The sequence below is a fragment of the Eleutherodactylus coqui genome, chromosome 3 (genome assembly GCF_035609145.1).
Source record: "Eleutherodactylus coqui strain aEleCoq1 chromosome 3, aEleCoq1.hap1, whole genome shotgun sequence".
Classification (NCBI taxonomy): Eukaryota; Metazoa; Chordata; class Amphibia; order Anura; family Eleutherodactylidae; genus Eleutherodactylus; species Eleutherodactylus coqui.
In genome coordinates, this window is record NC_089839.1 from 310,943,072 (window position 1) to 311,015,160 (window position 72,089).

At 47.3% G+C, this 72,089-nt stretch overlaps 2 long non-coding RNA genes across 2 annotated transcripts; both read left to right on the top strand.

The window, feature by feature from the left end:
- The first annotated feature begins 12,897 nt into the window (after positions 1-12,897).
- On the top strand, positions 12,898-49,255 carry LOC136620060 (uncharacterized). Its single transcript, XR_010791124.1, has 3 exons — positions 12,898-12,960; positions 46,880-47,037; positions 49,120-49,255. It is a non-coding gene; the product is annotated as an uncharacterized lncRNA (long non-coding RNA).
- A 6,002-nt stretch (positions 49,256-55,257) lies between these two features.
- On the top strand, positions 55,258-66,702 carry LOC136620061 (uncharacterized). Its single transcript, XR_010791125.1, has 4 exons — positions 55,258-55,536; positions 58,367-58,449; positions 59,359-59,445; positions 66,498-66,702. It is a non-coding gene; the product is annotated as an uncharacterized lncRNA (long non-coding RNA).
- The last annotated feature ends 5,387 nt before the right edge of the window (positions 66,703-72,089 follow it).

Here is a 72,089-nt window from a genome sequence, read left to right on the forward strand (position 1 = left end):
CTCCAGTAACTACAGAAATACTGACAACTACTGCTGCTCCCATAACTACAGGAACACTGACAACTACTGCTGCTCCAGTAACTACAGGAACACTGACAACTACTGCTGCTCCAGTAACTACAGAAACACTGACAACTACTGCTCCAGTAACTACAGGAACACTGACAACTACTGCTGCTCCCAGAACGGCAGGTACACTGACAACTACTGTAGCTCAAATATCTACAGGAACACTGACAACTACTGCTGCTCCAGTAACTACAGGAACACTGACAACTACTGCTGCTCCTACAACTACAGGAACACTGACAACTACTGCTGCTCCAATAACTACAAGAACACAGACAACTACTGCTGCTCCTACAACTACAGGAACACTGACAACTCCTGCTGCTCCAACAACTACAGAAACACTGACAACTACTGTAGCTCAAATATCTACAGGAACACTGACAACTACTGCTGCTCCAGTAACTACAGGAACACTGACAACTACTGCTGCTCCAATAACTACAGGAACACTGACAACTACTGCTGCTCCAATAACTACAAGAACACAGACAACTACTGCTGCTCCCATAACTACAGGTACACTGACAACTACTGCTGCTCCCACAACTACAGCAACACTGACAACTACTGCCGCTCCAATAACTACAGGAACACTGACAACTACTGCTGCTCCCATAACTACAGGTACACTGACAACTACTGCTGCTCCAATAACTACAGAAACACTGACAACTACTGCTGCTCCAGTAACTACAGAAATACTGACAACTACTGCTGCTCCCAGAACTACAGGTACACTCACAACTCCTGCTGCTCCAACAACTACAGAAACACTGACAACTACTGTAGCTCAAATATCTACAGGAACACTGACAACTACTGCTGCTCCAGTAACTACAGGAACACTGACAACTACTGCTGCTCCTACAACTACAGGAACACTGACAACTACTGCTGCTCCAATAACTACAGGAACACTGACAACTACTGCTGCTCCAATAACTACAGGAACACAGACAACTACTGCTGCTCCAATAACTACAGGTACACTGACAACTACTGCTGCTCCAATAACTACAGAAACACTGACAACTACTGCTGCTCCAGTAACTACAAGAACACTGACAACTACTGCTGCTCCAGTAACTACAGGAACACTGACAACTACTGCTGCTCCTATAACTACAGGAACACTGACCACTACTGCTCCTCCAGTAACTACAGGAACACTGACAACTACTGCTGCTCCAGTAACTACAGAAACAGTGACAACTACTGCTGCTCCCATAACTACAGAAACGCTGACAACTACTGCTGCTCCTATAACTACAGGAACACTGACACCTACTGCTGCTCCAATAACTACAGGAACACTGACAACTACTACTGCTCCAATAACTACAGGAACACTGACAACTACTACTGCTCCCATAACTACAGGAGCGCTGACAACTACCGCTGCTCCCAGAACTACAGGAACAATGACAACTGCTGCTGCTCCAATAACTACAGAAACACTGACAACTACTACTGCTCCTATAACTACAGGAACACTGACAACTGCTGCTGCTCCAATAACTACAGAAACACTGACAACTACTACTGCTCCAATAACTACAGAAACACTGACAACTACTACTGCTCCAATAACTACAGGAACACTGACAACTACTGCTGCTCCAACAACTACAGAAACACTGACAACTACTGCTGCTCCTATAACTACCGGGACACTGACAACTACTGCTGCTCCCACAACTACAGAAACACTGACAACTACTGCTGCTCCCATAACTACCGGGACACTGACAACTACTGCTGCTCCCACAACTACAGAAACACTGACAACTACTGCTGCTCCCATAACTACAGAAACACTGACAACTACTGCTGCTCCTATAACTACCGGGACACTGACAACTACTGCTGCTCCCACAACTACAGAAACACTGACAACTACTGCTGCTCCAATAACTACGCGAACACTGACAACTACTGCTGTTCCAGTAACCACACGAACACTGACAACTACTGCTGTTCCCATAACTACAGGAACGCTAACTACTACTGCTTCTCCAGTAACAACACGAACACTGACAACTACTGCTGCTCCCAGAACTACAAGAACACTGACAACTACTGCAGCTCCCAAACCTACACGAATACTGACAACTACTGCTGCTCCAGTACCTACAGCAACACTGACAACTACTGCTGCCCCAATAACTACAGGAACACTGACAACTACTGCTGCTCCAATAACTACAGGAACACTGACAACTACTGCTACTCCCACAACTACAGGAACACTGACAACTACTGCTGCTCCCAGAACTACAAGAACACTGACCACTTCTTCTGCTCCCATAACTACAGAAACACTGACAACTACTGCTGCTCCTATAACTACCGGGACACTGACAACTACTGCTGCTCCCACAACTACAGAAACACTGACAACTACTGCTGCTCCAATAACTACGCGAACACTGACAACTACTGCTGCTCCTACAACTACAGGAACACTGACAACTACTGCTGCTCCCAGAACTACAAGAACACTGACAACTACTGCTGCTCCCATAACTACAGAAACACTGACAACTACTGCTGCTCCTATAACTACAGGGACACTGACAATTACTGCTGCTCCCATAACCACAGAAACACTGACAACTACTGCTGCTCCTATAACTACAGGAACACTGACAACTACTGCTGCTCCCATAACTACAGGAACACTGACAACTACTGCTGCTCCAATAACCACACGAACACTGACAACTACTGCTGCTCCCATAACTACAGGAACACTGACAACTACTGCTGCTCCTATAACTACAGTGACACTGACAACTACTGCTGCTCCCACAACTACAGAAACACTGACAACTACTGCTGCTCCAGTAACCACACGAACACTGACAACTGCTGCTGCTCCAGTAACTACAAGAACACTGACAACTACTGCTGCTCCAGTAACTACAGGAACACTGACAACTACTGCTGTTCCCATAACTACAGGAACGCTAACTACTACTGCTTCTCCAGTAACAACACGAACACTGACAACTGCTGCTGCTCCAGTAACTACAAGAACACTGACAACTACTGCTGCTCCAGCAACTACAGGAACACTGACAACTACTGCTGCTCCCACAACTACAGGAACACTGACAACTAGTGCTGCTCCAATAACTACGCGAACACTGACAACTACTACTGCTCCAGTAACTACAGGAACACTGACAACTACTGCTGTTCCCATAACTACAGGAACGCTAACTACTACTGCTTCTCCAGTAACAACACGAACACTGACAACTACTGCTGCTCCCAGAACTACAAGAACACTGACAACTACTGCAGCTCCCAAACCTACACGAACACTGACAACTACTGCTGCTCCAGTACCTACAGCAACACTGACAACTACTGCTGCTCCAATAACTACAGGAACACTGACAACTATTGCTGCTCTAATAACTACAGAAACACTGACAACTACTGCTGCTCCCACAACTTCAGGAACACTGACAACTACTGCTGCTCCTATAACTAAAAGAACACTGACAACAACTGCTGCTCCTATAACTACAGGAACACTGACAACTACTGCTGCTCCAGTAACTACAGAAACAGTGACAACTACTGCTGCTCCAGTAACTACAGAAACACTGACAACTACTGCTGCTCCAGTAACTACAGAGACACTGACAACTACTGCTGCTACAATAACTACAGAAACACTGACAACTACTGCTGCTACAATAACTGCAGAAACACTGACAACTACTGCTGCTTCTATAACTACAAGAACACTGACAACAACTGCTGCTCCTATAACTACAGGAACACTGACAACTACCGCTGCTCCAGTAACTACAGAAACACTGACAACTCCTGTTGCTGCAGTAACTACAGAAACACTGACAACTACTGTTGCTCCAGTAGCTACAGAGACACTGACAACTACTGCTGCTCCCATAACTACAGGAATACTGAGAACTACTGCTGCTCCAGTAACTACAGGAACACTGACAACTACTGCAGCTCCCATAACTACAGGAATACTGACAACTACTGCTGCTCCAGCAACTACAAGAATACAGACAACTACAGCTGCTCCAGTAACTACAGGAACACTGACAAATACTGCTGCTCCCATAACTACAGAAACACTGACAACTCCTGCTGCTCCAGTAGCTACAGGAACACTGACAACTACTGCTGGTCCTATAACTACAGAAACACTGACAACTCCTGCTGCTCCAGTAGCTACAGGAACACTGACAACTACTGCTGCTCCTATAACTACAAGAACACTGACAACAACTGCTGCTCCTATAACTACAGGAACACTGACAACTACCGCTGCTCCAGTAACTACAGAAACACTGACAACTACTGCTGCTCCAGTAACTACAGAAACACTGACAACTACTGCTGCTCCCGTAACTACAGGAACACTGACATCTACAGCTGCTCCAGTAACTACAAGAATACAGACAACTACTGCTGCTCTAGTAACTACAGGAACACTGACAACTACTGCTGCTCCCATAACTACAGAAACACTGACAACTACTGCTGCTCCAGTAACTACAGGAACACTGACGACTACTGCTGCTCCAATAACTACAGGGACACTGACAACTACTGCTGCTCCAGAAACTACAGGAACACTGACAACTACTGCTGCTCCAGTAACTACAGAAACACTGACAACTACTGCTGCTCCAGTAACTACAGAAACACTGACAACTACTGCTGCTCCCATAACTACAGAAACACTGACAACTACTGCTGCTCCAGTAACTACAGGAACACAGACAACTACTGCTGTTCCCATAACTACAGAGACACTGACAACTACTGCTGTTCCCATAACTACAGAAACACTGACAACTACTGCTGTTCCCATAACTACAGAAACACTGACAACTACTGCTGTTCCCATAACTACAGAAACACTGATAACTACCGCTGCTCCAGTAACTACGGGAACACTGACAACTACTGTTGCTCCCATAACTTCAGGAATACTGACAACTACTGCTGCTCCCGTAACTACAGGAACACTGACAGCTTCTGCTGGTCGGATAACTACAGGAACACTGACAACTACTGCTTCTCCAATAACTACAGAAACACTGACAACTACTGTTGCTCCAGTAACTACAGAGACACTGACAACTACTGCTGCTCCCATAACTACAGGAATACTGACAACTACTGCTGCTCCAGTAACTACAGGAACACTGACAACTACTGCAGCTCCCATAACTACAGGAATACTGACAACTACTGCTGCTCCAGTAACTACAGGAACACTGACATCTACAGCTGCTCCAGAACCTACAGAGACACTGACAACTACTGCTGCTCCCATAACTACAGGAACACTGACAACTACTGCTGGTCCAGTAACTACAGGAACACTGACATCTACAGCTGCTCCAGTAACTACAAGAATACAGACAACTACAGCTGCTCCAGTAACTACAGGAACACTGACAACTACTGCTGCTCCCATAACTACAGAAACACTGACAACTACTGCTGCTCCAGTAACTACAGGAACACTGACAACTACTGCTGCTCCAATAACTACAGGAATACTGACAACTACTGCTGCTCCTATAACTACAGGAGCACTGACAACTACTGCTGCTCCAATAACTACAGGAATACTGACAACTACAGCTGCTCCAGTAACTACAGAAACACTGACAACTACTGCTGCTCCCATAACTACAGAAACACTGACAACTACTGCTGCTCCAATAACTACAGGAACAAAGACAACTACTGCTGTTCCCATAACTACAGAGACACTGACAACTACTGCTGCTCCTATAACCACAGAAACACTGACAACTACCGCTGCTCCAGTAACTTCGGGAACACTGACAACTACTGTTGCTCCCATAACTTCTGGAATACTGACAACTACTGCTGCTCCCGTAACTACAGGAACACTGACAGCTTCTGCTTCTCCAATAACTACAGAAACACTGACAACTACTGCTGCTCCCGTAACTACAGGAACACTGACAAATACTGCTACTCCAGTGACTACAGGAACACTGACAACTACTGCTTCTCCAATAACTACAGTAACACTGACAACTACGGCTGGTCCTATAACTACAGAAACACTGACAACTCCTGCTGCTCCAGTAGCTACAGGAACACTGACAACTACTGCTGCTCCTATAACTACAAGAACACTGACAACAACCGCTGCTCCTATAACTACAGGAACACTGACAACTACTGCTGCTCCAGTAACTACAGAAACACTGACAACTACTGCTGCTCCAGTAACTACAGAAACACTGACAACTACTGCTGCTCCAGTAACTACAGGAACACAGACAACTACTGCTGTTCCCATAACTACAGAGACACTGACAACTACTGCTGTTCCCATAACTACAGAAACACTGACAACTACTGCTGTTCCCATAACTACAGAAACACTGACAACTACTGATGCTCCAATAACCACAGAAACACCGACAACTACTGTTGCTCCCATAACTTCAGGAATACTGACAACTACTGCTGCTCCCGTAACTACAGGAACACTGACAGCTTCTGCTGGTCGGATAACTACAGGAACACTGACAACTACTGCTTCTCCAATAACTACAGAAACACTGACAACTACTGCTGCTCCCGTAACTATAGTAACACTGACAACTACTGCTGGTCCTATAACTACAGAAACACTAACAACTCCTGCTGCTCCAGTAGCTACAGGAACACTGACAACTACTGCTGCTCCAGTAACTACAGAGACACGGACAACTACTGCTGCTCCTATAACTACAGGAACACTGACAACATCTGCTGCTCCAGTATCTACAGGAACACTGACAACTACTGCTGCTCCAGTAACTACAGAGACACTGACAACTACTGCTGCTCCCATAACTACAGGAACACTGACAACTACTGCCGCTCCCATAACTACAGGAACACCGACAACTACTGCTGCTCCAATAACTACAGGAACACTGACAACTACTGCTGCTCCTATAACTACAAGAATACAGACAACTACTGCTGCTCCCATAACTACAGGAACACTGACAACTACTGCTGCTACAGTAACTACAGAAACACTGACAACTACTGCTGCTCCAGTATCTACAGAAGCACTGACAACTACTGCTGCTCCAATAACTACAGGAACACTGACAACTACTGCTGCTCCAGTAACTACAGGAACACTGACAACTACTGCTGCTCCAGTAACTACAGGAACACTGACAACTACTGCTGCTCCAATAACTACAGGAACACTGACAACCACTGCTGCTCTAATAACTACAGGAACACTGACAACCACTGCTGCTCCAATAACTACAGGAACACTGAAAACTACTGCTGCTCCAGTAACTACAGGAACAATGAAAACTACTGCTGCTCCAGTAACTACAGGAACACGGACAACTACTGCTGCTCCAGTAACTACAGGAACACAGACAACTCCTGCTGCTCCAGTAACTACAGGGACACTGACAACTACTGCTAGTCCTATAACTACAGGAACACTGACAACTACTGCTGCTCCCATAACTACCCAAACACTGACAACTACTGCTGCTCCAGTAACTACAGAGAAACTGACAACTACTGCTGCTCCAGTAACTACAGAAACACTGACAACTACTGCTGCTCCAGTATCTACAGAAGCACTGACAACTACTGCTGCTCCAATAAATACAGGAACACTGACAACTACTACTGCTCCAGTAACTACAGGAACACTGACAACTACTGCTGCTCCAGTAACTACAGGAACACTGACAACTACTGCTGCTCCACTAACTACAGGAACACTGACAACTACTGCTGCTCCAGTAACTACAGGAACACTGACAACTACTGCTGCTCCAATAACTACAGGAACACTGACAACTACTGCTGCTCTAATAACTACAGGAACACTGACAACTACTGCTGCTCCAATAACTACAAGAACACTGAAAACTACTGCTGCTCCAGTAACTACAGGAACACTGACAACTACTGCTGCTCCAGTAACTACAGGAACACAGACAACTACAGCTGCTCCAGTAACTACAGGAACACTGACAACTACTGCTGCTCCCATAACTACAAAAACACTGACAACTCCTGCTGCTCCAGTAACTACAGGGACCCTGACAACTACTGCTAGTCCTATAACTACAGGAACACTGACAACTACTGCTGCTCCCATAACTACCCAAACACTGACAACTACTGCTGCTCCAGTAACTACAGAGAAACTGACAACTACTGCTGCTCCATTATCTACAGAAACACTGACAAATATGGCTGCTCCAATAACTACAGAGACACTGACAACTATTGCTGATTCTATAACTACAGGAACACTGACAACTACTGCTTCTCCAGTAACTACAGAAACACTGACAACTACTGCTGCTTCAGTAACTACAGAAACACTCTCAACTACTGCTGCTCCAGTAACTACAGAAACACTGACAACTACTGCTGCTCCAATAACTACAGAAACACTGACAACAACTGCTGCTCCTATAACTACAGAAACACTGACAACTACTGCTGCTCCTATAACTACAAGAACACTGACAACTACTGCTGCTCCAGTAACTACAGGAACACTGACAACTACTGCTGCTCCAGTAACTACAGAGACACTGACAACTGCTGCTGCTCCCATAACTACAGGAACACTGACAACTACTGCTGCTCCCGTAACGACAGAAACACTGACAACTACTGCTGCTCCCATAACTACAGGGACACTGACAACTACTGCTGCTCCAGTAACTACAGAGACACTGACAACTACTGCTGCTCCAGTAACTACAGAAACACTGATAACTACTGCTGCTCCAGTAACCACAGGAACACTGACAACTACTGCTGCTCACATAACTACAGAAACACTGACAACTACTGCTGCTCCAGTAACTACAGAAACACTGACAACTACTGCTGCTCCCACGACTACAGGAACACTGACAACTACTGCTGCTCCAGTAACTACAGGAACACTGACAACTACTGCTGCTCCAATAACTACAGAAATACTGATAACTACTGCTGCTCCAGTAACTACAGATACACTGACAACTACTGCTGCTCCAATAACTACAGAAACACTGATAACTACTGCTGCTCCTATAACTACAGGAACACTGACAACTACTGCTGCTCCTATAACTACAGAGACACTGACAACTACTGCTGCTACAATAACTACAGAAACACTGATAACTACTGCTGCTCCTATAACTACAAGAACACTGACAACAACTGCTGCTCCTATCACTACAGGAACACTGACAACTACTGCTGCTCCAGTAACTACAGAAACACTGAAAACTACTGCTGCTCCAGTAACTACAGGAACACTAACAACAACTGCTGCTCCAGTAACTACAGAAACACTGACAACTACTGCTGCTCCAATAACTACTGGAACACTGACAACTACTGCTCCTCCAGTAACTACAGAAACACTGGCAACTACTGCTGCTCCCATAACTACAGAGTCACTGGCAACTACTGTTGCTCCAGTAACTACAGAGACACTGACAACTACTGCTGCTCCAATAACTACAGAAACACTGACAACTACTGCTGCTCCCATAACTACACAAACACTGACAACTACTGCTGCTCCATTAACTACAGAAACACTGACAACTACTGCTGCTCCATTAACTACAGAGACACTGACAACTATTGCTGCTTCTATAACTACAGAAACACTGACAACTACTGCTGCTCCAGTAACTACAGAAACACTGACAACTACTGCTTCTCCAGTAACTACAGGAACACTGACAACTACTGTTGCTCCCATAACTACAGAGACAGTGACAACTACTGCTGTTCCCATAACTACAGGAACACTGACAACTACTGCTGCTCCAGTAACTACAGAAGCACTGACAACTACTGCTGCTCCAATAACTACAGGAACACTGACAACTACTGCTGCTCCAGTAACTACAGGAACACTGACAACTACTGCTGCTCCAGTAACTACAGGAACACTGACAACTACTGCTGCTCCAATAACTACAGGAACACTGACAACTCCAGTAACTACAGGAACACTGACAACTACTGCTGCTCCAATAACTACAGGAACACTGACAACCACTGCTGCTCTAATAACTACAGGAACACTGACAACTACTGCTGCTCCAATAACTACAGGAACACTGAAAACTACTGCTGCTCCAGTAACTACAGGAACAATGAAAACTACTGCTGCTCCAGTAACTACAGGAACACTGACAACTACTGCTGTTCCAGTAACTACAGGAACACGGACAACTACTGCTGCTCCAGTAACTACAGGAACACTGAAAACTACTGCTGCTCCAGTAACTACAGGAACACGGACAACTACTGCTGCTCCAGTAACTACAGGAACACAGACAACTCCTGCTGCTCCAGTAACTACAGGGACACTGACAACTACTGCTAGTCCTATAACTACAGGAACACTGACAACTACTGCTGCTCCCATAACTACCCAAACACTGACAACTACTGCTGCTCCAGTAACTACAGAGAAACTGACAACTACTGCTGCTCCAGTAACTACAGAAACACTGACAACTACTGCTGCTCCAGTATCTACAGAAGCACTGACAACTACTGCTGCTCCAATAAATACAGGAACACTGACAACTACTACTGCTCCAGTAACTACAGGAACACTGACAACTACTGCTGCTCCAGTAACTACAGGAACACTGACAACTACTGCTGCTCCAGTAACTACAGGAACACTGACAACTACTGCTGCTCCAGTAACTACAGGAACACTGACAACTACTGCTGCTACAATAACTACAGGAACACTGACAACCACTGCTGCTCTAATAACTACAGGAACACTGACAACTACTGCTGCTCCAATAACTACAGGAACACTGAAAACTACTGCTGCTCCAGTAACTACAGGAACACTGACAACTACTGCTGCTCCAGTAACTACAGGAACACTGACAACTACTGCTGCTCCAGTAACTACAGGAACACAGACAACTACAGCTGCTCCAGTAACTACAGGAACACTGACAACTACTGCTGCTCCCATAACTACAAAAACACTGACAACTCCTGCTGCTCCAGTAACTACAGGGACACTGACAACTACTGCTGCTCCCATAACTACCCAAACACTGACAACTACTGCTGCTCCAGTAACTACAGAGAAACTGACAACTACTGCTGCTCCATTATCTACAGAAACACTGACAAATATGGCTGCTCCAATAACTACAGAGACACTGACAACTATTGCTGATTCTATAACTACAGGAACACTGACAACTACTGCTTCTCCAGTAACTACAGAAACACTGACAACTACTGCTGCTTCAGTAACTACAGAAACACTCTCAACTACTGCTGCTCCAGTAACTACAGAAACACTGACAACTACTGCTGCTCCAATAACTACAGAAACACTGACAACAACTGCTGCTCCTATAACTACAGAAACACTGACAACTACTGCTGCTCCTATAACTACAAGAACACTGACAACTACTGCTGCTCCCATAACTACAGGAACACTGACAACTACTGCTGCTCCCGTAACGACAGAAACACTGACAACTACTGCTGCTCCCATAACTACAGGGACACTGACAACTACTGCTGCTCCAGTAACTACAGAGACACTGACAACTACTGCTGCTCCAGTAACTACAGAAACACTGAAAACTACTGCTGCTCCAGTAACTATAGAGACACTGACAACTACTGCTGCTCCAATAACTACAGAAACACTGATAACTACTGCTGCTCCAGTAACTACAGGAACACTGACAACTACTGCTGCTCACATAACTACAGAAACACTGACAACTACTGCTGCTCCAGTAACTACAGAAACACTGACAACTACTGCTGCTCCCACGACTACAGGATCACTGACAACTACTGCTGCTCCAGTAACTACAGGAACACTGACAACTACTGCTGCTCCAATAACTACAGAAACACTGATAACTACTGCTGCTCCAGTAACTACAGGAACACTGACAACTACTGCTGCTCCCATAACTACAGGAACACTGACAACTACTGCTGCTCCCACAACTACAGATACACTGACAACTACTGCTGCTCCAATAACTACAGAAACACTGATAACTACTGCTGCTCCTATAACTACAGGAACACTGACAACTACTGCTGCTCCTATAACTACAGAGACACTGACAACTACTGCTGCTACAATAACTACAGAAACACTGATAACTACTGCTGCTCCTATAACTACAAGAACACTGACAACAACTGCTGCTCCTATCACTACAGGAACACTGACAACTACTGCTGCTCCAGTAACTACAGAAACACTGAAAACTACTGCTGCTCCTATAACTACAGGAACACTGACAACTACTGCTGCTCCAGTAACTACAGGAACACTGACAACTACTGCTGTTCCCATAACTACAGGAAGACTGCCAACTACTGCTGCTCCAGTAACTACAGGAACACTGACAACTACTGCTGCTCCAACAACTATGGAGACGCTGACAACCACTGCTGCTCCAGTAACTACAGAGTCACCATCTGTTACTAACGTCCCCTTCAGGTTTACCATTTGGAATATGCCTTATGATGAGAGACTTTCACAACCAAATAATGAATATTACTTTACCTTCAAAAATCAGGTCCAGGCCATTGTGAGTATACAGTTGTAGTGATATCACCTGACTATTAGATATAAGTACATATCACCCCTTTTGGGGGTTTGGGTACTGTAAGCTATACATATTATACAGGTACATAACATTATATACGGGGGTTGGTCTGCGCTGTGTGATGTCACTGATATCCTGTTATGTTCCTCCTGCAGGCCCTCCCGGTGATCAGGAGGAGTTACCCCTTCTGTCTACTTGTGATAACAATCTCATTCAGGTAAGTGTTGTTTATAGTGACGATTATATATAATAGTATATGAAACAGGAGCGGAACCTGGAGGACGAGGAGCGGAATAGACACGCAGGAGCTGATTGTAGGATCCTCCATTCATAAAACAGGCAACAAGTTCTACTGATAGTGACTTTTGTTTCGCTCTCAGTAATTGTGTGATCTTCAACAATTATGGCGTCCTTCTAAGCCAAATCATCAGACAAAAATGCCGTTTTGAAGCCGCCTGTCTGAGATTTCCATGAAGTTGGGTCAGACAATAAAGGGTATAAAGTAACTTTCAGATGTAACATTTTGGCCGGCTGTGATACAAGAGATTCCTACAGCAAGGCTGCAAAGATGAGACACAAAGGTGACATTTCTGCTCACCAGGTCAACAAAAAAGGGTCTTAAGGTTTCTTCTAATTATAGTAGAACTTTCATCTTGGGCTCGTTTTGAAGCCTACGGAGCACACAATTAATAAGAAGTATATTTTATAATAAAATATTACATTCTTCCCTTCAAGGTCACATAATGTAAAGTTTGACACTGAATATCTTAAAAAATGCAATTCCATTTTTTTGGAATAAAGTATATAAAAAAGGTAAATCTCAGCTCTCCCTGGCCAAATTTAATTTTGGCATGCCTCTGGGAACAGGATTCAAAAAATATCAAAGGTATTGTTGTACCTTGACGCCACCGGAATTGTTGGGTGTAGCCAAGTGTTACAACACCACCATAACCTGATTGGCTGGAATCAGCCCTCCACCGCTGTGATTTTGTGCAGGGCTCCTGAGACTGCTGTCAGACAGCTGCGGTGAGTAATCCTGCTGCAGTGACGGCGCTTCTCGTCGCCTCTTCGTATTGTTTCAGTCATGTCTGGTATGTGCAGCAGCGGTGGCGGGGGTTCACACTCCAGGGAAGACTACACACTTTGCTGCAGCGTTCGTGCTTCTCGTTGCCTCCTCCTCGTATTGCCTTAGCCAGTAAGGTTGCGGCAGCAACTTGGGTGGCGGGGGTCCACACTCCAAGGGAGACTACACTGGGAGGCTACATCCTATCGGCAGCGCCAGCTGCTGTGGGGGAGGAGGTTCAGCACCGGTGGCTAAGGAGCGTGGAAGAAGTTTGTGGTGGGATGCAGGGTTAGGGTTAGTTTAATCCCTTAGTAACCAAGCCTGTTTGCACCTTAATGACCAGGCCAAATCTTGGAAATCTGACATGTGTCAGTTTAACATAGAATGACCCCGTAAAGGTTCTGCATATCCCATTGATTCGGACATTGTTTTTTCGCCACATGTTGTCCCTCATTTAGGTGGTGAAAACAGACCGTTAAAATTTGTGTATATTCATTAAAAGTGCCAAAATTGGGAACATTTTGAAAAAATTATCGTTTTTCACATTTTTAATTGTAATATATCAAATATGTACAAACATACGGTACAAACCTTTGCTAAGATATAGATTTCCATCTGTTTACTGTATTCTTTTATGTTTTTTTAACCATTTAGGAGACGTACAGATGTAACATTACTTTTCAGCATTTTGAGGGACATTTTGTATTCCTACAGCAAGCCAAGATTGCAAAGGCTCATGGGTGTCAGAATGATTGAGACCCCCACAAATGACCCCATTTTATAAACTACACCCCTTAATGTATTCACTGAGGGGGTCAGGAGTATTTTGGCCCTACCTTTTTTTTTTAGGAATTAATTCAATTTAGAGGAGAAAAAGTAAAATTTCATATTTTTGCAAATATGTCATTTTAAATACATATTATTTTCCTATAGTTTACATGAAAATGAGGATTTACACCCCAAAATGGATCCCCCTGTTTGTCCTGTGTTCAGAAACATACCCATTGTGGCCATAATCTTGTGTCTGGATGCACAACGGGGCCCATGGCAAAACCTATAATGGAGGGAACACCTGTTGGATTTCAGGGCACAACTGAATAAATTCCGGGCCCCATTGCCCATTTGTACGGAAAAAAAAATTGACTCCCTAAAAATATTCCTCCCCGATCCCTTTTTGGCATTCCCTAAATCTTAGATAAAAGTAATAATGTGATTTCTGTGGTATTTCTGAAGACAGGGGTAATTACGGAGGCTGCTTGGGATGGGTACATGGGCCCCCTCTTCCCATGCTTTTCGGGTGGTATTTCTTGACCTCAGTGGCGGGTATGGGGTGTAAAAAGTGGCGCTCTGTGGGTCTTTGTAAGCTCGCTGGGGTGCGGCGGTCTCACACAGAAGGCGCTCAACAAGCTGTTCCTGGAACTGCAGGGAGGCGACCGTTCCCGGGGCTTCTTGTAAATTGCGTATTACAGGTAGCGGTCTGAATAACGCCGGGCTCATGCAGCCGTAGGCGGAATCCGCTTGCGGAGGTCCACAGCGGATCCCAGCTGTGAGCCCAGCTGTGACCTGCGTACGGCCGTGTAATGTACTGTGCATCACTGCCTACTCACACAGGCGTTCACGCGCAGTACACCTTTTTTTTGTTTGTATTTCCCGCACCGTCACTTAGCGATGACACGGGTACCCGCAGCTCGTATATAATGTAGTTGCGTATGGGCTGCGGGTATATCCACGACCATGGAGCACAATGGGCTCTTTTCTGCGAGTGGATTACGCAATTCTGACCCACTAATGTGAGCGGAATTGTGTAATCCAATGTGATTGATCTGCGTATTACCGCGGATCAGACGCATGTGGAATCTGTAATTCCTATCCGGTCATGTGAGACCGACCTATGTTAGATCGCTACTTTTTTATTACGTGACCGGGGACCGCTCAACGAGGCCACCCGTCACTGCTCCAGGCTCTCGGCGACCGTTGGTCGCTGGGAGCAAGGAGGTTTTAAATTTCCTGGGCTTCCCGACTCCTGTGCATCAGTGCGGCATTTTGCCGGCGCTCGCATGTGCAGAATCCGGGAAGGTTCACGAAGGAGGATCGCGTCGGCGTTCAAATACGGAGGCCTGTGGTAAAAAGTTTCATCTCCTCTCACCAATCGCATCGGTGAGGGGAGATGAAACTTAAATTTTATTAAACTTTTACGTGATAGCCATTATCCATTGGATAACGGCGAACACGTCACCAGGAACCCCGTGAAATCTCCAGGCTCTTGGCTCAGTTTTGTAGCCAGGAGCAGGGAGAATTTAAATTATCCTGGCAATCTACAGCTATTGCGCATGCGTCCGCCATTTTGGCGAAGGGCGTGTGCGCAGAAGTTGGGGTAAGGTCCGCGGATAAATCCGTGGGCCTTATGTAAGTACTTTCATCCTCCCTCACAGATATGATCCGTGAGGGGAGATGAAACGTCAGCTTTTTAAACTTTAAAACTTTCTTTAACTTTTTTTTTTAAACCTTTTTACACTTTTTTTTTAACTTTAAATGATCATAATAATAATAATAATAATCTTTATTTGTATAGCGCCAACTTATTCCGCAGCGCTTTCAGGCATGGATAAATGCAAAACAATACAACAATTACAATATAAGGTACATTGGGTTAGACACAAATGGGTTGAGGGTGGTACAGGAGGTGCAGGGGGTGGGGAACACAGGCAATAGGAAATATTATGTACAGATCATTTATCAGAAGGCAAACAGGGTGGAGCACCATAGGGAGGGGCGAGGGACTAGGTCAGGAGATTTGGTATGCTTCCCTGAAGAGGTGCGTTTTTAAGGCACGTCTGAAATTTCGTGCATCGGGAATTGTCCGGATGCCTTGGGGTAGAGCATTCCAGAGGATGGGTGCTGCTCTAGTGAAGTCCTGTAGGCGAGCATGAGAGGTTCGTATTACAGGGGTGTTTAGTCTGAGGGTGTTAGCCGATCGGAGTGAGCGGGCTGGGTGGTGTACTGACAGTAGGGAGGCGATGTATGGTGGTGCAGCGCCATGCAGAGCTTTGTGAGTGAGGTAGAGGAGTTTAAATTTAGTTCTGCAGTGGATGGGCAGCCAATGCAGCGACTGGCATAATGCAGAGGCGTCTGGATAACGACTGGATAGAAAAATGAGTCTAGCTGCTGCATTTAGTATGGATTGGAGCGGAGCGAGTCTAGTGCGGGGGAGGCCAATGAGTAGCGAGTTGCAGTAGTCAAGCCGGGAGTGGATGAGCGCAACCACGAGCGTCTTTAGCGTGTCCGTGGTTAGGAACGGACGTATTTTAGCAATATTTCTGAGGTGCATGTGGCATGTTTGGGCCAGAGATTGGATATGGGGGGCAAAGGAGAGGTCAGAGTCCAGTGTGACGCCAAGGCATCGGGCATGCCGTCGGGGGGTTATGATGGTGCCAGACACTGGAATGGAGATGTTGAGGGGAGGTCGGTTAGAAGGTGGAAAGACAAGGAGGTCAGTTTTAGAGAGGTTTAGTTTGAGAAAAAGGGAGGACATAGTGTTAGAGACAGCAGACAGACAGTCGGTGATATTTTGGAGGAATGGTCCAGAGATCTCATGGGAGGAGGTGTATAGTTGGGTGTCGTCAGCATAGAGATGGTATTGGAGGCCGAATCTGTGGATGGTTTGTCCAATTGGGGCAGTGTAGATAGAGAAAAGAAGGGGACCAAGGACCGAGCCCTGGGGTACCCCGACAGCGAGAGGAAGTGGAGCAGAGATAGAACCAGCAAAGGAAACACTGAAAGAGCGGTCAGAGAGGTAGGAGGAGAACCAGGAGAGAGCAGTATCCTTTAGACCAATAGAGTGGAGCATAGTGAGAAGGAGATTATGGTCGACCGTGTCAAATGCAGCAGACAGGTCAAGGAGGATTAGTAGAGAGTAATATCCTCTCGACTTTGCAGTCATCAGGTCATTTGTTACTTTTGTAAGGGCAGTTTCGGTCGAGTGTAGAGAGCGGAAACCAGACTGGAGGGGGTCGAGGAGTGAGTTGTCAGAGAGAAAGCGAGTAAGCCGGGAGTAGACCAGGCGTTCCAGTAATTTGGAGATAAAGGGGAGGTTTGAGACGGGTCGGTAGTTAGCAGCATTAGTCGGGTCCAGGGTTGGTTTTTTAAGCAGAGGGGATATAATGGAGTGTTTGAATGAGGAGGGAAAAGTGCCAGAGGTTAGGGAGAGGTTGCAGATTGTGGTAAGGTGAGTAATGAGAGCTGGGGAAAGGGAGCGGAGGAGGTGAGAGGGGAGAGGGTCGCTGGCGCAGGTGGTAGGGCGGGCAGTGGAAAGGAGCCTGGAGACTTCTTCCTCTGTCGTTGGTTCTAACGTAGATAGTGAGTAGGTGCTGGGTGCAGTGCTGATGAAGCTGGGATCAGGGCTAACCACGCAGCTTTCAGAGATTTCTTTTCGAATGTGGTCAATTTTTTCTTTGAAATAGGCAGCTAGCTCTCCAGCAGTCAGGTCTGTCGCAGGGGCCTGTTCCTTGGGGCTGAGGAGGGAGTGAAAGGTCTCAAAGAGTTGTTTGGGGTTGTGGGATAGTGAGGAGACAAGGGAGGTGAAATAAACTTGTTTGGCATGGTGAAGGGCTAGGTTATACATTTTAAGCATGAATTTGAAGTGGAGGAAGTCTGCTGGCAGCTTTGACTTTCTCCACAGCCGCTCGGCGCACCTAGAGCACCGCCGGATGAAGCGTGTTTGGGACGTGAGCCAGGGTTGCCGTGGTCTGCGTTTGACAGCTCGCGTCACGGGCGGTGCCACTTCATCCAAGGCACGGCTGAGGGTGGTGTGGTAGTATTCGGCTGCCAGGTTAGGGCAGGGGAGGCGAGAGATGGGCGATAGGGAGGACTGAATAGCTTCGGCGAACTGTTTAGTGCGGACAGACTGGAGGTTCCTAGAGGTGCGATAGATAGGAGGGTCAGGAGAGATGCTAGGGTGCCTGATGGAGAAAGAGAGAAGGTTGTGATCCGAGAGTGGAAGTGGGGAGTTAGTAAAGTGAGAAGCAGAGCAGAGACGGAGGAAAACTAAATCGAGAGTGTTACCATCTCTATGAGTGGGGGAGTCAGAGATTAGCGATAGGCCAAGGGAGGAGGTAAGTGTTAAGAGCCGGGAGGCAGATGAGGAGCTAGAGTCGTTAGTAGGAATGTTGAAATCACCAAGGATGAGGGTTGGCATTTCACAGGATAGGAAGTGGGGGAGCCAGGCAGCAAAGTGGTCTAGAAACAGGCGGGTAGGACCTGGGGGGCGGTAAATAACTGCGACACGCAGAGGCAGTGGGCGGAAGAGTCGCAGGGTGTGGACTTCGAAGGAGTGAAAAGTAAGCGAGGGAGCTGAGGGAATGACCTGGAAGGTACAGTTTGGGGAGAGGATGATGCCTACTCCTCCACCGCGTCTGTCATCCGATCTGGGGGTGTGGGAGAACTGCAGGCCATCATAGGACAATGCAGCGGGGGAGGTAGAATCGGACTGCTGTATCCAGGTTTCCGTGAGGGCGAGCAAGTTCAAGTGTTTACTGGTGAAAAGGTCATGGATAGTTGGGAGTTTGTTACACGCAGATTGGGAGTTCCATAGGGCGCATTTGAATGGGGCAGGGGGGGCATTTTGGTAGAGAACAGTACGGGGTGGGCCTGGGTTGGGGGAGATGTCCCCTGCAGCTAGAAGTAGCAGAGTAGCAAGGGTGAGCACATGGCTAGGGGATTTGTGTGGGTGGCTGAGGTGTTTCTTTGCAGTATTAGGGGGTTGAAGGCGTCTTAGGAAGTTGAACAGTGCATGGGAGCCATACATAGGTGAGGAGAGGAGGGAAGGGCTGATGTGGATGGAGTGTGTTGGGGCTGGACGTTGAAGGAAAGTGTGAAGGCTTGAAAAGAGGATAGTGAAGGAGATTAGTGCAAAGAGGAGAGTATTTCCCTCCAGGCTTTGGGCAGTTGTGCATGTTACCTGTCTCCTGCACTGTCCAACTGCGCTGTATAACTGCATCATTCAACAGCATCAACACTTGTTGCTGGACACTTAGTGCTGGACACATCAGGGGAGGCATGGAGGGTAGAACTGACTTTAAAGTTCTGGCTATAGGACTTCAGCTGGGAGTGGCTTGTTACATTTCACTAGTCAACCAGCTGACCCCACCTTTAGATGGCTAAGGAACAAGATGGGGGGGGGGCGCTTTATTTCCCTCTTACAAAAACAAACTGTGTCCAGCAACACTAAGATGAGACAGGGAGAAAACTATTTGGGGGAGGTGATGACGAAAATACGTATAGTACAAATAGAGTCAATTCAATTTATATGAAGCAATGGGACATACCATTGCGCACAGATTATGACAAATTTAAAGGTATCACAGCAGATTCAGTGGAGGGAAGGCAGAGCAATCAAATTCAGATGGAGCGGAGCAATGGATGAATGAAACATACCATTGCGCACAGATTATGACAAATTTAAAGGTATCACAGCAGATTCAGTGGAGGGAAGGCAGAGCAATCAAATTCAGATGGAGCGGAGCAATGGATGAATGAAACATACCATTGCGCACAGATTATGACAAATTTAAAGGTATCACAGCAGATTCAGTGGAGGGAAGGCAGAGCAATCAAATTCAGATGGAGCGGAGCAATGGATGAATGAAACATACCATTGCGCACAGATTATGACAAATTTAAAGGTATCACAGCAGATTCAGTGGAGGGAAGGCAGAGCAATCAAATTCAGATGGAGCGGAGCAATGGATGAATGAAACATACCATTGCGCACAGATTATGACAAATTTAAAGGTATCACAGCAGATTCAGTGGAGGGAAGGCAGAGCAATCAAATTCAGATGGAGCGGAGCAATGGATGAATGAAACATACCATTGCGCACAGATTATGACAAATTTAAAGGTATCACAGCAGATTCAGTGGAGGGAAGGCAGAGCAATCAAATTCAGATGGAGCGGAGCAATGGATGAAAGAAACATACCATTGCGCACAGATTATGACAAATTTAAAGGTATCACAGCAGATTCAGTGGAGATCACTGTTATCCATTGGATCCTGTCCCCGGTGAAATCTCTCTGCTTAGGCTACACATGGTAGCCAGGAGCAGAGAGATTTTGAATTTCCCAGGGCCTGAGCCCCTCTGTGCACGCGCCCGATGAATGACGTCGGACGTCCATGTGCAGAAGGGGACTTCAGGTCCCAGACCACCAGGATATCGCGGAAGACCTGAGGATCCGATCCATGAGGAGAGGTGAAACTTGTACTTTTTAAAAACTTTTTAAAACATTTTCGTGATCGCCGCTATCCATTAGATAGCGGAGATCACGGGCCTGGGGACCGCTCACGGCGGTCCCCGGTAACATCTCCTGGTTACCTTCAGGAGGCAGAGGATTTTGAATTTGCCGGGGCTCCCCACATTCTGTGCATGTGCGTGACATCATTCGTCTGGCGCGCATGCGCAGAAGAGCGGGGGCGGGTCACGGAGGATCGCCCTCACCGCAGAACACCTCAGGGAATAAAGCCCACTTGGGCAGGACGTAAAAATACTATGGGCTGGTCACTAAGGGGTTAACAGTTAGGCTTAACTACTCCTAACCGTAACTCTCCATCCCAGCACTAACTCCTTCCACTCCCAGGCAACCAGGAGCTTTGCAGCCAATCAGGCACGAGGGGCGTCAGCCATTGTCAAACACTCTAATAGTTGACTACACCGAACACCACCAGTGGCGTCAAGATACAACAGTATTGCTGTCCACTTCCTGTAGAAATCAACTCAGTGCACAAGCATGCTGGCCTGGAAAAAAGCTGCTTGTTGGAGGTTCTGGGCAAGGACTGGCCATTAGAGATGAGCGAGCACCAAAATGCTTGAGTGCTCGTTACTCGAGTCGAACTTTCAGTGATGCTCGAGAGTTCGTTTCGAGTAACGAACCCCATTGAAGTCAATGGGCGACTCGAGCATTTTTGTATTTCGCCGATGCTCGCTAAGGTTTTCATTTATGAAAATCTGGGAAATTCAAGAAAGTGATGGGAACGACACAGAAACGGATAGGGCAGGCGAGGAGCTACATGTTGGGCTGCATCTCAAGTTCCCAGGTCCCCCTATTAAGCCACAATAGTGGCAAGAGTGAGACCCCCCCCCCCCCCCGCACTGTCAGCATAAAGATCGTTCTCCTCTGCCACAGCTGGCAGAGAAGAACGATGTTAGCCCATTGAATTCAATAGAGCCGGCAATACAGCCGGCTCCATTGAAAGCAATGGGCTGCCGGCAATCGCGGGATGAATTGTCGGGAAGGGCTTAAATATATAAGCCCTTCCCTGCAATTCATCCAGAAATGTGTAAAAAAAAATATATATATATATACTCACCTGGTCCCGGCAGACGGAGTTCAGCGCGGCCCGCGGCAGTCCTCCTGAACGGCTCTGAACATCTGAACAGCTGTGAGTAGTATTCAGCAGCCGGGGATTTAAAATCCCCGGCTGCTGAATGAGTTGCCTCTGATTGGTCACAGCCTGACCAATCAGAGGCAGCTCTCACTCACACCCATTCATGAATTCATGAATGGGTGAGTGAGTGCTGCCTCTGATTGGCTCAGCGCAGGGCCAATCAGGGGCAGCTCTCAGCTGTCATTCAGCTGAGAGCTGCCCCTGAGCCAATCAGAGGCAGCACTCACTCACCCATTCATGAATTCATGAATGGGTGTGAGTGAGAGCTGCCTCTGATTGGTCAGGCTGTGACCAATCAGAGGCAGCTCATTCAGCAGGCAGGGATTTTAAATCCCCGGCTGCTGAATACTACTCACAGCTGTTCAGAGCAGTTCAGGAGGACTGCCGCCGGCCGCGCTGAACTCCGTCTGCCGGGATCAGGTAAGTATATATTTTTTTTTATTTTTACACATTTCTGGATGAATTGCAGGGAAGGGCTTATATATTTAAGCCCTTCCCGACAATTCATCCCGCGATCGCCGGCAGCCCATTGCTTTCAATGGTCAGTGCTCGTTTAATCGAGACGAGTATCGCGTGGTGCTCGTCTCGAGTAACGAGCATCTCGAGCACCCTAATACTCGAACGAGCATCAAGCTCGGACGAGTATGCTCGCTCATCTCTACTGGCCATCAATAGTTTACAAGTGGCCAACCCCTTTAAGGAAGCTGCTGCCAATGTTGTGATTCGTGATCAAATTATTTATGATTAGTTTAGTAAAGTAATTAAAAAGGATTATTTAGATATATATTTACTACATTCTACATCTTATAATGTGAACACAACATTGTAGACAAATTGAACATTCCAAGAGAACCAGTTCTCACTGAGGAGAATCCACGTACTGCAACTGGGCAATCCGGCGCACTAAAAACCGCATTTAACTCCGTATCAGCTGCGGATTAGGGCTCAGTACTCTGAGGTAAGAGAAGCGGGGTCACCGGCTCAAACCAAGTCAACATCTGCACCCACAGGATATTAGACAAGGCGTCTGATGCAGATTTTGCAGCCGATGTTTCTACTGCAGAAAATCTACACACTTGCGCTACATGTGAACGTACCCTAAAGGACTCCTGGTCCCTTCGTCGGATGCAGTTCATCTCAGTCCCTGTTCCTTCCATCTGATCAGGGGGTTGAACGCTCGGGCAAGCATGCAGCATGCAGCAGCCTTAAACGAGCATGCTCGCTCATCTCTAGCTCAGACGCATGAATAATTGTTGGGAAGATAAAACTTTCAGAGAGTCAATAAAAGTCCTCAGTGACAACGATTGTTTTCTTACTCTCCTTTAGGAGGGGCTCGGTGAAGACTGAAAATGTAGCCGTGTTCCCAAATAACTCATCGGTGCCTGCTATTGAGGATCTACAGACCAAATTTGACAACACAGTAAGAGAAGAGGGAGGGTCGTTCGAAGGCTTGGAGTTGCTTCCTATCAGCACCACAACTGCAGGTGAGACATTAGGATTTCTCTGTTCGAGCGCTTTGAGGTCTGATGTAAAGTTATTAGCGTGTAAACATCAGGTGACGGACAGGGGGTGCAATAAAGTGTGTCTTTACTAAGAGATACTCAGCAACAGCTACAGGGGTACAAATGGCAGTGCCATTTAGGATATATATATATTATATATATTGTAGCAAGGGGGGTACTCTTGCTTCGGGATCGCTGACCTCTCATACCAGAAATGGCGCCCCACATGGGTAAGCACGGCCCTGGACTAGCGTATCTCTTTGTCTGGCTCCTGCCAGCATTTATTCCACAGCACAGCATATCACATCACGTCAATAAGCACCCCTGTTGGACTCTTGCCTTTTCAGGCCACCAGCCTGCAAGATCTTCCTGTGCTGCGCTGGTCCTCTCTCAGGTGTTGAGGTTAGGGGCGTCACCCTGTCAACCTCTGGCCTTCTTGGTCTGCACCAGACCCTGGGCTAGCAGCCCTCCCAACTCCACGGAGCTGTCTCTCTCCCTCTTGTCTTTGGCAGGAACCGACTTTTATCTGATTCCTGCTCCACCCCTTAGTTAACCCACGCACCAGGAGTCCTGTCTCTGGCCCTCTACAGGCCCCTCTGTGCACTGCACCGCTACTATATATATATATATGTACAGTGGAAGATTAGCAGTCCCTGAATGTCATCCACTTGTGGTAAGGCAAATTCTCTGTATCACTAATCATATACACCAGATGGTTTGGGGGAACCTTTCCTTTCTCCCTTTCTGTGGTGCTGGTTAGTGGTGGGTTCCCCACGATCAGGCTGTCTCACTTTCTGCTGTACTAGTTTGCGGCTGTTTGCAGCGACTCTTGGCACTGGCAGCCTATATGCTGCTGACACCGCTCTGGTGCTGCTGACTGCAATGTGCCGAGGATGCTTGCAGGTCGGATCACGCTGTTCCTATAGGTGAACAGTCCTTTGGCTCTATAGCTGCATGTATTCGCCCAGAGTTATCTTGAGCCATGTCACTTACTGGATTAATGCCGGTGTCAGATGCTTTTGAAGCAAAGTTCTCTGACTGCGCTATTCTATATAGGGGCCTCATACCGTCTACTGCGTGATTATTTTGTTATTCTGTCAAACTTCTTTGCAGCGTTTGCCTTATCAGGGTTAATGACATATATGTTTGGCCTCCTGTAATTATATGGTTCGCATTATATCAGGGTGCACACAGATAGTTTCATCCTTAGGCCTCATTCACACAAGTTTGGTTTTAGCGCAGTACAGGTGTGCAAAAAAAATTACATCTACACTATGCTAAAAATTACATGAACGTGCATCTGCTGGATATGGGCGGAGCAAAAGAGAGGGGGCGTAGCTATAGGGCTTCTCACAGGGATTCCCCATAGCAAAGATAGAGGGGGTGGGGTTAGAGGGTAGATCCCTCTATCCCCACCCTCTCCTCCCACGCTCTCGGGGAAAGCCTGGTAATCCTCACCCCCCCCCCCCTAACTCTCCCCACTGTAGGGAAATCCCTTGGGGAGAGAGGTGGAGGGAGTCCCCTACTGTGCCCCCGTTACTGGGGAATTGCCCAGCAGAAGGGCTGGATGAATCCCCAGCTGCTTACAGTGAAACACTTAAAGCATGCTACCCAGAAGCACATTTTAAGTTACCGCTGTAAATTTATGTTAGTCCCCGCGGAGATAAGGGGAAGCCCGGAGGGTTCAGTTCATCTTCCCGGATGTTCGCCTAATTCCTGCGGAGAGTAACAGGAGTTTACAGTGGGACATCTAACATGTACTTCTGGGTAGCACGTTTTAAATGTCTCGGTGTAAACAGATGGGAATTCCTTCCGTTTGCAGAAATCCTCCTAATGAGATTTGTAATCCCATTTTCCTGTGCAGGAGTTTCCATAGGCTCCCGCTCCCATAGTAGTCTATGGAAACTCCTGCACAGTGCGCACCACATCTTTTATCGCACCACGAACCTTAGATGCGAGCTTTGCAGACACATGTCCTAGCTTTGATTGGTGCGAAAATTTAGTGCGTTTAAAATTCCTTCATGTGAACGCTTCTATAGGAAATCATTGGTTTTTCTAGAAGCGCTCTTCTCACGTACCTGTAACGTGCTAAAACAGCGCTCGCGTGAACAAGGCCTTATTAGGACAGGTATCCTGCGCGAGAGCTCCTGCTCATGAGCGTATGCGTATATACGTTCACAGGTGGATGACATGTTTGCATTCTGAATGGCGCACGATCACATGCTTTCGAGTTTCCCCCTCTGCGTGTTTTACTGCACTTTTTTGCGCTGCCGGCCTTTTGACGTCGACACAAGATACACCTATGCCATTTTGAACCATGTGAGCAGCCTAAATAGTCCCCAATGCAATTTCGCTGTCTGAAATAATAATTCAACACAGCGAACTTGAGCAGCTAAGTGCACAATTTCGTGCGGACGGGGTGCGATAGACTCCTATGGTGCCTCAATTGCGCAAATGCACACAAAAATAAAGCATGTCGCGTTTTTTTGTTCCCATCGGAAATGCGAGGCAAAAACCGCTGACTGTGAAGGAACCCATTGAAATGAATGCCTTCCATAAGTTTCTTTCATGACTACCGGGTTTCCTATTTCTATTGTGGCTTCTATGGTAGTCGCTTAGTCAGCTGGTGAATCTCGTCTATTAGCCTGGAGAAGCATAAAAGAGGTATAGAATTTAACACTAAACAGTACGGCTATACATAGGGTGTACAGAGGAAAGAGCCACCAAGTGAAGGAAGGATATAGGAGTGGCACTGTGGAAGTCTCAGGCCGGTCTCCCACACAGCTTGGACTCCACAGCAGGATCTGACCCGGTCTCCGGCCGGTGTCCACACATACCTTTCAATTCCTGTATTGCGGATGATTGTGGCCAGCCACCGTCGGACATGCGGAGTACAGAATTATGTTAACAATGTTACTTTTTCCCGCGCCATCGCTAGGTGAGGACGTGGGTACACGAGACCTACCCACGATGTCGATTGCAGATGGGCCGCGGGTTGAAGGACTTCCATCAACTTCAATGGAAGCCGTCCGCGCGGAATTCACACAAGATTAGAACATACTGCGATTTTATTTCCGCAAGCTGAAATCACCGTCGCTGTTTGCCCGTGTGAGCAGCGGGCGAATGTTCTATTCTTGTAATGGATGCGAAATGCCATGGATCGTCCACGCCGGTGACGATCGCATGTGAGACCGGCCTTAAAAGAGCAGAATCAGTTCCGTACAAGTGAATGCCATAATGATTTATATATTTATGCTGTTCAGATATGTTCAATGCATTGTGGCTTCATTATAGATACCGATGGTTCAAAATTAGAGATGAGCGCGCGTACTCAGCCACGCCCCTTTTTCGCCCGAGCACCGCGATTTTCGAATACTTCCGTACTCGGGCGAAAAGATTCGGGGGGCGCCGTGGGTGAGTGGGGGGTTGCAGCGGAGAGTGGGGGGGAGAGGGAGAGAGAGAGGGCTCCCCTCTGTTCCCCCGCTGCTACCCCCCGCTCCACCACGCCTCCCCCCGCCCCCCGGCGCCCCCCGAATCTTTTCACCCGAGTACTGAGGTAATCGACAATCACGGTGCTCGAAAGAGTAATTACTCGAAACTAGTAGGTTCGCTCATCTCTATTCAAAATGCACTTTTATATTAGGATACATTATCTATAGTTTATTTTTTTCTCCATTATTTAGAAAACTACATGAATTTTATATTTTTTTTCACTTGTTATAAATGGATTTACAAAATAAATTACATATTTTTCCAATTAATTCTAAATTCATTTCCATTTTATACTTCTATAAACTTCTTTTAATATCCGTATATTAATGAATAATCAACGATGTTTTACCATTACTGAAACAATAACAACTACTACTTCCATAACTACAGGAACACTGACAACTACTGCTGCTCCTATAACTACAGGAACACTGACAACTACTGCTGCTCCTATAACTACAGGAACACTGACAAATACTGCTGCTCCCATAACTACAGGAACACTGACAACTACTGCTGCTCCCACAACTACAGGAACACTGACAACTACTGCTGCTCCAGTAACTACAGGAACACTGACAACTACTGCTGCTCCAATAACTACTGGAACACCGACAACTACTGCTGCTCCCATAACTACAAGAACAATGACAACTACTGCTGCTCCCATAAATACAGGAACACTGACAACTACTGCTGCTCCCATAACTACAGAAACACTGACAACTACTGCTGCTCCAGAAACTACAGGAACACTGACAACTACTGCTGCTCCCATAACTACAGAAACACTGACAACTACTGCTGCTCCAGTAACTACAGCAACCCTGACAGCTACTGCTGCTCCCACAACTACAGGAACACTGACAACTACTGCTGCTCCAATAACTACAGGAACACTGACAACTACTGCTGCTCCAGTAACTACAGCAACCTTGACAGCTACTGCTGCTTCCACAACTGCAGGAACACTGACAACTACTGCTGCTCCTATAACTACAAGAACACTGACAACTACTGCTGCTCCCATAACTACAGAAACACTGACAACTACTGCTGCTCCAGTAACTACAGGAACACTGACAACTACTGCTGCTCCCACAACTACAGGAACACTGACAAATACTGCTGCTCCCACAACTACAGGAACACTGACAACTACTGCTGCTCCCACAACTACAGGAACACTGACAACTACTGCTGCTCCCACAACTACAGAAACACTGACAACTACTGCTGCTCCAGAAGCTACAGGAACACTGACAGCTACTGCTACTCCCGTAACTACAGTAACACTGACAACTACTGCTGCTCCAGTAACTACAGAGACACTGACAACTACTGCTGCACCCGTAACTACAGTAACACTGACAACTACTGCTGCTCCAGTAACTACAGAAACACTGACAACTACTGCTGCTCCTGTAACTACAGGAACACTGACAACTACTGCTGCTCCTACAACTAGAGGAACACTAACAACTACTGCTGTTCCCATAACTACAGGAACACTGACAACTACTGCTGCTCCCATAACTAGAGGAACACTGACAACTACTGCTGCTCCAGTAACTACAGAGACACTGACAGCTACTGCTACTCCCGTAACTACAGTAACACTGACAACTACTGCTGCTCCAGTAACTACAGAAACACTGACAACTACTGCTGCTCCTACAACTAGAGGAACACTAACAACTACTGCTGTTCCCATAACTACAGGAACACTGACAACTACTGCTGCTCCCATAACTAGAGGAACACTGACAACTACTGCTGCTCCAGTAACTACAGGAACACTGACAACTACTGCTGCTCCTATAACTACAGGAACACTGACAACAACTGCTGCTCCCATAACTACAGGAACACTGACAACTACTGCTGCTCCCATAACTACAGAAACACTGACAACAACTGCTGCTCCAGTAACTACAGCAACCCTGACAGCTACTGCTGCTCCCACAACTACAGGAACACTGACAACTACTGCTGCTCCAATAACTACAGGAACACTGACAACTACTGCTGCTCCAGTAACTACAGCAACCTTGACAGCCACTGCTGCCCCCACAACTGCAGGAACACTGACAACTACTGCTGCTCCTATAACTACAGGAACACTGACAACTACTGCTGCTCCCATAACTACAGAAACACTGACAACTACTGCTGCTCCAGTAACTACAGGAACACTGACAACTACTGCTGCTCCCACAACTACAGGAACACTGACAAATACTGCTGCTCCCACAACTACAGGAACACTGACAACTACTGCTGCTCCCACAACTACAGGAACACTGACAACTACTGCTGCTCCCACAACTACAGAAACACTGACAACTACTGCTGCTCCAGAAGCTAAAGGAACACTGACAGCTACTGCTACTCCCGTAACTACAGTAACACTGACAACTACTGCTGCTCCTGTAACTACAGAAACACTGACAACTACTGCTGCTCCTACAACTAGAGGAACACTAACAACTACTGCTGTTCCCATAACTACAGGAACACTAACAACAACTGCTGCTCCCATAACTAGAGGAACACTGACAACTACTGCTGCTCCAGTAACTACAGGAACACTGACAACTACTGCTGCTCCTATAACTACAGGAACACTGACAACCACTGCTGCTCCCATAACTACAGGAACACTGACAACTACTGCTGCTCCCACAACTACAGAAACACTAACAACTACTGCTGCTCCCACAACTACAGGAACACTGACAACTACTGCTGCTCCAGTAACTACAGGAACACTGACAACTACTGCTGCTCCAGTAACTACAGGAACACTGACAACTACTGCTGCTCCAGTAACTACAGAAACACTGACAACTACTGCTGCTCCCATAACTACAGAAACACTGACAACTACTGCTGCTCCAGAAACTACAGGAACACTGACAACAACTGCTGCTCCAGTAACTACAGCGACCCTTACAGCTACTGTTGCTCCCACAACTACAGGAACACTGACAACTACTGCTGCTCCAATAACTACAGGAACACTGACAACTACTGCTGCTCCAGTAACTACAGCAACCCTGACAGCTACTGCTGCTCCCATAACTACAGGGACACTGACAACTACTGCTGCTCCCACAACTACAGGAACACTGACAACTACTGCTGCTGCCGTAACTACAGGAACACTGACAACTACTGCTTCTCCCACAACTACAGAAACACTGACAACTTCTGCTGCTCCAGTAACTACAGGAGCACTGACAACTACTGCTGTTCCTATAACTACAGTAACACTGACAACTACTGCTGCTCCAGTAACTACAGGAACACTGACAACTACTGCTGCTCCAGTAACTACAGAAACACTGACAACTACTACTGCTCCTATAACTACAGCAACACTGACAACTACTGCTGCTCCAGTAACTACAGGAACACTGACAGCTACTGCTGCTCCAGTAACTACAGCAACCTTGACAGCAACTGCTGCTCCCACAACTACAGGAACACTGACAACTACTGCTGCTCCCATAACTACAGAAACACTGACAACTACTGCTGCTCCAGTAACTACAGGAACACTGACAACTACTGCTGCTCCCACAACTACAGGAACACTGACAACCACTGCTGCTCCCACAACTACAGGAACACAGACAACTACTGCTGCTCCCACAACTACAGGAACACTGACAACTACTGCTGCTCCCACAACTACAGAAACACTGACAACTACTGCTGCTCCCGTAACTACAGTAACACTGACAACTACTGCTGCTCCTGTAACTACAGAAACACTGACAACTACTGCTGCTCCTACAACTAGAGGAACACTAACAACTACTGCTGTTCCCATAACTACGGGAACACTAACAACTACTGCTGCTCCCATAACTAGAGGAACACTGACAACTGCTGCTGCTCCAGTAACTACAGGAACACTGACAACTCCTGCTGCTCCAGTAACTACAGGAACACTGACAACTACTGCTGCTCCAATAACTACAGGAACACTGACAACTACTGCTGCTCCCATAACTACAGAAACACTGACAACTACTGCTGCTCCAGTAACTACAGAAACACTGACAACTACTACTGCTCCTATAACTACAGCAACACTGACAACTACTGCTGCTCCAGTAACTACAGGAACACTGACAGCTACTGCTGCTCCAGTAACTACAGCAACCTTGACAGCTACTGCTGCTCCCACAACTGCAGGAACACTGACAACTACTGCTGCTCCAGTAACTACAGCAACACTGACAACTACTGCTGCTCCAGTAACTACAGGAACACTGACAGCTACTGCTGCTCCAGTAACTACAGCAACCTTGACAGCTACTGCTGCTCCCACAACTACAGGAACACTGACAACTACTGCTGCTCCCACAACTACAGGAACACTGACAACTACTGCTGCTCCCACAACTACAGGAACACTGACAACTACTGCTGCTCCCACAACTACAGAAACACTGACAACTACTGCTGCTCCAGAAACTACAGGAACACTGACAGCTACTGCTGCTCCCGTAACTACAGTAACACTGACAACTATTGCTGCTCCTGTAACTACAGAAACACTGACAACTACTGCTGCTCCTACAACTAGAGGAACACTAACAACGACTGCTGTTCCCATAACTACAGGAACACTAACAACTACTGCTGCTCCCATAACTAGAGGAACACTGACAACTACTGCTGCTCCAGTAACTACAGGAACACTGACAACTACTGCTGCTCCTATAACTACAGGAACACTGACAACTACTGCTGCTCCCATAACTACAGGAACACTGACAACTACTGCTGCTCCCACAACTACAGAAACACTAACAACTACTGCTGCTCCCACAACTACAGGAACACTGACAACTACTGCTGCTCCAGTAACTACAGGAACACTGACAACTACTGCTGCTCCAATAACTACAAAAACAATGACAACTACTGCTGCTCCCATAAATACAGGAACACTGACAACTACTGCTGCTCCCATAACTACAGAAACACTGACAACTACTGCTGCTCCAGAAACTACAGGAACACTGACAACAACTGCTGCTTCAGTAACTACAGGAACACTGACAACTACTGCTGCTCCAGTAACTACAGCAACCCTTACAGCTACTGCTGCTCCCACAACTACAGGAACACTGACAACTACTGCTGCTCCAATAACTACAGGAACACTGACAACTACTGCTGCTCCAATAACTACAGCAACCCTGACAGCTAGTGCTGCTCCCATAACTACAGGGACACTGACAACTACTGCTGCTCCCACAACTACAGGAACACTGACAACTACTGCTGCTGCCGTAACTACAGGAACACTGACAACTACTGCTGCTCCCACAACTACAGAAACACTGACAACTTCTGCTGCTCCAGAAACTACAGGAACACTGACAACTACTGCTGCTCCTATAACTACAGTAACACTGACAACTACTGCTGCTCCAGTAACTACAGGAGCACTGACAACTACTGCTGCTCCAATAACTACAGCAACCCTGACAGCTAGTGCTGCTCCCATAACTACAGGGACACTGACAACTACTGCTGCTCCCACAACTACAGGAACACTGACAACTACTGCTGCTGCCGTAACTACAGGAACACTGACAACTACTGCTGCTCCCACAACTAAAGAAACACTGACAACTTCTGCTGCTCCAGAAACTACAGGAACACTGACAGCTACTGCTGCTCTCGTAACTACAGAAACACTGACAACTACTGCTGCTCCAGTAACTACAGGAGCACTGACAACTACTGCTGTTCCTATAACTACAGTAACACTGACAACTACTGCTGCTCCAGTAACTACAGGAACACTGACAACTACTGCTGCTCCAGTAACTACAGGAACACTGACAACTACTGCTGCACCCACAACTACAAAAACACTGACAACTACTGCTGCTCCCAAAACTACAGGAACACTGACAACTACTGCTGCTCCAGCAACTACCGGTACACTGACAACTACTGCTGCTCCCAAAACTACAGGAACACTGACAACTACTGCTGCTCCAGTAACTACAGGAACACTGACAACTACTGCTGCTCCAGTAACTACAGAAACACTGACAACTACTGCTGCTCCCATAACTACAGAAACACTGACAACTACTGCTGCTCCAGAAACTACAGGAACACTGACAACAACTGCTGCTCCAGTAACTACAGCGACCCTTACAGCTACTGTTGCTCCCACAACTACAGGAACACTGACAACTACTGCTGCTCCAATAACTACAGGAACACTGACAACTACTGCTGCTCCAGTAACTACAGCAACCCTGACAGCTACTGCTGCTCCCATAACTACAGGGACACTGACAACTACTGCTGCTCCCACAACTACAGGAACACTGACAACTACTGCTGCTGCCGTAACTACAGGAACACTGACAACTACTGCTTCTCCCACAACTACAGAAACACTGACAACTTCTGCTGCTCCAGTAACTACAGGAGCACTGACAACTACTGCTGTTCCTATAACTACAGTAACACTGACAACTACTGCTGCTCCAGTAACTACAGGAACACTGACAACTACTGCTGCTCCAGTAACTACAGAAACACTGACAACTACTACTGCTCCTATAACTACAGCAACACTGACAACTACTGCTGCTCCAGTAACTACAGGAACACTGACAGCTACTGCTGCTCCAGTAACTACAGCAACCTTGACAGCAACTGCTGCTCCCACAACTACAGGAACACTGACAACTACTGCTGCTCCCATAACTACAGAAACACTGACAACTACTGCTGCTCCAGTAACTACAGGAACACTGACAACTACTGCTGCTCCCACAACTACAGGAACACTGACAACTACTGCTGCTCCCACAACTACAGGAACACAGACAACTACTGCTGCTCCCACAACTACAGGAACACTGACAACTACTGCTGCTCCCACAACTACAGAAACACTGACAACTACTGCTGCTCCAGAAACTACAGGAACACTGACAGCTACTGCTGCTCCCGTAACTACAGTAACACTGACAACTACTGCTGCTCCTGTAACTACAGAAACACTGACAACTACTGCTGCTCCTACAACTAGAGGAACACTAACAACTACTGCTGTTCCCATAACTACGGGAACACTAACAACTACTGCTGCTCCCATAACTAGAGGAACACTGACAACTGCTGCTGCTCCAGTAACTACAGGAACACTGACAACTCCTGCTGCTCCAGTAACTACAGGAACACTGACAACTACTGCTGCTCCAATAACTACAGGAACACTGACAACTACTGCTGCTCCCATAACTACAGAAACACTGACAACTACTGCTGCTCCAGTAACTACAGAAACACTGACAACTACTACTGCTCCTATAACTACAGCAACACTGACAACTACTGCTGCTCCAGTAACTACAGGAACACTGACAGCTACTGCTGCTCCAGTAACTACAGCAACCTTGACAGCTACTGCTGCTCCCACAACTGCAGGAACACTGACAACTACTGCTGCTCCAGTAACTACAGCAACACTGACAACTACTGCTGCTCCAGTAACTACAGGAACACTGACAGCTACTGCTGCTCCAGTAACTACAGCAACCTTGACAGCTACTGCTGCTCCCACAACTACAGGAACACTGACAACTACTGCTGCTCCCACAACTACAGGAACACTGACAACTACTGCTGCTCCCACAACTACAGGAACACTGACAACTACTGCTGCTCCCACAACTACAGAAACACTGACAACTACTGCTGCTCCAGAAACTACAGGAACACTGACAGCTACTGCTGCTCCCGTAACTACAGTAACACTGACAACTATTGCTGCTCCTGTAACTACAGAAACACTGACAACTACTGCTGCTCCTACAACTAGAGGAACACTAACAACGACTGCTGTTCCCATAACTACAGGAACACTAACAACTACTGCTGCTCCCATAACTAGAGGAACACTGACAACTACTGCTGCTCCAGTAACTACAGGAACACTGACAACTACTGCTGCTCCTATAACTACAGGAACACTGACAACTACTGCTGCTCCCATAACTACAGGAACACTGACAACTACTGCTGCTCCCACAACTACAGAAACACTAACAACTACTGCTGCTCCCACAACTACAGGAACACTGACAACTACTGCTGCTCCAGTAACTACAGGAACACTGACAACTACTGCTGCTCCAATAACTACAAAAACAATGACAACTACTGCTGCTCCCATAAATACAGGAACACTGACAACTACTGCTGCTCCCATAACTACAGAAACACTGACAACTACTGCTGCTCCAGAAACTACAGGAACACTGACAACAACTGCTGCTTCAGTAACTACAGGAACACTGACAACTACTGCTGCTCCAGTAACTACAGCAACCCTTACAGCTACTGCTGCTCCCACAACTACAGGAACACTGACAACTACTGCTGCTCCAATAACTACAGGAACACTGACAACTACTGCTGCTCCAATAACTACAGCAACCCTGACAGCTAGTGCTGCTCCCATAACTACAGGGACACTGACAACTACTGCTGCTCCCACAACTACAGGAACACTGACAACTACTGCTGCTGCCGTAACTACAGGAACACTGACAACTACTGCTGCTCCCACAACTACAGAAACACTGACAACTTCTGCTGCTCCAGAAACTACAGGAACACTGACAACTACTGCTGCTCCTATAACTACAGTAACACTGACAACTACTGCTGCTCCAGTAACTACAGGAGCACTGACAACTACTGCTGCTCCAATAACTACAGCAACCCTGACAGCTAGTGCTGCTCCCATAACTACAGGGACACTGACAACTACTGCTGCTCCCACAACTACAGGAACACTGACAACTACTGCTGCTGCCGTAACTACAGGAACACTGACAACTACTGCTGCTCCCACAACTACAGAAACACTGACAACTTCTGCTGCTCCAGAAACTACAGGAACACTGACAGCTACTGCTGCTCTCGTAACTACAGAAACACTGACAACTACTGCTGCTCCAGTAACTACAGGAGCACTGACAACTACTGCTGTTCCTATAACTACAGTAACACTGACAACTACTGCTGCTCCAGTAACTACAGGAACACTGACAACTACTGCTGCTCCAGTAACTACAGGAACACTGACAACTACTGCTGCACCCACAACTACAAAAACACTGACAACTACTGCTGCTCCCAAAACTACAGGAACACTGACAACTACTGCTGCTCCAGCAACTACCGGTACACTGACAACTACTGCTGCTCCCAAAACTACAGGAACACTGACAACTACTGCTGCTCCAGCAACTACCGGTACACTGACAACTACTGCTGCTCCCAAAACTACAGGAACACTGACAACTACTGCTGCTCCAGCAACTACCGGTACACTGACAACTACTGCTGCTCCCAAAACTACAGGAACACTGACAACTACTGCTGCTCCAGCAACTACCGGTACACTGACAACTACAGGAACACCGTCAGTCATGTATATAGGGTTTAACTTCACGATTCTGAACTCACTGTACAATGAGCGTCTTTCACGTCCCGAAGATCCCTATTATGTTTCGCTGAAGAACAAGATTGAAGAATTGGTGAGTCTGCAGTCTGCAGGATATCAGGCCTCCGTTATCAAAACTCTTTAATCCTTTCCAATCCAATTAGTATCCTGGTTTTCCTAGGGGGCTTACTCTTTTTCTGTTGTTATACAACAGCGCTATCTGCTGGCTGGAGCCAGTACTGCATGAGGTGATACATTGGATAGGCTCCGACAGCAGAGAGGCTGGCAATATACAGTAAGAGAACCCCGATGGACGTCTTCCAACATCGGAGCTGTACAGCCTTAAATCATAATGTCTTTAGGCGTCAGACAGTGGATTGGAAAGGGTTAAGGGTTTGTTCAGATTTGGTGGAAATGCTGTGGAGTTTCCAGAACAGAACATTCCACTGCAAGCTCCGCAGTATTTCCACATCAGCCCATCAGTCCTTCTTGTGGGTTTGGGTAATGTAAGCTATATATATTATACAGACACATTACATTATATACGGGGGTTGGTCTGCGCTGCGGGGTGTGATGTCACTGATATCCTGCTATGTTCCTCCTGCAGGCCCTCCGGGTGATCAGGAGGAGTTACCCCTTCTGTCTATTTGTGAACACAACCTCATTCAGGTAAGTGTTGTTTATAGTGATGATTATATATAATAGTGCATGAAATATGGGAAGAACCTGGAGGACGAGGATCCCGACAGGAGCTGCTTACATGGAATCTTACGCTTTATTAAAACCTTCCCAAACTCTTATAAATAACCGACACAGACGCCAATATTGGATAAAGAAGGCCGCGGTGTTTATTAACGGGGTTACAAACATTGGGGAGAAATGTAACCAATAATAACCATAACACTTGCTGTAAACTCTGTCTTACAGACACGAGTTTACCCCCACCAAACTCTCCCCAAGTTTACCTGCCCCCCCCCCCCCCCACCTTATGCGGGTGACAATCCCCCACCAGGCCATGGCATCCACTAATGCCATGGCCCCCCGAACACCCGCAGCCTCCTCAATCATCTACACAAATCCATATTAATAATATCCAACACAATCTCTGACAAGTATACTATAACACTCCTATGGAAGCCTGGAACAATACCCTCCATATCAGCATGTCTAAAAAGAAAACATCCCCCACTGGCATGAGCTCTACCACCGGGGTAACCCTTCCCCGAATTCTCACGCTATATACAGACCTCGGCAATGACCCAAATAATCGAGGGACAATATCTGAAAATACTATCACTGTATCTGGAACCCTGTTTAATATTCCACATCTCCCTTACAATGTCCCATAACATCAATATGTTCTCTTCTATGTCATTAACCCCTAAGTGTAAAATTAAAACATCTGGACAGGGCCCTCATGACCCTCTATGCCCACATGACTCTCTAAGACCACGTGACCCTCTATGCCCACGTGACTCTCCAAGCCCACGTGACACTCTATTCCCCGGTGACTCCCTAAGTCTACGTGACCCTCTATGCCCACGTGACTCTCCAAGCCCACGTGACTCTCCAAGCCCACGTGACCCTCTATGCCCACGTGACTCTCTATGCCCACGTGACTCTCTTTGCCCATGTGACTCTCTTTGCCCATGTGACTCTCTTTGCCCACGTGACTCTCTAAGCTCACGTGACTCTCTAAGCCCACGTGACCCTCTATGCCCACGTGACTCTCTATGCCCGCGTGACTCTCTATGCCCGCGTGACTCTCCATACAACAGTTCAGCCATTAATCCCCTCCCCCTCATACATCTATTACCATACCAAAATTTTCAGACTGTGATCTGTACAATCCCACATTTTCGAAACAACAGCGCTCTGCTGCCGTTCTCCAAGCCCGGTACACAAAGGAGGGTCCAACAATCCACACAATACTTTTCTTAATTCTTAAAATGAAAAAAAGAATCATTACACCATATTATTCAGGCGCCTGTACAACTTAAACCGAGATGATCCCCATCTGTCTACTTGTTCTTCAATAAAACCGCACCTGTAAACAGTTTTAAGCCCCATTATACATTAAAAGCGAGATAATGACTGTCCATCATCCCAGTCTCCCCGAAAACAAGACAGGGTCTTCTACTAATTTTTGCTCTACATGATCTTACTTTTGCCCTGTATAGCTGCCTGGACACTATTTACATTGACTTTTTTTTATTATTAACTGCAACTAGGGCTTATTTTTGGAATAGGGCTTAAAGTTCAAGCATCCTCAAAAATCCTGCTAGGGCTTATTTCCGGGGTAGGTTTTATCTCAAGGGAAACAGGGTACATGGATCAACAAAGAAACTGGTGCTTGCGGGCACAGACACATAAACGCCTGCAAATTCCTAACCAGGCATATATTCTCATGAGAATGAGCAAACAAGCGAATCCGCAGCCCTTTACCCATTATGTCTCTAATTATTATAAAGCTCCCATGGTTGGACAAATCCTTAAGGCCCCAAAGTCACATCTAAACAGCTGGACCTCATATGCTGATCTTCAGGCAATACTTTTACCAACTTCCCTAGTAAGCTCAATGTGATAGCAGAGCGTTGATCAGCGGCATCAGCTACCGCCTTACAGCCCCTGATCAGCGGCATACAGTACTGCCTTACAGCCCCTGATCAGCGGCGTACACTACTGCCTTACAGCCCCTGATCAATCGCTCTACCTGAAAAACAATTAATAGGTACCAGATTATACCATCTCTGAAAGAAAGCCATCCCGACAATACCTTCCATACTGAGCTATATGAGCCGCATCCTAAATGTTGGGCTCTTCTTCCCTGAATTGCTGCATCAGCAAACAAGACTATAAGATAGCAGCCGCATTAATCTCACAGCGACGATCTCTGACATCAGTAAGAGGTTATATGTTAGACATAATCTGACTAGCACACGAACTAACTCCTGCCGACCGGCTCTTACCAACAATCCCTCCATAACCATTACCCACTGATGTCAGCACCAGAGATGAGAGAGTATACTCGCTAAGGCACATCACTCGAGCCAGTAGTGCCTTAGCCGAGTATCTCCCCGCTCGTCTCTAAAGATTCGGGGCCGGCGCCGGTGACAGCTGAGTTGCGGCAGGGAGCAGGGGGGGGAGAGGGAGATCTCCCCTCCGTCCGTCCCCCCCCCCTCTCCCGCCGCTCCCCGCCGGCCCCCGAATCTTATGGAGTAATGTGCCTTAGCGAGTATACTCGCTCATCTCTAGTCAGCGCCTAATGATAACTCCTCCGCTTCCACAAGCTCCCATCACCAAGCTGACTGACCATTAAAGTCACAGATACCAACCATGCCACTCGATCCTGCTTTAGCTCCCTTGACATCTGTGCATGTGATGTATGGGACTTCCAACCGCACATCACCACACATGACCTGCGGGAATACCTGCGACCAATAATAATCACCTGTGAAGCCAAACAGGACCGACCTGCTAACCGCTGCAACTCCCTCCATGTGATCTGCCTTCATACATAATGTCTGACTAATTAACCCCATAAACTATACACCCCTGACATTGGCAATTAGAACAACCATCGCAATGCTATCAACTGAATACCTAAAAACTCCAACCGAGTACATGGCTATACCATTTTTCCAATTAGCCAGCGGCACCCCAAAATCCTCCATCCTGACCACATGCCCTCTAAAACTTGTGCACCCCTCCTTACCCTGATGCCCCATAAACAACAATCATCTAAGTAGTGTATTACACCAACATCAGGGGATTCCTTCCTCCCACCTACTCTAACAATGAGGATAGTCCTAAATAATAGTAGGATGCCTTAGATCCCATCGGTAACGCCAAACTGGAAACCAAAGGAATAACACCCCAACCAATAAGAAGTTATCCCAATACTGGATCACATGACCGAAGTGCCATAATAAAGCCAATGTAGTCACATGATGCATATCTTACTGCCAGCAGCTCAGGAGCCTCAGCATTCAGAGACCACTGCTTGGGGTAAGATAGATGATAAATCACTGAGAGGAGATAGACTCCGTCTGTGGCATCACCCTTAAAGGGGACAACCTCAAAGGGGGGTATCAATATGACCGGCAACTCTGCCCTCATCTGTGTGCTTAGCAATTTAACTACCTCAGGATCATAAACAACTGAAATTAACTTATTAACCCCTTCCAGCTGAGTCCCTTTAACTCATGCACATATACGCCGTACTGGGAGCCTTCTTTAATGAAGCGGGCCTACTTCCAATATGGTGGCCTCACTGGAGTCTTGCCCTATTGTGGGAAATTTTCTATTTCCTGGATGCAAGGAATTTGAACCGATTTCTGCCTAAAACCACCATAAATGGATGAGAGCGGCCCAATATGAGCCCTCATGTCAGTACCCACAGCTCTCCATTACCTCGATCCCAAAAATGTAACCACACATCCAGGTAGTGAGGCGCCCCAAACATGTCTAACAACCACCTAACTAGTTACACCGAAGTAGTGAGGCGCCCCAAACATGTCTAACAACCACCTAACTAGTTACACTGAGGTAGTGAGGTGCCCCAAGGATGTCTAACAACCACCTAACTAGTTACACTGAGGTAGTGAGGCACCCCAAGGATGTCAAACAACCACCTAACTAGTTACACTGAGGTAGTGAGGCGCCCCAAGGATGTGTGACAGCCACCTAACTAGTTACACTGCGGTAGGGAGGCGCCCGAAGGATGTCTAACAACCACCATAAATGGATGAGAGCGGCCCAATATGAGCCCTCATGTCAGTACCCACACCTCTCCATTACCTCGATCCCAAAAATGTAACCACACATCCAGGTAGTGAGGCGCCCCAAACATGTCTAACAACCACCTAACTAGTTACACCGAAGTAGTGAGGCGCCCCAAACATGTCTAACAACCACCTAACTAGTTACACTTTGGTAGTGAGGCACCCCAAGGATGTCAAACAACCACCTAACTAGTTACACTGAGGTAGTGAGGCGCCCCAAAGATGTCTAACAACCACCTAACTAGTTACACTGAGGTAGTGAGGCGCCCCAAGGATGTGTGACAGCCACCTAACTAGTTACACTGCGGTAGGGAGGCGCCCGAAGGATGTCTAACAACCACCTAACTAGTTACACCGAGGTAGTGAGGCGCCCCAAGGATGTCTAACAACTACCTAACTAGTTACACCGAGGTAGTGAGGCGCCCCAAGGATGTCTAACAACCAACTAACTAGTTACACCGAGGTAGTGAGGTGCCCCAAGGATGTCTAACAACCAACTAACTAGTTACACCGAGGCAGTGAGGTGCCCCAAGGATGTGTGACAACCACCTAGCTAGTTACACCGAGGTAGTAAGGTGCCCCAAGGATGTCTAACAACCACCTAACTAGTTACACCGAGGTAGTGAGGCGCCCCAAGGATGTCTAACAACCACCTAACTAGTTACACTGAGGTAGTGAGGCGCCCCAAGGATGTGTGACAGCCACCTAACTAGTTACACTGCGGTAGGGAGGCGCCCGAAGGATGTCTAACAACCACCTAACTAGTTACACCGAGGTAGTGAGGCGCCCCAAGGATGTCTAACAACCACCTAACTAGTTACACCGAGGTAGTGAGGCGCCCCAAGGATGTCTAACAACCAACTAACTAGTTACACCGAGGTAGTGAGGTGCCCCAAGGATGTCTAACAACCAACTAACTAGTTACACTGAGGCAGTGAGGTGCCCCAAGGATGTGTGACAACCACCTAGCTAGTTACACCGAGGTAGTAAGGTGCCCCAAGGATGTCTAACAACCACCTAACTAGTTACACCGAGGTAGTGAGGCGCCCCAAGGATGTCTAACAACCAACTAACTAGTTAAACCGAGGAAACACCAACATCACGGTAACCATCATTAACCATCTCTGTTCCTCCGGTCATCATTGGATTCTGATTCTTTATATGAAATTAACAGTTATAAAATAGCAAGTAATTATAAACCAAAACTGATTAACAGCAGCAGCCGCTTCAACCACAGACTGCATACAGTGGTTACCTCAGAGCGGACAGTCTGCATACAGTGGTTACCTCAGAGCGGACAGTCTGCATACAGTGGTTACCTCACAGCTGACTGTCTGCATACAGTGGTTACCTCACAGCTGACAGTCTGCATACAGTGGTTACCTCACAGCTGACTGTCTGCATACAGTAGTTACCTCACAGCTGACAGTCTGCATACAGTGGTTACCTCACAGCTGACAGTCTGCATACAGTGGTTACCCCACAGCTGACAGTCTGCATACAGTGGTTACCTCACAGCTGACAGTCTGCATACAGTGGTTACCTCACAGCTGACTGTCTGCATACAGTGGTTACCTCACAGCTGACAGTCTGCATACAGGGGTTACCTCACAGCTGACAGTCTGCATACAGTAGTTACCTCACAGCTGACAGTCTGCATACAGTGGTTACCTCACAGCTGACAGTCTACATACAGTAGTTACCTCACAGCTGACAGTCTACATACAGTGGTTACCTCACAGCTGACAGTCTGCATGCAGTGGTTACCTCAGAGCTGACAGTCTGCATACAGTGGTTACCTCACAGCTGACAGTCTACATACAGTGGTTATCTCAGAGCTGACAGTCTACATACAGTAGTTACCTCACAGCTGACAGTCTACATACAGTGGTTACCTCACAGCTGACAGTCTACATACAGTGGTTACCTCACAGCTGACAGTCTGCATACAGTAGTTACCTCACAGCTGACAGTCTGCATACAGTGGTTACCTCACAGCTGACAGTCTACATACAGTGGTTACCTCACAGCTGACAGTCTGCATACAGTAGTTACCTCACAGCTGACAGTCTTCATACAGTGGTTACCTCACAGCTGACAGTCTACATACAGTGGTTACCTCACAGCTGACAGTCTACATACAGTGGTTACCTCACAGCTGACAGTCTACATACAGTGGTTACCTCACAGCTGACAGTCTGCATACAGTAGTTACCTCACAGCTGACAGTCTACATACAGTGGTTACCTCACAGCTGACAGTCTACATACAGTGGTTACCTCACAGCTGACAGTCTGCATACAGTAGTTACCTCACAGCTGACAGTCTGCATACAGTGGTTACCTCACAGCTGACAGTCTACATACAGTAGTTACCTCACAGCTGACAGTCTACATACAGTGGTTACCTCACAGCTGACAGTCTGCATGCAGTGGTTACCTCAGAGCTGACAGTCTGCATACAGTGGTTACCTCACAGCTGACAGTCTACATACAGTGGTTACCTCACAGCTGACAGTCTACATACAGTGGTTACCTCACAGCTGACAGTCTGCATACAGTAGTTACCTCACAGCTGACAGTCTGCATACAGTGGTTACCTCACAGCTGACAGTCTACATACAGTAGTTACCTCACAGCTGACAGTCTACATACAGTGGTTACCTCACAGCTGACAGTCTGCATGCAGTGGTTACCTCAGAGCTGACAGTCTGCATACAGTGGTTACCTCACAGCTGACAGTCTACATACAGTGGTTATCTCAGAGCTGACAGTCTGCATACAGCAGTTACCTCACAGCTGACAGTCTGCATACAGTAATTACCTCACAGCTGACAGTCTGCATACAGTGGTTACCTCACAGCTGACAGTCTGCATACAGTGGTTACCTCAGAGCCGATAGTCTGCATACAGTGGTTACCTCAGAGCTGACAGTCTCCATACAGTGGTTACCTCAGAGCTGACAGTCTGCATACAGTAGTTACCTCACAGCTGACAGTCTGCATACAGTGGTTACCGCACGGCTGACAGTCTGCATACAGTGGTTACCTCACAGCTGACAGTCTGCATACAGCGGTTACCTCACAGCTGACAGTCTGCATACAGCGGTTACCTCACAGCTGACAGACTGCATACAGCGGTTACCTCACAGCTGACAGTCTGCATACAGTAATTACCTCACAGCTGACAGTCTGCATACAGTGGTTACCTCACAGCTGACAGTCTGCATACAGTGGTTACCTCACAGCTGACAGTCTGCATACAGGGGTTACCTCACAGCTGACAGTCTGCATACAGTTGTTACCTCACAGCTGACAGTCTGCATACAGTGGTTACCTCAGAGCTGACAGTCTGCATACAGTGGTTACCTCACAGCTGACAGTCTGCATACAGTGGTTACCTCAGAGCTGACAGTCTGCATACAGTGGTTACCTCACAGCTGACAGTCTCCAGACAGTAGTTACCTCACAGCTGACAGTCTGCATACAGTGGTTACCTCACAGCTGACAGACTGCATACAGTATTTACCTCAGAGCTGACAGTCTGCATACAGTGGTTACCTCAGAGCTGACAGTCTGCATACAGTGGTTACGTCACAGCTGACAGACTGCATACAGTGGTTACCTCAGAGCTGACAGTCTGCATGCAGTGGTTACCTCACAGCTGACAGTCTGCATACAGTGGTTACCTCACAGCTGACTGTCTGCATACAGTGGTTACCTCAGAGCTGACAGTCTGCATACAGTGGTTACCTCACAGCTGACAGTCTACATACAGTAGTTACCTCACAGCTGACAGTCTGCATACAGTAGTTACCTCAGAGCTGACAGTCTGCATACAGTAGTTACCTCACAGCTGACAGTCTACATACAGTAGTTACCTCACAGCTGACAGTCTACATACAGTAGTTACCTCACAGCTGACAGTCTGCATACAGTAGTTACCTCAGAGCTGACAGTCTGCATACAGTGGTTACCTCACAGCTGACAGACTGCATACAGTGGTTACCTCACAGCTGACAGTCTGCATACAGTGGTTACCTCACAGCTGACAGTCTACATACAGTAGTTACATCATAGCTGACAGTCTACATACAGTGGTTACCTCACAGCTGACAGTCTGCATACAGTGGTTACCTCACAGCTGACAGACTGCATACAGTGGTAACCTCACAGCTGACAGTCTACATACAGTAGTTACCTCACAGCTGACAGTCTGCATACAGTGGTTACCTCACAGCTGACAGTCTACATACAGTAGTTACCTCACAGCTGACAGTCTGCATACAGTGGTTACCTCACAGCTGACAGTCTACATACAGTAGTTACCTCACAGCTGACAGTCTGCATACAGTGGTTACCTCACAGCTGACAGACTACATACAGTGGTTACCTCACAGCTGACTGCCTGCATACAGTGGTTACCTCAGAGCTGACTGCCTGCATACAGTGGTTACCTCACAGCTGACAGTCTACATACAGTAGTTACATCATAGCTGACAGTCTACATACAGTGGTTACCTCACAGCTGACAGTCTGCATACAGTGGTTACCTCACAGCTGACAGACTGCATACAGTGGTAACCTCACAGCTGACAGTCTACATACAGTAGTTACCTCACAGCTGACAGTCTGCATACAGTGGTTACCTCACAGCTGACAGTCTACATACAGTAGTTACCTCACAGCTGACAGTCTGCATACAGTGGTTACCTCACAGCTGACAGTCTACATACAGTAGTTACCTCACAGCTGACAGTCTGCATACAGTGGTTACCTCACAGCTGACAGACTACATACAGTGGTTACCTCACAGCTGACTGCCTGCATACAGTGGTTACCTCAGAGCTGACAGTCTACATACAGTAGTTACCTCAGAGCTGACAGTCTGCATACAGTGGTTACCTCACAGCTGACAGTCTGCATACAGTAGTTACCTCAGAGCTGACAGACTGCATACAGTGGTTACCTCACAGCTGACAGTCTGCATACAGTGGTTACCTCACAGCTGACAGTCTGCATATAGCGGTTACCTCACAGCTCCCACATCCCAAGAGGCTCCATAAAAGGTGACATATCCATCATGTACATAAAGCTCCCAGATACCAGGAGGCTCCATAGAGAGTGACATATCATCCACCCATCATGTTCATAAAGCTCCCAGATCCCATGAGGCTTTCCCTCCTAAGTATCCCTCAAGCCTTACAGGATCCTCCAATCACCACACAAGCGGCACCTTCTACTGTTAATGAACTTTTCTGATCTTCAAATATTATATTCTGCCGCTATTAAGTAATCTGGGAAGTTTGATGAATCATAAATGAGTCCAATGTTGTTTCTTTCCCACAGCGAAGGCTCAGTGAAAGTTCAAAATGCCGCTGCGTTCCCAAATAGCTCAGTGGCGCCTTCTAGTGATCAACTGCAGAGTGCATTTCTAGGGACGGTCAGAGAAGACGGAGGGATGATGGGAGACTTGCAGTTGTTTGCTTTCAACACCACGACGGCAGGTGAGACATGAGGATTCATCGGCTCCAGAGCTACAAGGTCTAATATGAAGGGAGCAGCGAACGCCAGAACGTTAGCGGTTTATTTATGGTTTAGTATGTCTTATTTTGTGTATTAGCGCAGACTCCCATGAGCGTAATGTAATCGCGTATTATGTGCGAGATGCACATGCGCATAATATGCTGTGAATGGCTCCAATGAAAGTACATTGATCTCCATTGATCCGTTTGCGTATTTACATTGCGCATAGGCGTTTATAAAAGAAAGCCGCATGTTCTATGTTACTGCGCTTTACGCCCGATGGAGCCCTATTGTCCTCTATGGTCACGTAAAAAAGCTGTACATACGCAATTACGCTGCGTCGCAGAGTAACAGAGCGGGTAATTAAAAATATACAGGAAGACTGTGAATGACAATGTGCGGAGGAATTCCTTTCCATATGGCAACCGTTGCAGCAAAAGGCCGGTCCACGCAGCGGTAAATGGGGGCTATTTTCAGTTTCAATCTGTAGGTTAGGTTCACACGGGGCGTATTCCCGCCGGAAATCCCGCAGTTTGGCCGCAGCAAAAACCGCGAGACTTCCGCCGGGAGAACCGCCGCAGAAAAACCCGCGGCGGCTTTGAAGTGGCCTAGCCGCTTGCTCTTCCGCTGCGGCCAGCGCTCCCATAGAGGAGAGCGCGGCGGAAATAAAAGATAAATAAACATGCTGCATATTCTGAAACCGCGGCTGCGGCCGCCGCAGCCGCGGTTCCGGCCTGAGTTACCACAGCGGATTGGCCGACCCGAGATTCCCGAGATTAGCGGCCGCAGGCGGATTTACCGCGGCGAAATTCCGCGCAGGATTTCCGCGGCAAATCCGCCCTGTGTGAACCCAGCCTTATAGTTATCGCAGCCTGTGTTTTTAAGTTGGTGTATTATTTGTATATTATGATGTATTTATTTATTTTCCCATTTTCATTCATTATGGGCTCATGCAGACGGCCGGGTCGGATCCAGCTGCGACAATTCCTGCAGTGGGATGGAAGTCGTGCCCCTGTAGTGACCCGCGGCTCACCTTCTCCGGCCTCTCCTCCGATCTGCTATGGGCCCGCTGCCGCCCGACCAGCACATGCGCAGAGTGGAGCCAGCGAGACAGAAGTGACGTTCCTGTGCGGGCCTCTATGAGACTCACACAGATATAGGGCAGGCCGCGATTTGTTTGCCACGTGAGTTTTCACGCGGACAAATCGTGGCCATCTGCATAGGATTGCATAAACTCATGCAATCCTATGGCAGCGGGCACGGGCGGAAATTCTGCGGGAAATCCCGCCGCGGAATTTCTGCCCATGTGCATTTGGCCTTAAAGAGATTGTCCGATAAAACAGGTCTGTCTAAACAGAGTTCCTTCTGGCCACAAATAGCTGATACTCACCTCTGCCCGCTAGTCGCCCGTCGGCAGCTCTGGGTCATCGTGCTGATATAAGGTTTATAAGCTGCAGTCAGTCTGTGCCGTTCCCCAGGGCTCTAGAGTCAGGGTCTTATTGGGGTGGACTTAGAGTCAGTAGAAACACCGACTTATATATGTGTCTGTGTGTACATATGAGTATATATATATATATATATATATATATATATATATATATATATATATATATATATATATATATATATATATAGTAGGAGAGTTTAGAGATGTCCTATTACTAAATACAGAGTTTACAATTTAGTAAAGTTTCCTGTTCTGCAATTCTATTCCAGAAAGTATATTTAATGTTCCATCTAATAAAGCCGGACACTCTCATCATAATGCTGAGGAAAAGCCCGATGTTACAATTTTATTATAGTAAATTTATCACCTAAAAAACACGAGTCGTATAAGAAGGAATCGTAGTTTGGGCAAACTGAGAGTCAGAGGTTTGTCCTACAGACTCCACTGCCCAGACTGTCCCATAAACGGGCTGCTGAAGCCAATCATACAGCTCAGTGCCCTGTTGTCACTGGGATTCCTCTGGTACAAAATCATATATCAGACGATCCCTTAAAGACTTTACACGTTACTCATCATTACGTGGGTAAGATTTCATGTTAATATTCTGTATTTGCAGAACCACTGACAACTACGGGAACTCTGACAACAACTGCTGCTCCAATAACTACAGGAACACTGACAACTACTGCTGCTCCCATAACTACAGGAACACTGACAACTACTGCTGCTCCCACAACTACAGGAACACTGACAACTACTGCTGCTCCCATAACTACAGGAACACTGACAACTACTGCTGCTCCAATAACTACAGGAACACTGACAACTACTGCTGCTCCAGTAACTACAGGAACACTGACAACTACTGCTGCTCCCATAACTACAGGAACACTGACAACTACTGCTGCTCCAGTAACTACTGGAACACTGACAACTACTGCTGCTCCAGTAACTACTGGAACACTGAAAACTACTGCTGCTCCAGTAACTACAGGAACACTGACAATTACTGCTGCTCCAATAACTACAGGAACACTGACACCTACTGCTGCTCCAATAACTACAGGAACACTGACAACTACGGCAGCTCCAATAAATACAGGAACACTGACAACTACTGCTGCTCCCATAACTACAGGAAGACTGACAACTACTGCTGCTCCCATAACTACTGGAACACTAACAACTACTGCTACACCCATAACTACAGGAACACTGACAACTACTGCTGCTCCCACAACTACAGGAACACTGACAACTACTGCTGCTCCCATAACTACAGGAACACTGACAACTACTGCTGCTCCCATAACTACAGGAACACTGACAACTACTGCTGCTCCAATAACTACAGGAACACTGACAACTACTGCTGCTCCAGTAACTACAGGAACACTGACAACTACTACATCTCCAATAGCTACAGGAACACTGACAACTACTGCTGTTCCAATAACTACAGTAACACTAACGACTACTGCTGCTCCCATAACTACAGGAACACTGACAACTACTGCTGCTCCCATAACTACAGGAACACTGACAACTACTGCTTCTCCCATAACTACAGAAACACTGACAACTACTGCTGCTCCAATAACTACAGTAACACTGACAACTACTGCTGCTCCCATAACTACAGGAACACTGACAACTACTGCTGCTCCCATAACTACAGGAACACTGACAACTACTGCTTCTCCCATAACTACAGAAACACTGACAACTACTGCTGCTCCAATAACTACAGTAACACTGACAACTACTGCTTCTCCAATAACTACAGTAACACTGACAACTACTGCTGCTCCCATAACTACAGGAACACTGACAACTACTGCTGCTCCCATAACTACAGGAACACTGACAACTACTGCTTCTCCCATAACTACAGGAACACTGACAACTACTGCTTCTCCCATAACTACAGAAACACTGACAACTGCTGCTGCACCTATAACTACAGGAACACTGACAACTACTGCTGCTCCCATAACTACAGGAACACTGACAACTACTGCTGCACCCATAACTACAGAAACACTGACAACTGCTGCTGCACCTATAACTACAGGAACACTGACAACTACTGCTGCTCCCACAAATACAGGAACACTGACAACTACTGCTGCTCCCATAACTACAGGAACACTGACAACTACTGCTGCTCCCATAACTACAGGAACACTGACAACTACTGCTGCTCCCACAACTACAGGAACACTGACAACTACTGCTGCTCCCATAACTACAGGAACACTGACAACTACTGCTGCTCCCACAACTACAGGAACACTGACAACTACTGCTGCTCCAGTAACTACAGAAACACTGACAACTACTACTGCTCCCATAACTACAAGAACACTGACAACTACAGCTGCTCCCACAACTACAGGAACACTCAAGACTACTGCTGTTCCAATAACTACAGTAACACTGACACCTACTGCTGCTCCCATAACTACAGGAACACTGACACCTACTGCTGCTCCCATAACTACAGGAACACTGACAACTACTGCTGCTCCCACAACTACAGGAACACTGACACCTACTGCTGCTCCCATAACTACAGGAACACTGACACCTACTGCTGCTCCCATAACTACAGGAACACTGACAACTACTGCTGCTCCCATAACTACAGGAACACTGACAACTACTGCTGCTCCCACAACTACAGGAACACTGACAACTACTGCTGCTCCCATAACTACAAGAACACTGACAACTACTGCTGCTTCCACAACTACAGGAACACTGACAACTACTGCTGCTCCCATAACTACAGGAACACTGACAACTACTGCTGCTCCCATAACTACAGGAACACTGACAACTACTGCTGCTCCCATAACTACAGGAACACTGACACCTACTGCTGCTCCCATAACTACAAGAACACTGACAACTACTGCTGCTTCCACAACTACAGGAACACTGACAACTACTGCTGCTCCAATAACTACAGGAACACTGACAACTACTGCTGCACCAGTAACTACAGGAACACTGACAACTACTGCTGCTCCCATAACTACAGGAACACTAACAACTTCTGCTGTTCCAATAACTACAGGAACACTAACAACTACTGCTGCACCAGTAACTACAGGAACACTGACAACTACTGCTGCTCCAATAACTACAGGAACACTGACAACTACTGCTGCTCCCACAACTAGAGGAACACTGACATCTACTGCTGCTCCAGTAACTACAGGAACACTGACAACTACTGCTGCTCCCACAACTACAGGAACACTGACAACTACTGCTGCTCCCATAACTATGGGAGCACTGACAACTACTGCTGCTCCCATAACTACAGGAACATTGACAACTACTGCTGCTCCGATAACTATAAGAACACTGACAACTACTGCTGCTCCCATAACTACAGGAACACTGACAACTACTGCTGCTCCCACAACTACAGGGACACTGACAACTACTGCTACACCCACAACTACAGACACAGTGACAACTACTGCTGCTCTAGCAACTACAGGAACACTGACAACTACTGCTGCTTCAACAACTACAGAAAGACTGACAACTACTGCTGCTCCAATAACTACAGGAACACTGACAACTACTGCTGCTCCCATAACTACAGGAACACTGACAACTACTGCTGCTCCCATAACTACAGAAACACTGACAACTACTGCTGCTCCTATAACTACAGGAACACTGACAACTACTGCTGCTCCCACAACTATAGAAACACTGACAACTACTGCCGCTTCAATAAATACAGGAACACTGAAAACTACTGCTGCTCCCATAACTACAGGAACACTGACAACTACTGCTGCTCCCGTAACTACAGGAACACTGACAACTACTGCTGCTCCCACAACTACAGAAACACTGACAACTACTGCTGCTCCCACAACTACAGGAACACTGACAACTACTGCTGCTCCCATAACTACAGGAACACTGACAACTACTGCTACTCCCACAACTACAGGAATACTGACAACTACTGCTGCTCCCATAACTACAGGAACACTGACAACTACTGCTGCTCCCACAACTACAGAAATACTGACAACTACTGCTGCTCCCATAACTACAGGAACACTGACAACTACTGCTGCTCCAATAACTACAGGAACACTGACAACTACTGCTGCTCCAGTAACTACAGGAACACTGACAACTACTGCTACTCCCATAACTACAGGAACACTGACAACTACTGCTACTCCCATAACTACAGGAACACTGACAACTACTGCTGCTCCCATAACTACAGAAACACTGACAACTACTACTGTTCCCTTAGCTACCGCAACACTGACAACTACTGCGGCTCCAATAGCTACAGGAACACTAACAACTACTACTGCTCCCATAACTATAGAAACACTGACAACTACTGCTGCTTCAGTAACTACAGTAACACTGATAACTACTGCTGTTCCAGTAACTACAGAAACACTGACAACTACTGCTGCTCCTATAACTACAGGGACACTGACAACCACTCCTGCTCCCATAACTACAGGAAAACTGACAACTACTGCTGCTCCGATAACTACAGGAACACTGACAACTACTGCTGCTCCCACAACTATAGGAGCAGTGACAACTACTGCTGCTCCCATAACTACAGGAACACTGACAACTACTGCTGCTCCAGTAATTACAGGAACACTGACAACTACTGCTGCATCCACAACTATAGGGACACTGACAACTACTGCTGCTCCAATAACTACAGGAACACTGACAACTACTGCTGCTCCCATAACTACAGGAACACTGACAACTACTGCTGCTCCCACAACTACAGGAACACTGACAACTACTGCTGCTCCAGTAACTACAGGAACACTGACAACTACTGCTGCTCCCGTAACTACAGGAACACTGACAACTTCTGCTGCTCCCATAACTACAGGAACACTGACAACTACTGCTTTTCCAGTAACTACAGAAACACTGCCAACTACTGCTGCTCCCGTAAGTACAGGGACACTGACAACTACTGCTGCTCCTATAACTACAGGAAAACTGACAACTACTGCTGCTCCCATAACTACAGTAACACTGACAACTACTGCTGCTTTCATAACTACAGAATCACTGACAACTACTGCTGCTCCTGCTCCCATAACTACAGAAACACTGACAACTACTGCTGCTCCCATAACTACAGGAACACTGATAACAACTGCTGCTCCAGTAACTACAGAAACACTGACAACTACTGCTGCTCCAGTAACTACAGAAACACTGACAACTACTTCTGCTCCCATAACTACAGGGACACTGACAACTACTGCTGCTCCAGTAACTACAGAAACACTGACAACTACTCCTGCTTCCATAACTACAGAAACACTGACAACTACTTCTGCTCCCATAACTACAGAAACACTGATAACTACTGCTGCTCCAGTAACTACTGAAACACTGACAACTACTGCTGCTCCCACAACTACAGAAACACTGACAACTACTACATCTCCAGTAGCTACAGGAACACTGACAACTACTGCTGCTCCTATAACTACAGGAACACTGACAACTACTACATCTCCAGTAACTACAGGAACACTGACAACTACTGCAGCTCCCATAACTACAGGAACACTGACAGCTACTGCTGCTCCCATAACTACAGAAATACTGGCAACTACTGCTGCTCCAGTGACTACAGGAACACTGACAACTACAGCAGCTCCTATAACTACAGGAACACTGACAACTGCTGCTTCCATAACTACAGAAACACTGACAACTAATGCTGCTACCATAATTACAGGAACACTGACAACTACTGCTATTCCAATAGCTCAAGGAACACTGACAACTACTGCTGCTCCCATAACTATAGAAACACTGACAACTACTGCTGCTACCATAATTACAGGAACACTGACAACTACTGCTGTTCCCATAACTACAGGAACACTGACAACTACTGCTGCCCTCATAACTACAGAAACACTGACAACTACTGCTGCTCCAACAACTACAGGAACCCCGACAACTACTGCTGCTCCCATAACTACAGGAACCCCGACAACTACTGCTGCTCCCATAACTACAGGAACCCCGACAACCACTGCTGCTCCCATAACTACAGGAACACTGACAACTACTGCTGCTCCCATAAGTACAGGAATACTGACAACTACTGCCGCTCCAGTGACTACAGGAACACTGACAACTACTGCTGCTCCTATAACTACAGGAACACTGACAACTACTGCTTCTCCCATAACTACAGGAACACTGACAACTACTGCGTCTCCCATAACTACAGAAACCCCGACAACCACTGCTGCTCCCATAACTACAGGAACACTGACAACTACTGCTGCTCCCATAACTACAGGAACCCCGACAACCACTGCTGCTCCCATAACTACAGGAACACTGACAACTACTGCTGCTCCCATAAGTACAGGAATACTGACAACTACTGCCGCTCCGGTGACTACAGGAACACTGACAACTACTGCTGCTCCTATAACTACAGGAACACTGACAACTACTGCTGCTCCCATAACTACAGGAACACTAACAACTACTGCGTCTCCCATATCTACAGAAACCCCGACAACCACTGCTGCTCCCATAACTACAGGAACACTGACAACTACTGCTGCTCCCATAACTACAGGAACCCCGACAACCACTGCTGCTCCCATAACTACAGGAACACTGACAACTACTGCTGCTCCCATAAGTACAGGAATACTGACAACTACTGCCGCTCCAGTGACTACAGGAACACTGACAACTACTGCTGCTCCTATAACTACAGGAACACTGACAACTACTGCTGCTCCCATAACTACAGGAACACTGACAACTACTGCGTCTCCCATAACTACAGAAACCCCGACAACCACTGCTGCTCCCATAACTACAGGAACACTGACAACTACTGCTGCTCCTATAACTACAGGAACACTGACAACTACTGCTGCTCCCATAACTACAGGAACCCCGACAACCACTGCTGCTCCCATAACTACAGTAACCCCGACAACTACTGCTGCAGGTGAGATATCAAGCTGAATACTTTCCAGCTCTCAACGGTCTCATAAAAACGGAGTGAACGCCATTATTAGGCCTCCCTCACATGGGCGACACGGCTGGTCCGTGCGATATTGTTGCGTCTTCTGACAGCAATACAAGTAGCGCTGAAAAAAATATATATACATTACCTCTCCCGCGCTGTCAGCCCGGCCGCATCTTCTCTCAGGGTCGCGGCACTGATCATCTTCTTCTCTTCTGGCCAGGGATTTAAAAATCTTCGCCTCCTGGAAGCGCTGGCTGCGATTGGTTGACGCTTAGCCAATTATAGCCAGTGCTCGATGAATGGCTGTGATTGAACCAATGATTCAACTGTGATTAATCAGTGCCGGGGACCCAGGGAGAAGCTGCGGCCGGGCTGACAGTGTGTCTATGGTGATGTATGTGTATTTTCTTTTTTCCTGCAGTTAGGGCTTAGATTATAGGTTTGACAGTAGCATTTGCTATTTGTGCAATGCGATGCAACAGAGAGGAAGGCTCCATAGGGAAGCATGGGCTACAAAACCTCACGAGTTGCGGGCATATCGCCGGATGCGTGAGGTTTTTGTGTCGTTTTGTAGCATGCTACAAAACATCGCATGTGTGAAGGAACCCATAGGAAAGCATGGGCTTGGGCTTCTTACACATGTGATTTGCAACATTGTAGCAATGGTACAAAATCGTGCGACTTTGTTGCCTGTGTGAAGGAGGCCCTTGGTATATATTTCTGTTATTAGAAATATATTTTAGTTATTAGAGTTTGGGACACATTTAGTATTCAAACTATGATGGTCATCTGGCACAATCTTTACCAGAATGCTGCCCTAAACGCTTCACACCGCAGTTACTAAGTTGCACATTTAGGCTGGATTCAGACGAACATATATCGGCTGAGTTTTCACACCCAGCCGATATACGTTGTCTCTCTCTCTCTGCAGGGGTGGAGCCTGGAAGAGCCAGGAGCAGTGCTCTGAGCTCCCGCCCCCTCTCTGCCTCCTCTCTGCACCTCTGCAGTATTTGCAATGTGGAGAGGCAGGGCGGGCCTAAGTGGCTAGAATTAGCCCCACCCCCATCCTGCCTCTCCCCATTGCAAATAGTGCAGAGGGGCGGAGAGCAGCCCCGCCCCATCCTGCCTCCTTTCATTGCAAATAGTGCATAGGGGCGGGGAGGGGGTGGAGAGGAGGCAGAGAGGGGGCGGGAGCTCAGTTCCTGCTCCTGGCTCTTCCATCCTCACCCCCCCACCCCCACCCCACCCCCCCGCAGATGAGGAGGACGTATATCGGCTCGGGGTGAAAACCAAGCCGATATATGTTCGTCAATCTTAGTTTGCTCTGTTTATTAGACAATGTTATTAAAGGCGCCCTTGTAGTTTGTTGGGCTTCATTACGGACATTCTCAGGTTTTTGCCATGTTGTTTTACTTTCTTTTTGTGTGTGACTGTTTTGTTTTTTTCGCAGATTCATTTTTTTTATGCATTTAACTGATTTTTTAGCATTTTTCTATATTTTATGTTTAGAATGTCTTCATTAATTTATTGGTTTTACTGACTTTGCTTACTTTGAGTCTATTGTGCTATTACAGAAATCACAGACTGGCAGAAAGGAATTAATCTAATTGTACAAATTCCTTCTGATATAAAGAGGATAAAGTACCAAACTAGAAGTGTTGTCATGGTATCCACGCCCCTCACCCGCTGCCCATATTATTGTTACATCGTCTCTGCTCACATCTGCATTCCGCTTACATTCTTCTATTCTTTCATAAGGACTAGAGATGAGCGAGTATACTCGCTAAAGGCAATTGCTCGAGCATGCATTGCCTTTAGCGAGTACCTGCCCGCTCGAGACGAAAGGTTCAGGTGCCAGCGCGGGGAAGCGGTGAGTAGCGGCAGTCAGCAGGAGGGAGCGGGGGGGAGAGAGAGATCTCCCCTCCGTTCCGCCTCGCTCTCCCCCGCAGCTCCCTGCCCGCCCCGGCACCCGAACCTTTTGTCTTGAGCGGGCAGGTACTCGCTAAGGGCAATGCTCGCTCAAGCAATTGCCTTTAGCGAGTATACTCGCTCATCTCTAATAAGGACAGAAAAATAGAAACAAACTTTTAACCCCTTAGTGACGCTTTCACAGCGTTAATCATGCAGCATAAATGACCTGATACATTTGTTCTGCAGGCTAGTGAGAATACGACAAATACCAAGATTATTTTCTTTTAGGTTTTTCCACTTTTGCACAGTAAAAACCCTTTTTCTGGAATTTTTTTTTTACAATGTTGCATTCAAAGTCCCATAACTGTTTAATTTTCTCATGTATGGAGCTCTGCGGGGGCTTCTTTTCTACAATGATTACCATTTTGGGATAAATATGGCTTTTTTATCACTTTAAGGGCTTATTCAGACAACCGTATATCGGCTGGGTTTTCACGCCGAGCCGATATACGGTGTCCTCTTCTGCAGGGGGGGGGGGGGAGGATGGAAGAGCCAGGAGCAGGAACTGAGCTCCCGCCCCCTCTCCACCCCTTGCCATTATTTGCAATGGAAGAGGCGGAGCTAAGTCCAGGAGCTTAGCTCCACCCCCTTCCCACACCTCCCATTGTAAATAGTGGCAATGGGTGGGAGCTCAGTTCCTGCTCCTGGCTCTTCCATACTCCCACCCCCCCTGCAGACAAGGACACCGGTGATCATTGCAACTCCCAGCAAGCTAACCTTTATCACCCTTGTTATGTGTGGGCAGCCCCCTACAATCAGCATTATGTATCATTCTGCATATGTTCTTCAGTAGTTACCATTCGCTCAACTTTACCACAATATTTCTCCTCTTGTGCAGAAGTGGTGATCCCCGTGTTCGGCAGAGTGCTGATCGGTCTGATGGTGACAGCGGTGGTCCTTCTTCCCATAGGGCTCTGCTTGGTGCGTATCTGGTTACCCTCTCACAGAAGTGCAGTAAATGAAGCCATAATGTACAATGAATGTCTCATAACATCTAATGCATTTTAAAACCAGGTACAAATGTGTTGCTGCATAGGACAATGCTGGCTAAGTTTCCCTCCATCCCTCTTCGCCCTAACATTACATAATATAATGATATAGTTTATTATATGATTCTTGTATTAGAATCATATAATAGAATTCTGCCTGCAGCCGGCACTAGGGGGAGCTCACTGCATAGGGAATATTACAGCTCCTCCATAATATTCAGTAATAAACCAGTCTGCAGTGAGCTCCCCCTAGTGGTAATAGAAAATTATTCTATTTGAGTCATTTTTTGTCATATACACTGAATGACCACTTTATTAGAGCCCCCATCTAGTAGCGTTGGACTCCTTTGGCCTTCAGAACTCCAGCAATTCCCTGTGACGTAGATTCCACTCGGTGATGAAATGCTTCTGCAGGAATATCGGCCCCTGCAGACAGGAAACTACTTGTAGTTGCTGCAGATTAGATGGTGGTACTGACATGTTCTGACCAGCTGACAGGAAGGGGGTCAGCGATTCATGCTGCTCGCGCCAAATTATGACCTCCCATCAGCAGGGTACATTACGGCTGGTCTAGCACTGATGGTCCTTGGAAGTCGCTCAGATCACTAGATTCTTCCATCTAATGTAGATTCACACTGACACTGATCCACAGAAAACTTGTCACGGGAGTTTATGCTGCGTTCTGGGGTCATGGGGAGAATTACCATACAGAGAAGCGCCAATCGTAGAGGGGCGGAGGTCAATAATAAAGGGTCTAGGAGCTCTAATAATGCAGCATTATCACCACTGTCCTATCAGAATGCTTCTGATCGGTATTTTGTCCTTTCCCTCCATCTTCCAGATTTTGCAGATTGGCCTACTTAATAGTATGGGGAATATCGGTGGAGACTTAAACGTGTGAAGAAGTGACAGATCGGCTGGAGGAACGGTGAGTGAAAGGTTAGCAGGAAGCCAATGAGAAGGAAACCATCAGGAGGGTGCAGCCTCTGACTGGCGGTCATGTGTTCTTTTTTTTAAAGGGGCCATACAGTCTTATATAAATAAAACTTAAAGGGGTTGTCCAGATTTAGAAAAACACAGCTGCTCTCTTCCCACAACAGCGCCACACCTGTCCATGGGCAGCATATGGTACTGCAGCTCAGCTCCATTAAAGTGAATAGGTCTGAGGCACAAATTATACACAACATGTAGACAAGTGTGGCCTGGTTCTCGGAAGAAATCAGTCATGTCTAATCCTGAACAACTCCTTTAGGGACCTTTCACATGGCACAGAATAGGCCTCACGACGCACTGCGAGCCGTGGTGAATTCTGCGCTATAGTCCACAGGCTCCCTGCAGATTTTCATGCGGAATTGAAAATTACTTAAAACCTGCCTGCAATTCTGTAGCAAAATCCACTTTTGGTGTGCGATTCCGCAGCTGTAGCTTTGGCTGCGTCCTGCGATGTAATTCCGTCCCATGTGAAAGGTCCCTTAGGGTGCTTTCACATGGGTGGCATTAGCATGCAGAACACAGCGCGTGAATTCTGCAAAACAATCCGCATTGACACCCGTGAGTTTTAGGGCTGACTTCCCACTTTGGATCTGCTGCAGGATGTCCCCTGCGGACATTCTGCAGTAAGTCTGCCCCGTGTGGACCCAGCCACGGGGCGCCATCACAGGCGCAGAATTATTCCACCAGGATGCAGAGACATTTGCAGTCCTGTAGATAGTTCCACCCCACACTCTGTACGGACGGCTACCGTGCGGATTTTGATGCAGAATTGAACATGGCTTAAATCTGCCTGCAGTCCTGCACCAAAATCATCATTTAGTCACGAGGATTTTGGTGTGGATTTCTGCAGCAATAAATCCCACCGTGTCCTGGTGGAATAACTCCGCCGGCGTGAAAACATCCTTAAAGGGATTAAACCACAAGTCATCCCCTATCTGCGGTCGCATTGAAAACAAATGCAGCATTAGTGTGCCTGCACGACCAGCACTCCATTCAGTCTCCTCCTCACTCTGCGGAGTGCAGTAACCCCACAGTGAGGAGAACGGGGGACACAGGACCCCCGTTCTAAAGATTGGCAGGGGGCTCAGCAGTGAGACTACCACCGATGAGCAAGTCATCCCGATCCTGTGGACATCCTCTGGAGAGGGGAAGACTTGTAATTGTAGTGCAATAGAGATGAGCGAGCACCAAAATGCTCGGGTGCTCGTTACTCGGGACGAAATTTTCACGATGCTCGAGGGTTCGTTTCGAATAACGAACCCCATTGAAGTCAATGGGCGACCCGAGCATTTTTGTATATCGCCAATGCTCGCTAAGGTTTCCATTTGTGAAAATCTGGGCAATTCAAGAAAGTGATGGGAACGACACAGCAACGGATAGGGCAGGCGAGGGGCTACATGTTGGGCTGCATCTCAAATTCCCAGGTCCCACTATTAAGCCACAATAGCGGCAAGAGAGGGCCCCCCCCCCCCCAACAATTTTTACTTCTGAAAAGCCCTCATTAGCAATGCATACCTTAGCTAAGCACCACACTACCTCCAACAAAGCACAATCACTGCCTGCATGACACTCCGCTGCCACTTCTCCTGGGTTACATGCTGCCCAACCCCCCCCCCCCCCCATGACCCAGTGTCCACAGCGCACACCAAAGTGTCCCTGCGCAGCCTTCAGCTGCCCTCATGCCACACCACCCTCATGTCTATTTATAAGTGCGTATGCCATGAGGAGGAACCGCAGGCACACACTGCAGAGGGTTGGCACGGCTAGGCAGCAACCCTCTTTAAAAGGGGCAGGACGATAGTCCACAATGCTGTACAGAAGCAATGAGAAATATAATCCTGTGCCATCGCCATCAGGAGCTGCACACGTGGGCATAGCAATGGGGAACCTATGTGCCACACGCTATTCATTCTGTCAAGGTGTCTGCATGCCCCAGTCAGACCGCGTTTTTTTATAAATAGTCACAGGCAGGTACAACTCCGCAATGGGAATTCCGTGTGCACCCACAGCATGGGTGGCTCCCTGGAACCCACCAGCTGTACATAAATGTATCCCATTGCAGTGCCCTGGACAGCAGAGCTAACGTCAGATTAAATGCAGGTGGGCTTGGGCCCACACTGCATGCCCCAGTCAGACTGAGGTTCTTTAGAAGTGGACACATACAGTTACAACTCTGTGTGGACCGACAGCATGGGTGGCTCCCTGGAACCCACCGGCAGTACATAAATATATCCCATTGCAGTGCCCAGCACAGCTGAGGTAATGTCAGGTTTACTGCAGGTGGGCTAAAAATTACTAGGATTACACTGTAGGCGAGGGCCCCAAAAAATTGGTGTACCAACAGTACTAATGTACCTCAGAAAAATTGCCCATGCCCAACCAAGAGGGCAGGTGAAACCCATTAATCGCTTTGGTTAATGTGGCTTAATTTGTAACTAGGCCTGTAGGCGGCCCAGTTAAAATAAAAATTGGTTCAGGTGAAAGTTTCAACGCTTTAATGAGCATGGAAACGTATAAAAATTGTTTACAAGAGTTATATGACTGAGCCTTGTGGGCCTAAGAAAAATTGCCCGTTCGGCATGATTACGTGAGGTTTCAGGAGGAGGAGCAGGAGGAGGAGGATGAATATAATACACAGATTGATGAAGCTAAAAGGTCCCTGTTTTTGATGGTGATAGAGAACGATGCTTCCATCCGCGGGTGCAGCCTACGTATTGCTTAGGTATCGCTGCTGTCCGCTGGTGGAGAAGAGAAGTCTGGGGAAATCCAGGCTTTGTTCATCTTGATGAGTGTAAGCCTGTCGGCACTGTCGGTTGACAGGTGGGTACGATTATCCATGATGATTCCCCCAGCCGCACTAAACACCCTCTCTGACAAGACGCTAGCCGCAGGACAAGCAAGCACCTCCAGGGCATACAGCGTGAGTTCAGGCCACATGTCCAGCTTCGACACCCAGTAGTTGTAGGGGGCAGAGGCGTCACCGAGGACGGTCGTGCGATCGGCTACGTACTCCTTCACCATCCTTTTACAGTGCTCCCGCCGACTCAGCCTTGACTGGGGAGCGGTGACACAGTCTTGCTGGGGAGCCACAAAGCTGGCAAAGGCCTTGGAGAGTGTTCCCCTGCCTGCGCTGTACATGCTGCCTGATCTCCGCGCCTCCCCTGCTACCCGGCCCTCGGAACTGTGCCTTCTGCCACTAGTGCTGTCGGATGGGAATGTTACCATCAGTTTGTCCGCCAGGGTCCTGTGGTATAGCATCACTCTTGAACCCCTTTCCTCTTCGCGTATGAGAGTGGAAAGCTTCTCCTTATACCGTGGGTCGAGCAGTGTGTACACCCAGTAATCCGTAGTGGCAAGAATGCGTGTAACGCGAGGGTCACGAGAAAGACATCCTAACATGAAGTCAGCCATGTGTGCCAGGGTACCTGTACGCAACACATGGCTGTCCTCACTAGGAAGATCACTTTCAGGATCCTCCTCCGCCTCCTCAGGCCATACACACTGAAAGGATGACAGGCAAGCAGCATGGGTACCCTCAGCAGTGGGCCAAGCTGTCTCTTCCCCCTCCTCCTCATGCTCCTCCCCCTCCTCCTCCTCCTCCTCCTCAACACGCTGAGATATAGACATGAGGGTGCTCTGACTATCCAGCAACATACTGTCTTCACCCGCCTCCGTTTCCGAGCGCAAAGCGTCTGCCTTTATGCTTTGCAGGGAACTTCTCAAGAGGCATAGCAGAGGAATGGTGACGCTAATGATTGCAGCATCCCCGCTCACCATCTGGGTAGACTCCTCAAAGTTTCCAAGGACCTGGCAGATGTCTGCCAACCAGGCCCACTCTTCTGTAAAGAATTGAGGAGGTTGACTCCCACTACGCTACCCATGTTGGAGTTGGTATTCCACTATAGCTCTACGCTGCTCATAGAGTCTGGCCAACATGTGGAGCGTAGAGTTCCACCATGTGGGCACGTTGCACAGCAGTCGGTGCACTGGCAGATTAAACCGATGTTGTAGGGTCCGCAGGGTGGCAGCGTCTGTCTTGGACTTGCGGAAATGTGCGCTGAGCCGGCGCACCTTTCCGAGCAGGTCTGACAAGTGTGGGTAGCTTTTCAGAAAGCGCTGAACCACCAAATTAAAGACATGGGCCAGGCATGGCACGTGCGTGAGGCTGCCGAGCTGCAGAGCCGCCACCAGGTTACGGCCGTTGTCACACACGACCATGCCCGGTTGGAGGCTCAGCGGCGAAAGCCAGCGGTCGGTCTGCTCTGTCAGACCCTGCAGCAGTTCGTGGGCCGTGTGCCTCTTCTCTCCTAAGCTGAATAGTTTCAGCACGGCCTGCTGACGCTTGCCCACCGCTGTGCTGCCACGCCGCGCGACACCGACTGCTGGCGACGTGCTTGATTGCGAGACAGAGGTTGCGTTGGAGGAGGAGGAGGAGGAGGAGGGTGGTTTAGTGGAGGAAGCATACACCGCCGCAGATACCAGCACCGACCTGGGGCCCGCAATTCTGGGGGTGGGTAGGATGTGAGCGGTCCCAGGCTCTGACTCGGTCCCAGCCTCCACTAAATTCACCCAATGTGCCGTCAGGGAGATATAGTGGCCCTGCCCGCCTGTGCTTGTCCACGTGTCCGTTGTTAAGTGGACCTTGGCAGTAACCGCGTTGGTGAGGGCGCGTACAATGTTGCGGGAGATGTGGTCGTGCAGGGCTGGGACGGCACATCGGGAAAAGTAGTGGCGACTGGGAACCAAGTAGCGCGGGGCCGCCGCCGCCATCATGCTTTTGAAAGCCTCCGTTTCCACAAGCCTATACGGCAGCATCTCCAGGCTGATCAATTTGGCTATGTGCACGTTTAACGCTTGAGCGTGCGGGTGCGTGGCGGCGTACTTGCGCTTGTGCTCAAACACTTGCGCTAGCGACGGCTGGACGGTGCGCTGAGAGACATTGGTGGATGGGGCCGAGGACAGCGGAGGTGAGGGTGTGGGTGCATGCCAGGAGACGGTAGTGCTTGTGTCCTTAGAGGGGGGTTGGATCTCAGTGGCAGGTTGGGGCACAGGGGGAGAGGCAGTGGTGCAAACCGGAGGCGGTGAACGGCCTTCGTCCCACCTTGTGGGGTGCTTGGCCATCATATGCCTGCGCATGCTGGTGGTATTACGAGTAGAGCAGAAACAGAACGCTGTAATTAAATGTGCCGCTTATTGGCCTGTGGTTGGAGGCTGACTTTGCTTACGGAACGCACAGCAGAGCCAGGAAATAATTTTGCGCAAGCCTGCTGTAACACTTAGCTGGCTGCGTATGAATTTGGACAACTACCCCCAGCACAGACGCAGTACACTGAGGACGGTCACAGGCAGCCCAAATAGAATGTTTTTTCCCAAATCTTTTTGGAAAAGCCCACGGCCTATATAGACAGTATATCTCTTTCACCTTTTTCACTGTCCCTGCCTCACCACTACTAGCCCTGGACTATGTAAAATTACTGCAGACTGTTTCCCTCTGGACAGGATGACAGCGGTGATGTAACGGCCAACGCAGAGCCAGGAAAGAATTTTGCGCAAGCCTGCTGTAACACTTAGCTGGCTGCGTATTAATTAGGACAACTACCCCCAGCAGAGATGCAGTACACTGAGGACGGTCACAGGCAGCCCAAATAGATTTTTTTTTCCCCAAATTGTTTTGGAAAAGCCCACTGCCTATATAGACAGTATATCTCTTTCACTGTCCCTGCCTCACCACTACTGGCCCTGGACTATGTAAAATTACTGCAGACTGTTGCACTGTGGACAGGATGACAGCGGTGATGTAACGGCCAACGCGGAGCCAGGAAAGAATTTTGCGCAAGCCTGCTGTAACACTTAGCTGGCTGCGTATTAATTAGGACAACTACCCCCAGCAGAGACGCAGTACACTGCGGACGGTCACAGGCAGCCCAAATAGATTTTTTTTCCCCCAAATTGTTTTGGAAAAGACCACTGCCTATATAGACTGTATATGTCTTCTGTCCCTGCCTCACCACTACTGGCCCTAGACTATGTAAAATTACTGCAGACTGAGGACGCAATGCTCTGCACGGCCGATATACAAAAAAAAATGTGCAACACTGCAAAAAGCAGCCTCAACAGTACTGCACACGGTCAGATGTGGCCCTAAGAAGGACCGTTGGGGTTCTTGAAGCCTAAAATCACTCCTAACACTCTCCCTATAGCAGCTCCAGCATCAGCAGCACTTTCCCTGATCTCTGTCAGAATGCATCTGTGGCGAGCCGCGGGAGGGGCCGATTTATATACTCGGGTGACACCTGATCTCGCCAGCCACTCACTGCAGGGGGGTGGTATAGGGCTTGAACGTCGCAGGGGGAAGTTGTAATGCCTTCCCTGTCTTTCTATTGGCCAGAAAAGTGCGCTAACGTCTCAGAGATGAAAGTGAAAGTAACTCGAACATCGTGTGGTGCTCGTTTCGAATAACGAGCATCCCGAACACGCTAATACTCGAACGAGTATCAAGCTCGGACGAGTACGTTCGCTCATCTCTATAGTGCAACCCCTCTAAAGTCATCATGTGGAGAGGGAATAAATATCTGATTTGTGGATGGTCAATATGCCGGGACCCTCACGGTCATGAGAACGGGGTCCTGTGTACTCCAGAATAAATGGAGCAGTGGTCAAACATGCACCCTACTGCTCCTTTCCTTTCGATAGCCGAGTTCAAGTGCCCAGCTACTATATCTCAGGCAGCTCCATTGAAGTGAATTGAGCATCAGTGAGCATGCTTGGCCGCTGTTCACACAGGGGGGCATGGGATTTTTGATCTGTAAGGTTCCCAGCAGTCAGACTCCCACTGGTCAGATCGTTATCCCCCATCTTGTCACACGCCGCCCCTTCCTTGCTTTACCATTCACTGTAATGAGTGTGTGATATCATTGGTATTCTGTTTTCACTGGTTGTTACTCTTTTGGGTTTTAGTTTTAACTTTGCTCCTCCTATTGTCCGCAGTGGAGCCGACCGTGTGATTTGACGTACAAGCTGCCGCGGCGCCCGGGCTCCTCTCTCACATCGATCGCTATGTGCAGGATTCATCAGCACAACATATTCCTCTCTCCATACTTATATAGCACTTTATTCTATGTCTAATTAATACCAATGACTGTAAAATATATTTATTTTCTTGCAAATTTTTCAATAAAGAAATTTAAAAATTAAAGAAGTTCTCTTAATGAAAAGGCTGAAAGTTGACCGAATCAAATAAGATACACGAATGTTACAGCAACCAGGGATACTCCAAAGGGTGAAGAACAGAAGCCCAAATATAGTAGGTCTGGTTCACGTCTGCATTAGAGCTTTCTGTCTCCCGGTTCCAAATTTGGAGCAGAAAAACTAAATTAAAATGAAATTAAAACGCTTCCATTTTTTCCCCATTGAAATCATCGTGAGCCGTGCCTGCAGTTACAAGCGCCGGCCACTACATGGAGGGCGGCGTGGAGACTTCCGCTGCTTCTGCTCGACCTCTGTGTATTGCAATGCTGACAGCATGCACCCGCTCAGCTGATCGGTCGGGGTCCCAAGCAACAGACCCCAGCTGATCCCCTATTGATGACCTAGCCTGAGGACCAGTGAGTATCCCGAGGAGAAGTTATCAGTAGTATATTCCACGGAAAACCCCTTTAAGAATCCTATAAAGTATTTGGCTGGTAACAGAGGAGTAGGAGTAAGCCTTGTGTTTATTTTAAGCTGGGCCAGCGAATGGATAGGGTTTTGTTGTAATGACAAACCCCTTTACGTGACGCGAAATTGTGGCCTTCCAATGCCGCCTTATGACTGTCCGAGCTGCCAACAGGAAATGTTTAAATATCATTTTGTTTGTTTGGAGAGCGGGCCAGGGACAATAGAGAGGAGTCCAATCAAAGGCGTCACAAGACGTGTGTGACCAGCGAGATGGTGATGGAGGTCACTTCGCAGGATCGCCATCTTCTCTCCACTTAGATCGGTGGCTGCACTTCATAAACGCACATCCAAGCCAGAGATGGTGGTAAAACTTAGGAAGTCCATTTATTATGGCAGCAGAAACAGCAAAGGTAACAATCTCCGACATGGATATGGTATGGAATCCACGTTAACAAGTGACATGTCATTTGCTTTTTCAGCACGCAGATTTGAAATGTGTGGGAAACCCCAGGACCATATTCACTATGGCACTTATTTCCATTAAAATTAATGGAATGCAAATCTGCAGCAGAATTCATATGGATTCCATTTCAAAAATCTGCAGCAAAATTCTGCCCTGTGAACATCCCCTTACTGCCAGGCTCTCACACATCACAGCTAATGGCTTGAGAGATTAGTTTAAGGTCAAGGAACTCTTCTAACAAGTAGGACTTGTCTAAGTGGAGAAGCCCTTAAAACCATAAACCTCCAATCTGGCCTCCAATCTCTTCCAATTTGCTACACAATTGGTTAATTTGAATTGAAATTGCAAGCGAACCCACGATGGCTCCAATTCGATCTTTGCGAAAGAATGTTTGGATTACTCAACATGCAACAAATCGTATCCCATCAAAAGGCTGACTGCAGTGACTTCTGGCCTCCGTTGTTTCTTCTCCCTTTGTGGACAGATGAACTTTTTAATCCTCTGCTTTTTGCTGGGTGGAAAATGGCACTGGAAGGAAGTGAGTCAATGTTACAGCAGGAGGCTTCTGGCTGACGAGATTCTTCTGACCACCAGATCGCCGGGAGAGCTTCTATCTTTCTGCAAGTTCCTATCTACTTTCCAGGTATCTTCGTCAGTAGTAGGATGTTCTGCATCAGGGTTGCTACAAGAATCTACATAGTTTGCTTTTCCAGCACTGCAAGATGGCAACTCACTCCTGGAGGAGCAGGTGACAGGATGTTGGAACTTTTTGAAGTCAAGAACACACAACATGTTTGGTCTTTAGGGATGGTTATTCTCAGCAAAATCAAGCCAAGAAGTCGCTCTAGTTACATTAGCACTCAATGCGGAAAAAAAAAAACAGTCACAGCAAATCCATGCACTGGTGGGTATTACTCGGACCACAAGATGATTCAGCTCAGCACACAACACACGTGAAGCTCACACGTGCCGACTGTCCTCTTGCAATGGCTGGGCATGTCCATTCACTTCCATAACTTGTTCTGATGCTTTTCCATGATCTATACTTCTAGGCGAGTCATCAGAGGTGGGTGAAGCATTAGAGAGCCTGGCACACTTAGGAAAAGTTCCCATTCTGCGTGCCAACATGTCATCCCATTTGGTATCTAGGATCGGTCCACCAGCAGGAGGGGCATCTGGTAATCTACAAACTTCAGGTTTGGTAGGCCTACTTCCAGAACAATATTTACAATGGCTAACTATAACAGTACACAACTGACTGGCTCAAACATGGGAACTAGTCGGTGACTCTTGCAACAAGCAAGTGGATACTGACCCCAATCGGGAACCGCTGCTCCTAGCAGTACAGGATATCGCCCTTAACTCTCTCCCTAGACCATTTCTAGGAATGATTAGCTTGTTGTTTCCATCACCTCTGACAATTATTCTGTGGTAGTTATGGACATCATTACTACCTCAACTCCATAACAGCATCCCAAATACTGAGGCTCCCAATGGGTCGTGTTGACGACAGAAACCCGTCGAGCCGCTACGTATCTGTCTTTTGGCGCATCAGAACCACTACGTATTAGTTTTCTGGTGTATCATAAATCCGTATTGACGGATCATCTAGAAAAAAAATCAGACTGGGCCTATAAATTACTTTGGGGCCTTGGGTCTGATTTGTCCTGCGTACCAGATGAGCCATTACATATCTGAGACTTGAGTTGAAGGGCTATCCAGAAATTAAAACCACTTCCGGGCCCATCTGGGCTCAACGAGAACCTCTCCTTTAATTGTTTCATATGGCTCTGATTTGATGCATTTCAGTACCAAGTATGGAGGATTGTGGATCGTAATGTACCTCTATGAATATGCGAACACCTATGCGAATATATCCTTTGATCAGATCTATCTCTTCTTTACCAAAGCTCCTAAATGATATTCTAAATATAAGCCTTCATATAAGCCTTTATGTATGTCCACGCTTTACTATTATGTGGCGTCTCAATCTATAAGGGTCCTGTGATTTTATCTCTAATGCACATGCGTAGGGGACTTTCTCTAATGCAATATACACCGCAGCATCCCAAAACCTACGCTGTGTACAACCCAGGACGTCAACACGTCATCACAATAATCTGCGTGATCTACATCATGGGGCACGGAGTCACTGCGTCATTACGCCGACCGGCGTGACGTACGTCACTGGGATGGACCTCACTGACGGACTGTGTCGATAGGCGAGATGTCATCGCGTCATTACGCTGACCCGCGTCAGGGGGCGGTACTCCACGGACTGACCGTACCAATGAGAGGTCCCAGAGATTATCTGGTGGCGCTTTTTCTCAATAACAGCCAAAATTGAACTCTTGAAAATACGGATTCTGGACAGATAACCAGATATAATCTACTCCCTATTCAGGATTTATTTTTATATTTACACATGTATATATGTTTGTTTGTCTATAGGGCTGCTTGTTCATAGATTCTTCTAAATTTATTTAATAAAAGTTAAATTTTAAGTATGACTAATCTGTCGGTCCAACCAGTGAGCTGGCAATTCAATTGTGAAATCACTACCGGGCCTTAAAATCATTCGATAGTCCCGTTTCTGGTGTACCCCTTCCTCAAGCCTTTTTCTTCCCTTTATTCCCACATTATTCATCCCTATTTCGTTGGTCCTTAATTTTGTGGACGGGCCTATATCACATTTATGGGCGAACAGGCAGGACTGTAGTGGTCAGGGAACTGAAATATTGGGACCTCCCCCCATATCTGTTCAAAGACCACTATCCTTTTAGTTTCATTCATTCCAATAATTGGTAGCACACTAGCTGCACACTTGATTGGTAACCAATTATTGATCCAGAGACCATGCAGAGTGCCTGTCTCTGTGTAATAAATGTTTGTGTTGTCTGTTTTCAAGCCACTCCCCCTCAGTTTTTATAAATATTTATATAAAGGTTATGTTTTAACCCTTTAGTGACGGCCCCATCGGGATTCTACGTCCTGGCCGGCTGGGCTTTATTCCTAGAGGACGTAGAAATATGCATCCTCTAGGAATGACAGCCCTGCAGGCTCAGGACGTGATAGCTCCATGCTGCCGGTTACCGGAGGTAGCCGACAGCATGGAGCTGTCATCCAGGGCCGCGGGACCCCACCCCCGGTAACGCGTTAAAGTCAATGTAAAGATAAAAAAAGTGAAGATTTCAGCTCCCCTTACAGATCGGATCCGTAAGGGGAGCTGAGAGTGTTCACCCCCGGTCCTCCGTGCCATCTGGCATCTTCAGTCTTCTCCCCAGCCCTGCCGCCAGCGTCTGTGCATGCGCGCCAGACGCATTACGTCACGCGCATGCACAGAGAGCCGGGAGGCCCGGGAAATTTAAAAAACCCCTGCTCCCGGCTAGTATGAGTAGCCGAGAGCAGGGAGCTGTCACCGGGAGCCACTGTATGCAGTTTCCGGTCACATGATCGCTGCTATCCAATCATGTAAAAGTTAAAAAAAAGTTTTAAAAGTTTGTTTCATCTCCCCTCATGGTTCATATCCATGAGGTGAGATGAAATTAGGTACCTTAAGCCCTCAGATTTATCCGCGGACCTTGCCCGGCTTCTGCGCACGCATCCGTCGCCAAAATGGCAGATGCAGGCGCAAAAGCCGCAGGTTGGCGGGGTAATTTAAAATCTCCCCACACCTGGCTACTAAATGTAGCCAAGAGCCTGGAGATTTCATGGGGTGCCATGGTATGCTTTTCCCAGTCACGTGATCGCGATCACGTAAAAGTTAAAAAAAGCTCAATTTTCACCTCCCGTCACGGATCGGATCCATGAGGGGAGGTGAAATTACTTAAATAAGGCCACCGGCAATGTCCCCTGACGGGATCCTTATCCGCGAACCTTCCTCCAGTTTTGGCGCATGCGCCTGTCGCCAAAATGGCGGACGCAAGCGCAGAAGCTGGGGAGGGCAAGAGGAAATTTAAAATCTCCTTGCTCCTGGCTACTAAAGGTAGCCAAGAGCTTAGAGATGTCATGGGGGGCCGCGGTGAGCGGTCTTCGGTCATGTGATCGTATTTATCCAACGCCATTATCCAACGAAAGTTTTTCAAATGTGCGTCCAGAATAAAGTGAACAGATGGAAATATATATCTGAGCAAAAATTTATACAGCATGTTTGCACATATTTGAGATATTACAGTTGAAAATGTGAAAAACAATGACAATTTTTTCAAAATTTTCCCATTTTTGGCATTTTTAATAAATAAACAAATTCTATGGGTCTATTTTTACCACCTAAATGAAATACAACATGTGGTGAAAAAACAATGTCAGAATCACTTGGATATGCAAAACCTTTACGGAGTTATGATATGTTAAGTGACACATGTCAGATTTCCAAAATTTGGCTCAGTCACTAAGGCGCAAACAGGCTTCGTCACTAAGGGGTTAAGGAGTTTGTCAGTGATAGCAATAAAGGGCGGCCC